Below are 72,089 nucleotides of genomic sequence, written 5' to 3' on the forward strand. Positions count from 1 at the left end.
CATAGCTTCTCTTAAATAACTACTCATCCATGTTTGCTTATTGCTGTCCCAACATGTTTTGTGAGAATAAACCTAAACAATACCATCCATGTAGTTTAACTCAAATAGAATTTTGGAGCAGAGAGAGACACTTTGAAATGCTGAACTAAGGCTCCTATTGTCTTTTACTTAGAAATTATTTAACTACTAACTGTATAACCATTTTTGGATTAGGCAACACATGCCATGGAGAGAGGAGGAGGAGTCAAATAACATTGGAGATCTCTTGTAGTCATGACTTTCATGATCAACCATGCTGTGTCTTGAGGCCTTTTCAGTATAGAGATCTGAGAAAATGGAATCTGCATACTAGGACCCTTCTAAGAAAAAATAATTTGTAAATAAATAGGAAAATTTTAACCCTTGAATGTATCATGTTACATAAGGCAAAGGATTGACTAGCCAAATAGATAGTAGTAAATGGAAATTATCCTCTCTCTTTCTCCTATTTGAAGAGCTGTTAAGCCATGGCCACTAGAAAGACTGGGCCAAAAAGAGCCAAAAAGAGAGAAATTATTGTTCTTCTCTTTTTATGTATACATGTGTATAAATCATAGCATAAAATAATTCTTTTTTAGATTGTGTTATTCAAGCTTGATCTCTCCATTAGGAGTGGCAGTTGAAAATAGTGTGTCCTGGCGTATGTCATACCTTATTCTATGGAAAAAAGTATCCTGTCCTTTTATATTAATTTTTTTTAATCTGGCTTTACCCTCCTGTATAAATCTATGTGCATCAAGCTTTCTCTGAAGTCAAGAGAAAGCATTCAAGAAACAAGTGAAAATCTGGCCTCCAGTTTGTTCACATATGTAAACAAACATCTTATGTTTTATCATGTTCCTGTGAACTCTTGCACAGACAGAATTTAAAGATCCAAAGAAAAGCAAATAAGTAGCATTATTCCAACTTATCCTTGAATTGTAATTTATAGCAACAACTTCAGAGGTGGGATTAGGGAGTATTTTCTGGTCTTGGAACAGCTGAAACCTAAAAAGTGGAAGTTGGCAAGGAGGGAGTACCACAATGCACATACTACACTGTTCTGAACATGGATCCTGAATTAAACTTTCCCATACATTCTCCATAGAGAAGAGATTTCTAACTCTTGGCTACAAATTCAAAGAAATTGATATCATATTCAGTTTTAGTAAAGCAAAGGAGTCCCATTTTGAAACAGGGGATGTTTTTAATTGCATTTTATAATTAACTAAAGTGGTTACACCCAGATAAGATACGAGATGACTTAGTTGTTTCCAGGGAACTTTTTGTTCATTAGAAAATTGACTTTCTAAAAGTTAAATTAATACCTACAAATTTCTGTACATAAGCATTACCATATTGTTTTCAGTGTTATTAAATATGCCTTTACATTATTGCCACCAGTCTTTCTGTACAGAAAACAAATAAACAGCAAGTATTTGTCATTCTCGGCAATAAACTATAGTGGCAGCAAACTTAATCTGGTGTTAATTAGGCTTGTGGAAAACTAAATCAAGCATCAAAAACCACAGATTATTTTAGGCTTCCTCTAGCATAAACAGAAAGCCTTGACGGTCCATAACATATTATTTTTGTTGACAGTCTTCCACTTTTTGACCAATTGATTTCATATTTCTGATAGATTCTGTCTTGATTGCCCTTAGCTCTGTCTTCTCTTGGCCTCCAAGCAGCAGTTTGTTAATTCTTCCTATTTTTGTGTATTTAACCAGGATTATAAACTTCAAATACATTGTAAAATGAACCTGTACACAATCCTTCAAAACCACTTAAGTGATCCAGTGATGGAAGTACCAGCCTCATAAGTAAATATAGAACATTTCAGAAATCATCCCAAGTGTTTATTTATAAGCCATTTGTAATTACTAAACCAGGATGAACGAAAGCTCTGGAAAATGTAAAACGACAGAGTCTTTTGCATTAAATTACAATTTGCCCACAACAAGGAAAGGACAATGCTGTTATTTTAAGTCTGTTCTAATTGAGGAGTATGATTGTGCTCTACAAGCTCACTGACAAGTAAATTAAGGCTTAAATAAGAGAAACTTTAGCACACATGTAATAGAATAAGCCACTACAAAGAACAAATAAACAGATATGGGCAATGGTCATATTCCACTATGAGTTCCTTACAGTTTTATGCACCTAGGTAATGATCATGTAATGAAACTTTTATTTTGTCTCTTTAAGTGATTTTTGGAAGATTCCAAAATTTATTGTTCTTTAATTTTTTAATCACTTCAGTAACCCTCTATATTTTTTCAGGAATTTCTTTCTCACTTCCTTCTTCCCTCCTTCCCTTCCTTCTCTCCCTCCTTCCTTCTTCTTTCCTGCTTTCTTGCCTGCCTTCATTTTTCCTGCCTGCAACTCCATTCTTCTTATCTTTCCACCTACTATTTGTGGGTATCCCTTCCCCCATTTATTTATTTATTTCTCTCCATCTACCTGTCTCTGCATTCTGGTGCTGAACATTTCTTCAGCACCTACTTTATATGAGGTCTTGAGGATACGATATCAAGTGAGACAAAAATCCTTGCTCTCATGGAACTCACAACTTAGAGAAATGGACATGAACATCAAAAAATACAGTATAAATATAGATGCAAAAATTTTCAATAAAATACTAGCAAATCGAATCCAAGTACTTATCAAAAAAATAATCCACCACGACCAAGTGGGCTTCATCCCAGAGATGCAGGGGTGGTTCAACATACGTAAATCTATAAATGTAATTCACCACATAAATAGAAGCAAAAACAAAAACCATATGATACTCTCATTAGATGCAGAAAAAGCATTTGACAAAATTCAACACCCTTTTATGATAAAAACGCTTAACAAAATAGGCGTAGATGGAACCTACCTAAAAATGATACGAGCCATATATGACAAACCCACAGCCAACATCATTCTGAATGGGGAAAAATTGAAAGCACTCCCACTTAGAACTGGAACCAGACAGGGCTGCCCACTGTCCCCATTACTTTTCAACGTAATATTAGAAGTCATTGCGAGAGCTATCAGGCAAGAGAGCAAAATCAAGGGAGTCCAAATAGGGAAGGAAGAGATCAAACTCTCACTTTTTGCTGATGATATGATGTTATATCTGGAAAACCCCCAGGATTCAACCATGAGACTCCTGGAATTGATTAACGAATATAGCAAAGTCTCTGGCTACAAAATTAATATACACAAATCAGAGGCATTTATATATGCCAATAACAGTCAATTGGAAAACCAAATTAAAGACTCAATACCCTTCAAAATAGCAACAAAGAAAATAAAATATCTAGGTATATACCTAACTAAAGAGGTGAAGGACCTCTATAAGGAAAACTATGAAACACTGAGAAAAGAAATAGCAGAACTTGCAAATAGATGGAAAAATATACCATGCTCGTGGATCAGAAGAATCAACATTGTTAAAATGTCTATACTACCCAAAGTGATCTACAGATTCAATGCAATCCCTATTAAATTACCAACATCATTCTTCACAGACGTAGAGAAAATAATTATACACTTTGTATGGAACCAGAGAAGACCTCGTATAGCAAAAGCAATTTTAAGCAACAAAAACAAAATGGGAGGTATTAATTTGCCAGACCTCAAACTATACTACAAGGCCATGGTTCTTAAAACAGCCTGGTACTGGCACAAGTTCAGGGACACAGACCAGTGGAACACAACAGAAAATCCAAATATAGAACCATCCTCATATAGTCACCTAATTTTTGACAAAGCGGGAAAGAATATACTCTGGGGACAAGAATCCCTATTCAACAAATGGTGCTGGGAGAATTGGTTAGCCACATGTAGAAGACTGAAACAGGACCCACAGCTTTCACCTCTCACAAAAATCAAATCACGGTGGATAACAGATTTAAACCTTAGGTGTGATACAATTATAATTCTAGAAGAAAATGTAGGAAAGACTCTTACAGACATTGGCCTAGGCAAGAAATTTACGAAGAAGACCCCCAAGGCAATCACAGCAGCAACAAAAATAAATGAATGGGACATGATTAAATTAAAAAGCTTCTGCACAGCCAAAGAAACAGTCATGAGAATAAACAGACCACCTACAGAATGGGAAAAAATTTTTACATACTACACATCAGATAACGGACTGATAACAAGAATCTATTTAGAACTCAGGAAAATCAGCAAGAAAAAATCAAGCAGCCCTATCAAAAAGTGGGCAAATGACATGAATAGAAACGTCTCAAAAGAAGATATAAGAATGGCTAACAAACACATGAAAAAATGCTCAACATCCCTAATCATCAGAGAAATGCAAATCAAAACCACAATGAGATATCACTTAACCCCAGTGAGAATGGCCTTTATCAAAAAATCCCAAAACAACACATGTTGGCGTGGATGTGAAGAGACAGGAACACTCATACACTGCTGGTGGGACTGCAAACTAGTGCAACCTCTATGGAAAGCAATATGGAGATACCTTAAACAGATACAAGTAGACCTACCATTTGATCCAGCAATCCCATTATTGGGCATCTACCCAAAAGAACAAAAGACATTCTATAAAAAAAAGACATCTGCACCCAAATGTTTATAGCAGCACAATTGACAATAGCAAAGATGTGGAAACAACCCAAATGCCCATCAGTACATGATTCGATTAGTAAACTGTGGTATATGTATACCATGGAATATTACTCAGCTATAAGAAATAATGAAGATACGACATCTCTATGGTTCTCCTGCAGAGAGTTGGAACCCATTCTATTAAGTGAAGTATCCCAAGAATGGAAAAACAAGCATCACATGTACTCACCAGAAAATTGGTTTCCCTGATCATCACCTAAATACACATCTGGGAATGACACCAATCGGATATCAGACTGAGGTGGGGGGTGGGGGAGGGGATGGGTGTATGCCTACACAATGAGTGCATTGCACACCGTTTGGGGAATGGTAACGCTTGAAGGTGCTGACTCGGGAAGGGGGGGTGGGGAAGGGAGGGATATATACCTACATGATGGATGCAATGCGCACTATCTGGGGAACAGACACGCCTGGAGCTTTGACTTGGGGGGGAAGGCGGTACATGGGCAATGTATGTAACCTGCAATTCTGTATCCCCCATTACAATAAGATGAAATAAAAAAAATAAAACTCAATTTATGATTTGAAAAAAAAAAGAAAAGAAAAAAATACAGTATAGAGTAAGCGCTATAGTAAAAAAAATCCCTTATACAGTAAGTGGTATAATGTATATATTCACTGGGTTTTATAAGAACACAGAGAGTGGGCTTATATATCAGACTGGAGGAAGTGATCAGGAAGACTTCTAAGAGATTTTGATGCTTATGATAGATTTCTAAGAACAGATACAAGATACACAAAAGAGGGAGGAAGGACACTTTAAGCAGTAAAAAGGTTATATATAAAAGCATGGTGACATCAGGCATAAAGACACATTCTGGAATCTACAAACTTAGTTCAGGAGAGGATATATGTGGAATATGACAGAGGATGAGACCATAAAAATAGATATTAGCCAGAATATGGAATGTCTTGTGAACTAAATTGAGGAACTAAATTACTTTATACTGAAAAGTCTGGACAGTTATTTGAAGGATTTTAAGCAAGAACACAACAGAATTAGATTTGTGTTTTGGAAAGATAACTTTAGAATTAGTGGGGAAAAAAAAGGAGTGAGATTAACTCAAAACAGGAACTCAGATTGGGGACTGGAACAACAACTATGCAAGAATGGATGAGAGACTTATCTAAGGAAATGAGTTTTGGACATGAAGGGGAGGAATAAATGTGGGAGTTATCAAGGATGTGTTCTCATCAAGAATCAGTTATATCTGGTAACAATCCTGATTTGGTTGCATCCTGTACTTCTTTTCCAAGCATATATATATATATATATATATATATATTTTTAATAAATAAAAGTAATCTGGAACTACAATAAGCTATGATTCAGAGAATGAGATACTAGAGTGTTTTATTTTGGACATGGAGCAGTTCTAAATTATTGCAAAGTCCAGGGTGTGTGCATGAAAGTGGATGGCGGCCGGGCCTGGTGGCTCACGCCTGTAATCCTAGCACTCTGGGAGGCCGAGGTGGGCGGATCGTTTGAGCTCAGGAGTTCGAGACCAGCCTGAGCAAGAGCGAGACCCCATCTCTACTAAAAATAGAAAGAAATTATATGGACAGATAAAAATATATATAGAAAAAATTAGCCGGGCATGGTGGTGCATGCCTGTAGTCCCAGCTACTTGGGAGGCTGAGACAGGAGGATCGCTTGAGCTCAGGAGTTTGAGGTTGCTGTGAGCTAGGCTGACGCCACGGCACTCACTCTAGCCTGGGCAACAGAGTGAGACTCTGTCTCAAAAAAAAAAAAAAAAAAAAAAAAGAAAGTGGATGGCTACAGTGAAGAGTGATTGCAAATCAAGTAATTGAGAGGCAAAGGTGCTGGATGGATTATCTAGATGGATATTGGCCTGATTCTCTTGGATCCTGGATCAAGGAACCTGTGCCCATGGTGGCTTCTGAGGAGGCATAATATTGATGCAATAAAATGTCTTGATTTCTGATCTTTACAAAATTGGTCTCTAGTGAGATATTCATGAATAAGCACATTTCAGCATATGTGAATATTAATATGATTAAAAGTAATGTGAGTGTGAGATGTTAATGATTATTGAGATAATTGTTCATAATTAAAAATAATAATACTCACCGTCAAATTGGTACTAACTGATCAACACTATGGTGCTCACATGGTAGTAATATTCTCCAGGGATTAGGGCATTGGGGGGACAAACTCACAACTAAGGGTCACAGACACGGTGCGCATTGTAGAGGCGAAGGGCATGCCTCTAACCCTTGCTTGGGTGAGGCAAAGACATAAAATGTAAGCAGAAGATATTTTCACTTTAGTATTTATTGCAGCTTTATTCACAATGACTAAAATATGGAATCAGCTTAAGGGTCTATTAAGGGACGAATGGATAAAAAAAGATGTGGTGTATGTACACAATGGAATATTATTTAGCCATGAAAAAGAGGGACATTTTGTCATTTGCAGAAACATAGATAGATCTGGAGGACATTATTTTAAGTGAAATAAGCCAGGCACAGAAAGACAAATATTTCATTTTCACACTCATATATGGGTCCTAAAAAAAAATTTGATCTCAAGGAAGTAGTGAATAGAATGGTGGCTACTAGAGATTGGTAAGGGTGGTGGGAAGGGGTAATGAAGAGATGTTGGTGAAGGGGTAATTCTGTTTAATCGAAAGAAGAAGTTCTGATGTTCAGTGGTACAATGGGGCAACTATAGTTGACAATAGTTTATTGTATTTCAGAATAGCTGGAAGTTTTCAAATGCTCCCAACATAAAGCAAAGATGAATGTTTCAGGTGAATCATGTCCCAGTTACCCTGATTTTATCATTGTATATTGTGTGCTTGTATCAAGATGTAACATGTACTCCATGAATACGTACAATTATTATGTATCAATAAAAAATGTAAAAAATAATAATAAAGCAAATAACCATATAATGATATTGGTCAATTGCAGCTCTTGGTTGTATGAGATTTAACCAAACACATATATGTGAGGGAAATGATCTTCCTATAGAAAAACAACCATTTCATAGTTTAAATGTGTCTTTTAAAATAATAGAAATTAATACATTCAATACTTATATGTTTCATAGTCAAACATCAGTGATTTAACTATGGGAAAAATACTAATCAATAATGTGAAGTGCACTGTCTAGGGAATGGACACAACTGAAGCTCAGACTCGGGGGGGATGGGGAGGCATGGGCAACGTATATAGCCTGATCTTTTGTACCCCCATAATGAGCTGAAAAACAAACAAAAAATAAAAATAAAATAAAATAAAAAATAAGTCTGAATTTTATGCCGGCTTACCATCTCCACCATCGTCCGGTTTAGTCATCCAACAAGAAGAAATGAATATGAAATTCCAGCAATAAGAAATGAACAAGATTGGAGCTGAAGACCTTAAGTGCTTGCTTTTTGCCCATTGACCAGATAACTAGAACTATCTGCATTATCTATGCAGCATGGGGTTTTTATTATTTTTACCTAAAGATGTCTTTTTTGGTAATAACAAACGTGTTTTTTAAAAAAGCCTGGTTTTTCTCAATGCGCCTTTAAAGGTTTTTAAATTGTTTCATATCTGGTCAAGTTGAGATTTTTAAGAACTTCATTTTTAATTTGTAATAAAAGTTTACAACTTGATTTTTTCAAAAAAGTCAACAAACTGCAAGCACCTGTTAACAAAGGTCTTAAATAATTTAAAAAAAAAAGTCTGAATTTTAAAATATTTTCCAGTATAATTTAAAAAGTTGAATTAACTATGTGTTGCCCTGCAGAGCAGTGACTCCAAATTTTTTTATGTTTGTGGGATACATAGAAAATTATAATATTTGAATATCACATTGAATAAAAGCAGACAAGGCTATTCATTGTCAGAGGGCCTGGCTGCCCTGGCTCTGCATCCCTTGGCTGAGGGCTGAGGGGATCAATGTCTTTGTTTTTTAAACCCATTTTTGACATGCTACTTGGGAAGCTCTGCCCTAAAATTTCTGGCCTTTAGAATGAAAAAACATATTTGTGATTAACAGTAGAAGTTTAGTTCAATGCTGAAGAAGATACAATCCCTACATTAAAGAATTAGTGTGAGTAATGATGGGCCTCAACTCATGTGGCAATTATATTGGTCCCATGTAAAGGATAAATATATTAATATAAAAGGTTATGGAGCCATTTGGGTGAAAATTCCCTTTTTACACTCTCAATCTGCTTAGAAAAAGCTTTTATCCATAGATAAAATAGCTCCAGACAAATTGTCCCAAATGCCAAATAATTTTGTTCTCAAGTACCAATACTTGACATCAAAAGAATGGCAGAGTTCCTCTTAAGAGGCACAGATAGGATGTCAACATCCTAGGTTGCATAATTGCTTCTAATCACTTTTGATTACCAATTCCCTTTATTCTTGAATAAGTGATCTAACACTCAAATTAAAATTTAATGAATATTTATTTGTGCAATCATTTACTTGTACAAGTAATTCTATTAGAGCTGTGAGAAATATATAAAAATAAATTTTAATATACAGCCTCTGCCATTAACAGTATGATGAGAGGAGGTGTGGTTGGTAGAAAGAGCCATGTTGTAGAAATTAGAAAATCTGGGTTCAAGTTCAATTATGACATACCCTAGCAACTTGAGCAAGTTACTAAAGCACAAGATTAAAAATAATAAAAGATATAAAACAATTTTTAAATATTTATATGTTAAACAAATATATTTAGATACAAAAATCCAGTGAGAAGCAGATACACACACACAAGAAGGCTAAATATGACATAACAGAGGCAGAAATAAAGTGATGGAGAAATTTGACTTGGAGAAATTTAGGCATAGAAGATACTCATCTTTCAAAAAGAACAAAAAATTGAAATCTTCTAGGCAAAAGTATACACTAAGAGGTTTCCCCTCCAAACCTTGTATTCATAAAATGGTGATTAGTAAAAACAATCTTGAGTATTATTAAGCTTTAAGTAGTTGGAACGCACTTCTAATGTACAGGGTTTTATATCTTTTTTTTAAACTGTGGTCCATTTTCAGGGAAAACAAATAAGTAACAGGAAAACAAGTTGATATTAAAAAATTTTTAATAAAATTTCTAGATTCTTTTTCTGGGGCATAGTACATATGAAGTTTAGCCCTTTATATGCTCTTTATATCTCTAGTCCTGAACAAATGACATTCAGGCAAATGACAGTCAAGTTTTACAAGATTCTCAGTCAGCCAAAAAAAAATAAAGAAAAATATATTCAGTTATGGTCATTCAGCTACAATGATATCTGGAAATGGGGGCCCAGAAATTTGAAAAAACTGTCAATTTTTTTCTTTTAAACTTCATTTAACCAGAAAATTTAGTTACACAGAAATCCCTACTTCAGGCATTCAAGTTAGTTGAGATTGTACTGTATGTCAAAGAGGTGCTCTGACAAATCATTACTCTTCAACCTTGTCATCAGATGAAGAAGTATTACATGTTTAGAAGAACAATAGTTATGAGCACCTAGTAAATGAAGTCACTTTCCTTTGAACTTCCTGAAATGAATAAGGTATGTTAGAATGTAGTAAAAACAGTTGTTGGTCCAAACAGGAAGAGAGAAGAAAAATCCTATATTGGTAAGCATAAGGAGTAGGCAATTGTCAAAACTGAGATAAATGCAGAGAACTGTATTAGAAATGTCTTTGTATGCATGTGTGTGTTTAAGTAATTGAATTAAATTTTTCAGTCCCAGCTCTGATAATAACAATTTTGAGCACTTCACTTCTCTGGTACTCAATTTTAGCATCTATAAAATTAAAGTTTACGTTAGATTATGTCTAAGGTCCCTTCCAATTCATATATCCTATCAAATTGGTTTTAACTGATCAACACTTAACTGCATATATAGTAATAACATTCATCGGGTGTCGGGCAGATGGGGGGGAGGGGATGGGTATATTCACACCTAATGGATGCGTTGTGCACCATCTGGGGCATGGACATCCTTCAAGCTCTGACTTGGGTGGGGCAAAGGCAACATACGTAACCTAAACGTTTGTACCCCTGTAATATACTGAAATAAAAAAAATTAAAAGAAACAAACAAAAAGAAATGTTTGAAAGTGCTGTATACATGGAACAAAACAATCAATACCCACCAGTGTAAAAACAACCCAAAGTTCAACTCATAGCTCTTATAAAACAGTAACACAAAGGAGAAAACAAAGCAACTAGCTAACAATTAACAAGGTGATCAGAAAAGTACCCTGCATGTTAGTACTAACGTTGAATGTAAATCGTCTAAATGTCCCACTTAAATGATATAAATATCAACAAAAAAAATTAGTAGTGTTTATATAAAGAAACAACAAACTATCCAAAAAATTCAAGAAAACAATTCCACTTACAATTGCTACAAAAATTAAAATACATAAAAATAAATTTAACCAAGTAGGTGACAGATCTGTACACTGAGTACTATGTAACTTTGGTTAAAGGAATTGAAAAAGACACAAATAAATGAGACAATATCCTATGTTCATGGATTGGAAGAATTAATGTAGTTAAAATGTTCTTACTACCCAAAGTGATCCACAGATTCAATTCAAACCCTGTCAAAACTACAGTGATATTTTATATAGAAATAGAAAAAAATCTTAAAATTCATATGGAAACACAAAAGTTCCCAAATAGTCAAATCAATCTTGAGCAAAAAGAACAAAGATGGAGGTATCAAAATACTAATACTTGTCTTCAAAATATACTGCAAAGGTATAGGGGTCAATAAAGCATGGTACTGGCATAACAAAACAGGCACATAGATCAATGGGACAATATGGAGATCTCAGGAATAAATCCATGCATTTACGATAAGTTAATTTTCAAAAGGGCTGCCAAGAACACATAGTGGGGGAAAGGCAGTCTCTTGAATAAACAGCACTGGGAAAACTGGATATCCACATGCAGAAGAGTGAAATTACACTGTTTTCTCACATCATATATAAAAATAAACTCAAAATGGACTTAAGACTTAAACATAAGACCTGAAATGATACAACTACTGGAAGACAATGTAGAGAAAAAGCTCCATGACTTTGGTCTCTGAACAATGATTGTGCTTTTGGAATATGAAAGCATAGGAAACAAAAGCTAAAAAAGACAAATGGAATTACATCAAACTAAAATCAGTTAAAAGAGTGAACATAAATCTGATGCAATAAGGGAAAATATTTGCAAACCATTTATCTGATAAGGAATTAATATCCTAAATATATATGAAACTCAAATAACTCAATAGTAAAAAGTAACACAAATAACCCAATTTAAAAACGAGCAAATCTGAAAAGACATTTCTCCAAAGAAGATAGCCAAATGGACAACAGGTATATAAAAAAAATATGTGTCTATCAATGACACTAATCATCAAATAAATAAAAATTAAAACCACAATGAGGTATCATCTTATACCTATTAGGATTGTAATTATCCAAAAGGTGAAAGATAACATGTTTTGGAAAGCTAGTGAAGAAAAGTGAGGCTTTGCATACCATTTGTCCGAAAATAAATTAGCACATTTATTGTGAAAATAGTATGGAGGTTATATAAAATATAAAATAAGAACTACCATATGATCCAGTAATCCCGCTACTGGTTATTTATCCAAAGCAAATGCAATCAGTATGTCAAAAGATATATGCACTCCCATGTTCACTGAAGCATTATTCACAATATCCAAGAGGTAGACTCAACCTAAGTATTCATTAACTAATGTACAGATAAAGAATACATGGTACATATACAGAATGAAATACTACTCAGCCTTATGATGGAAGGAAAGCTTGTCATTTGTGACACCATTGATAAAGCAGGAAGATATTATGTTAAGTAAAATAACTCAAGTACAGAATGACAAATACTGCATGATCTCACTTCTATGTAGAATCTAAAAAAGTTGAACATGGGAGCAGAGCAAGATGGTCAAATAAAACCCTCCAGTGATTGTCCTTCCACACGAACACCTATTTCAACAACTATTCACATAAGCAAGCACCTTCAGAAGACCCAAAAATTAGATGAGTCATCATACTACCCGGTTTGAAGATGGTGCGCACCATCTGGGGGATGGACATGCTTGAAGGTCTGACTCAGGTGGGGCAAGGGCAATAACAGACAACCTACAGAAAGGGAGAAAATATTCACATGTTACATATCGGATAAAGGGCTGATAACTAGAATCCCTGTATTTCTTTGCTATCACTTGTGATATTTTCTTTTTTGTTTCTGATTGTACTTTTTAATTTAAATTCAGGATATTATGAGGGTACAAACATTTTAGTTACATGTAATGTGTTTGTCTCGCCTGAACCAGGGTCACAAGCATGTTTTCCCCCCTACATTCTACTTTGCTTCCATTAGTTGTGGGTTTAGTCCCCCCACCTGACAAGCATCCAATGAGTAATATTACCATGTGAACACCTTAGTGTTGATCAGTTAGTACCAATTTGATGGTGAATACATGTGGTGCATGTTTTCCAATCCTTGTGATATCTCACCTCAAGGATGGGCTCAATCTCTATCCAGGATAATATAAGAGGTGCTAGTCCACCATTGTTTTTTGTAGTTGAGTAGTATTCCATGGAATACATACACCACATTTTATTAATCCACTCATATATTGATGGGCACATGGTTTGTTTCCATGTCTTTGTAATTGTGAATTGTGCTGCTATAAATATTCAAATGAGTGCAATGAGCATGGCCTAGGGGATGGACACACCTGAAGCTCTGATTGAGGAGGATGGGAGGCGAGGGCAATATCCGCAACCTAAACTTTTGTACCCCAATAATATGCTGAAATAAAATAAATAAATAAAAACAAATGCAAATGTCTTTTTTATAGAATGTCTTTTTTTTTTTTTTAATTTGGATAGATGCCTAGTAGTGGGATTGCTGGATCAAATGGTATTTCTATTTTTAGCTCATTGAGGTATCCCCAAGTTACTTTCCACAGGGGTTGTATTAATTTGCAGTCCCACCAGCAGTGTAAGAGTGTTTCAATCTCTCCACATCCATGCCAGCATTTGTTGTTTTGTCACTTTTTGATGAAGGAGTTAGGTGATATCTCATTGTAGTTTTGATTTTCATTTACCTAATGATTAGAGATGTTGAGCACTTTTTTAATATGTTTGCTGGCCATTAGTCTGTCTTCTTTTGAAAAGATTCTGTTCATGCCCTTTGCCCATTTATTGATGGGGTTGTTTGATTATTTTCTTGTTGATTTTCTTAAGTGCCATGTAGATTTTTTTTATCAGCCCTTTATGGAATATGTAGAAAGCAAATATTTCTCCCATTCTTTGTGTTGTCTATTTGCTCTACTGACAGTTTTCTTGTCTCTGCAGAAGTTTTTTAATTTGATAATGTCCCATTTGTTTATTTTATTTATTTATTTTTGCTGCTTTGATTGCTTTGGGAGTCTTCTTCATAAATTCTTTACATAAGCCAATGTCTAAAGGAGTCTTCCCAATATTTTCTTCCAGAATTCTTAAGGTTTCTCGCCTTAGATTTAAGTATGTTGTCCATTGTGAATTGATTTTTTTGAGAGGTGAGAGATGGGGATCCAGTTTCAATCTTCTGCATGTGGCTATACAGTTTTCCCAGCACCACTTATTGAATAGAGATTCTTTTCCCTGATGTATATTTTTGTCTGCTTTGTTGAAGATCAGATGACAATATGATGATGGTTGTTATTTGAATCCTCCCTCTTTTTTTTTTTTTTTGTTTAACCTAGCTAGTGATCTATCAATTTGTTTTTACCTTTTCAAAATAGTAAATTTTGTTTTGTTGATTTTTTGTATTGCTTTTTTGGTCTCAAATTCATTTAATTCTGATAGGATCTTTTTTTATTTCTTTTCTTCCACTAATTTTGGGCTTAGTTTGTTCTTGATTTTCTATTTCCTTGTGGTTTGATATTAAATTGTTAATTTGTGATCTTTCTTTTATTTGATGTAGGAATTTAATGCCATAAATTTCCCTCTTAGCACTGCTTTTTCTTTTTTTTTAATTTTAGTTCTTTTTATTTTAAAAATGTGGTTACTAGAAAATTCAAAATTATACATGTGGCTTGTGTTTGTGGCTCAGAATTATATTTCTATCTACTGGGCTGTGCTGCTATGGTTCCTCTTTTGTCCTCTTTTACCCATCCATCTATTCAAACTCTTTCCTTCCTTTAAGGCCCAGTTCAAGTTCTACAGTCTTCATGGAGACTTTTGTTGTATAGCTCCCTTCTGTGAAGTTTCCTGGAGGTTTTGTTTTTGGAGGCAATCATGGAATGTGCATTGTAGGCAGAATTCAAGCAGGAAAAGCATGGAGGTCTTTAGTCCAGTGTCTGGTACATCATAAACACAGATATTATGATTTATATTTTTCTTGTTATTGTCTTTGGAGTCTGGCTACCTATCTCAGCACTGGTTATTTACTGTCTTGGATCCTTCTTATGTATTTAGTTTTTCTTGTGTGTTTAGTCTTGTTGAACATATCTTTTTTTTTCTTTTTTATTTCAGCATATTATGGGGGTACAAAGGTTTAGGTTATGTATATTGCCCTTGCCCACCTGAGTTAGAGCTTCAAGTGTGCCCATCCCCCAGATGGTGTGCACTGCACCCATTAGGTGTGTATATACCTATCCCCTCCTCCCCCCTCCATCTGCCTGACACCCAATGAATTTTATTGGTATCCTTCTCTTTTCTTAGGTCTGGTAGCATTTGTTTTGTGAATCTGGGTGCTCTTGTATTGGGTGCACATATATGGGATTGTTATTTTTTCTTAAATTGATACATTTATAATTATATAGTGACCTTCTTTGTCTTTGTCTTTTTTTTTTTTTTTTTTTTTTTGAGAAAAAGTCTCACTCCATCACCCCAGGTCGAGTACAGTGGCATCATCATAGCTCATTGCAACCTCAAACTCCTGGGCTCAAGTGATCCTCCTTCCTCAGCCTCCAAATTAGCCGGGGCTATAGGTGCCTTCCACCATGCCCAGCTAATTTTTTTTCCACTTTGTTGCAGACGGGGTCTCACTCTTACTCAGGCTGGTCTTAAACTCCTGACCTCCTGCCTCAGCCTCCCAGAGTGCTTGGATTACAGGTGTGAGCCACTGCATCCAGTCTATGGTTGTTGATTTTAAATCTATTTTATTTCATATAAGTATAGCTACTCCTGTTCACTTTTGTTTTCTATTTCGATAGAATATCTTTTCCCATCAGTTTACCTTGAGTCTCTCAGTATCATTACCAGTTAGGTGGATTTCCTGTAAGCACCATATGGTTGGATATTTTAAATTAATTCTGCCAATCATATCTTTAAGTAGAGCACTTAGTCCCTTTATGTTCAAGTTTAATATTGATATGTGAGGTTTTCTTCCTGTTATATAATAACTGTTACACAGTCGCCTTGTATTCTCAGTTGTGTACTTGCTTTATAAGTCCTATGTGATTCATACTTCTGTGTGTTTTTATGATGCTATGTATCAACCTTTTGTTTCCATGTTTAGATGTCCTTTGTGCATTTCTTGTAGAGCCGACCTAATGGAAACAAATTCCCTTAGTGTTTGCTTGTCTGGGAAAGACTTTATTTCTCACTGATTTCTGAAGCTTAGTTGAGCAGAATACTAAATTCTTGGCTGACAGGTTTTTTTGATTAAGATGAATAAACAGAGAACCTAATTTCCTCTGGCTTGTAAGGTTTCTGCTGAAAGTCTGCTTTTAGTTTGATGGGATTTTTTTTATAGGTTATTAGATGTTTCTGTCTTGATGCTTTTAGGAAGTTTTCCTACATGTTCACTTTAGATAGTTTGATGACTGTATGTCTCAGTGAAGTGCATCTTACAATATATATCTCAGAAGTTCTCTGAGCTTCTTGTATCAGGATGTCTAAGTCTCTAGCAAGGCAAGGAAATTTTTCCTCAATTATTCACTCAAATAAGTTTTCTAATTTTTTTCTTTTTTTTTCTCTCTTAAGAATACCTATGACTAATAGGTTTGGATGCTTTACATAGTTCCACATTTTTTTAAGGCTTTTTTCATTTTTTAAGGTTTTTTAAAATTTTTTGTCTATGGGTTAGTTTGAAAGACCTGTCTTCAAGCTTTGAAATTTTTTCTTCTGTTTGGTCTAGTCTATTGTGAATATTTTGACTCTATTTTATAATTTCTTTAATGAGATTTTCATTTTCTGAAGTTCTTTTTTAAAAAAAAAACTATCCATTTAGTAATTTTTTTATTTAGTAAATTTTTAATTTATATTCTAAATTGTTTTTCTGATTTCAATGTGTTTGTTTTCAGTTTTATCTTGGATCTCATTGAGCTTCTTTTAATACTTTTAATTATTTATCTGGTATATCAAAGATTTAATTTGGTTTGGATTCATTGCTGGTAAGTTAGTGTGATCCTTTGTGAGTGTTTTAAAACTTTGTTTTCTCATATTACCAGAATTGGTTTTCTGCTTCCTTCTCATCTATATATACTATACCTTCTTATTTTTAATTTACTGTTCTTTGAACACATTTTTCCCTTGAGGATGTGACTAACATGCATGTTGTGCTGACTGCCTGGCTTCAGCTCCAGGTACTTTCATTGGCAAAGATTCTGTATGTGTTCTATGGCTGTAGATAGCCTCTCTGTGGTGGCTTTCTCAGACGCTGGTTGTAGCATAATGTACTAGGCTTGTGATCAAGTTTATTTCCTCTTCTAGGGCCAGGATGACAGAGATCTTACTCAAGAAGCTTATATCATTCCCCAGCACTATACACTTCTGTCAGCAACTTTTGCACTGGGTTGTGTAGTTCAATCTGCAGCTCAATAAATGGTGGTCATGGGTATAATTGACTGTGGTAGAAGCAGATGGGTGTATGTGATACCCCAGTGGTGGGTGGAAGGACTGGGCCTGTTGGGCGAGGCAAGGGCAAACTCCTGGTAAAATTCGCAGGTCTCTGCAGGGATGGAAGTGGGCAACCCCAGTTCCAAGGCTCAGATTGGCAGAAATGCAATCTGTCTCCCTGTCCCACCCTGTACCAGTGCTCAGGATATTCAGATCAGATAGACTTTGCTGTCCATCTTCAGAAAAGTTGTCATTTCTTGTCAAGAGGGAGAGGGTCCCTTGTGGAAGTTGAGTCTGGTGAGCACACAGCTGGAGAGGCACAGTCACCACTTATTGTCCTGGAATGGCCATCCACATGTGTTCCCATACCAAACTCTAATAGGAGCAGCCCTGGCTGTGCCTGCAGGACTGGGCAGTGGGGAGAAGTCCCCCTCTCCATGTCCCTTCAAAAGCACTGGGGCTGCCTTCCCACTGAGGAAGTACCACAGTACTACTCCACAGAGCTCAGCACTTGGCCCACATCTCTACTGAAGGAGGTATAGCCACTCTCTGCCCACAAAAGTGGAGCTCTCAGGAACACACACACACACATACAACATACACACACACACACACACACACACACACAGCATGCACTATGGAGTTTCCTTTGTTACAAGGATAGCTGCTCCTTTGGTGTACTACACTCTCCCTCCCCTTATAATCAGCAATTCTTGAGAGCTAGACCACTGAGAATTCTGTAGCTCCTCTGGGTCTAGCCGTTCTGTGTGGCTTCTGCAATCCAAAGTGGTGCTCGGGAATGTCTGTGTGGGATACAGTGAAGTAAAAAACAAGGGCTGAAGGTCCCTGGGAAGTACAAATTCCCACAATAGGTTTGCACCCAGTATGGCAGCCCCCAATAGTTCAAGTCTTGGGGGAAAGTGAGTGACCCTGAGTGAGCTGGTATCCTGGTGAAATGCCATCAAGAATCACCCAGATTCTTACCCACACCAGTGTTTGGGCTTATGAGAGCAGAGAGCTCTCCACAATTTCAGGAGCCAGCAGTCAGATACAGGGTAAGGGGAGCCAAATACCTACCCTTTTCTATGGAATACCAAGTCACTCAGGTGTCAATCTCTGCTAGCCTTTGCTTCCTTCTTTTTCTGTGCCCTAGCTTTTTCTTGTGATCTCTCTGATAAGTTCTAGCACTATCCTCTTAACCTTCCAATTGAACTATGATGATTCACCTGTAACTTTTGTTCTTACAGAGGAGAATTGATGTCTGACATCTCTAGTCAACAATGTGAAAAAAAACTTTTTTTAATCATTGCCTTTCTAACAGGGGTAAGATGATATACCATTTTCATTTCCCTAATAATTAGTGATTCTGAGCATATTTTCCACTTAATTGTTGGGCATTTGAATGTCTTGATTTGATAAGTGTTTATTCATGTCTTTTTCCCTCTCATCCACGGGATTATTTTCTTCCTATTGAGTTCTTTGAGTTATTTGCATATTCTGGATATGAGCCCATTGTTGGATGAAAAATTTGAAAATGTTTTCTCCCCTTTAACAAGTTGCCTCTTCATTATATTGATTTTTTTCCTTTAGAGTAAAGAAGCTATTTAGTTCAATATAGTCCCATTTATCTATTTTCGGTTTTGTTGCCTTTGCATTTGAGGTCCTAGCCATAAAATCTTTGCCAACAACAATTTCCTTAAGTGTTTCCCCTATGTCTTCTCCTGATATATTTATAGTTTCACGTATTACATTTAAGTCTTAAATTTATTTTCAGTTCATTTTTGTACATGGTGAGAGATAGGAATCCAGCTTCATTCTTCTGCATGTGGCTATGCAATTTTCCCACCACCATTTATTGAAGATGGTGTCCTTTCAACAGTGCATGTTCTTGGTGCCTTTGTCAAAAATCAGTTGGCAGTAAATATATAAATTTATTTATGAGTTCTCCATTTTGTTGCATTGGTCTATATGTCTGTTTTTATCCCAATACCATGCTGTTTTGGTTACTGTATCTTTATAATAAACTTTGAAATAAGGTAGTATTATATGATGCCTTCAGCTTTGTTCATTTGCTCAGTGTTACTTTTGTTTCCATATAAATTTTACTAATTTTTATTCTGTGAAAAGGAAATTGGTATTTTGATGAGCATTGCAGTATATCTTCAGATTGATTTGGGCAGTGTGGTCATTTTAATGATACTAATTTTTCTGATCCATGAGCATCAGATGTGTTCCACTTGTTTATATCCTTTTCAATTTCTTTTATCAGTGTTTGTAATGTTGCCTATAGAGGTCTTTAAAATGCATGGTTAAATTTTATTCATAGATATTTATTTGTAGCTATTGTAAGTGGGATCAACATCTTGATTTATTTCTCAGATTGTTCATTTTTGGGGTATCAAAACACTACTGATTTTTGACTGTTGGTTTTGTATCCTACAATTTTCCTGAATTTACTCATTACATCTAAGAGATTTTTGATAGAATCTTTAGGTTTTTCTAGATATTTCAGCATGTCTTCTGAGGCTATATGAGGATGGTTTTATACCTGGGTTCTAAGTTCTGTTTCATTGGCATATGTCTCTGTTCTTGTGTCAGTACTATGCTGTTTTAGTTACTCTAGCCTTGTAGTTTAGCTTGAAGTCTGGTAAATTGATGGCTCTCAATTTGTCATTTTTGCTTAAGATTGTTTTTCCTATATGGAATCTTCTCTGGTTCCATACAAAGTGAGGGAATGTAATACGGAGATACCTCAAAGAGCTAAAAGTAGAACTACCAATCGATCCAGCAATCCCATTACTGGGCATCTACGCAAAGGAAAAAGAAAGACACTCTATAAAAAAGGATATCTGCACTAGAATATTTATAGCAGCACAATTAACAACTGCAAAGATGTGGAGACAACCCAATTGTCCAACAATACATCAGTGGATTAATAAAATGTGCTATATGTAGATTATGGAGTTCTACTCAGCCACAGAAAACAATGATGATCTAACATCTTTTGTATTATCTTGGATAGAGCTTGAGCCCATTCTACTAAGTGAAGTATCACAAGAATGGAAAAACAAGAACCATATGTACTCACCATCAAATTGGTATTAACTGATCAACACTTATATGCACATATAGTAATAACATTCATCGGGTGTCTGGCAGGTGGTTGGGGGGAGGAGGGGATGGGTATATATATATATATATATATATCTACCTAAAGGGTGCGGTAAACACCGTCTGGGGGATGGACACGCTTGAAGCTCTGATTTGGGTGGGTCAAAGGCAATATAAGTATCCTAAACATTTGTATCCCCATAACATGCTGAAATAAAAACTTAAATTAAATTAAATTATATCTATGTACTTAATTTTACCAGTGAGTTATGTACTTTATGTTATTTTCTGTTACTCCCTGGTGTCCTTTTCTTTCATCCTGATGAACTTTCTTTTTTTTTTTAATTTCATCTTATTGTTATGGGGGATACAGAATTGCAGGTTACATACGTTGCATATGTACCGCCTTTCCCCCCAAGTCAGAGCTCCAGGCGTGTCCGTTCCCCGGGTAGTGCGCGTTGCACCCATCATGTAGGTATATATCCCTCCCTTCCCCACCTCCCCTTCCTGAGTCAGCACCTTCAAGTGTTACCATTCCCCAAACAGTGCGCAATGCACTCATTGTGTAGGCATACCCCCATCCCCTCCCCCACCACCCACTTCAGTCTGATATCTGATTGGTGTCGTTCCCAGATGTGTATTTAGGTGATGTTCAGGGAAACCAATTTTCTGGTGAGTACATGTGATGCTTGTTTTTCCATTCTTGGGATACTTCACTTAATATAATGGGTTCCAACTCTCTCCAGGAGAACCATAGAGATGTCGTATCTTCATTATTCCTTATAGCTGAGTAATATTCGATGGTATACATATACCACAGCTTACTAATCCAATCATGTATTGATGGGCATTTGGGTTGTTTCCACATCTTTGCTATTGTGAATTGTGACCCCATATAGAAAAAGCAATTTTAAGCAACAAAAACAAAATGGGAGGTATTAATTTGCCAGACCTCAAACTATACTACAAGGCCGTGGTTCTTAAAACAGCCTGGTACTGGCACAAGTTCAGGGACACAGACCAGTGGAACACAACAGAAAATCCAAATATAGAACCATCCTCATATAGTCAACTAATTTTTGACAAAGTGGGAAAGAATATACTCTGGGGACAAGAATCCCTATTCAACAAATGGTGCTGGGAGAATTGGTTAGCCACTTGTAGAAGACTGAAACAGGACCCACAGCTTTCACCTCTCACAAAAATCAAATCACGGTGGATAACAGACTTAAACCTTAGGCGTGATACAATCAGAATTCTAGAAGAAAATGTAGGAAAGACTCTTACAGACATTGGCCTAGGCAAAGAATTTATGAAGAAGACCTCCAAGGCAATCACAGCAGCAACAAAAATAAATGAATGGGACATGATTAAATTAAAAAGCTTCTGCACAGCCAAAGAAACAGTCCAGAGAATAAACAGACCACCTACAGAATGGGAAAAAAATTTTTGCATACTACACATCAGATAAAGGACTGATAACAAGAATCTATTTAGAACTCAGGAAAATCAGCAAGAAAAAATCAAGCAACCCTATCAAAAAGTGGGCAAATGACATGAATAGAAACTTCTCGAAAGAAGATATAAGAATGGCTAACAAACATATGAAAAAATGCTCAACATCCCTAATCATCAGAGAAATGCAAATCAAAACCACAATGAGATATCACTTAACCCCAGTGAGAATGGCCTTTATCAAAAAAACCCAAAACAACACATGTTGGCGTAGATGTGGAGAGACAGGAACACTCATACACTGCTGGTGGGACTGCAAACTAGTGCAACCCCTGTGGAAAGCATTATGGAGGTATCTTAAACAGATTCAAGTAGACCTTCCATTTGACCCAGCAATCCCATTATTGGGCATATACCCAAAGGAAAAAAGGTCATTCTGTAACAAAGACACATGTACCCGAATGTTTATAGCTGATGAACTTTCTTTAGCATTTCTTATAAGAGAGGTCTGGTGGTGATGAATTCCTTCAGCTTTTTTTTTTTTTTTTGGTCTAGAAAAGTACTTAATCTCTCCCTCATTTCTGAAAGATAGATTTATTTGTGAGTTGTAGTATTCTTAGTTCACAGGGTTTTCTTTTTCCTTCAACACTTCAAGTATATCATTCTACTCTCCCCTGGCCTATAAGATTTCTGCTGAGAAGTCTGCTGATAGGCATATTGGTATGCCTTTATATGTTATTTCCTTCTCTTTTCTTGCCCCTTTTGTGATCCTTTCTTTGGCTTTGATCTTTAACATTTTGATTATAATATGTTGAGTAGTAGTCTCATTAGCATTGAATTTGATGGAAGATCTTTGACATTTCTGTACCTAGATACCTATATCTACAGGTTTGAAAATTTCCTGTTATTATTTCTTTAAATAAACTTTCTACCCCTTTGTCTTTCTCTATTTCCTCTTAAATATTAATGACCCATTCATTTAATCTTTTGATGTTATTCCATTAATCTCATAAGCTTTCTTTCTTCCTTTTCATTCTTATTCCCTCTGACTGTATACTTTCAACTAGCCAGTCTTTGAGGTCATGGATTCTATTTATTTGCTTGATCAATTCTGCTGTTGATGCTCTTTATTATATTTTTTATTTTGTTATTTGTAATTTTTATCTCCAGGATTTCTGTTTGACTCTTTTTAATATTTCAATCTCTCTGTTAAATATTTCTGATAAATTTATGAATTTTTTGCTTATATTTTCTTAAAGTTCACTGAGCTTTCTTAAAACAGGTATTATGATTTTTTTTTTTTTTTGTCATGCAGTTTTTCCATTTCTCTTCTCTTTAGGTCACTCACTGGCATCTTATTTTGCCTATTTGTTGATGTCATGTTTTCCTGATTGATCTTAATACTTGTGACCATGAATCGATGTATGTACATTGTTGTAGGTACCTAATTCAGTCTTTATAGTCTGGTTTTGTTTTGGAACTTCTTTCAGCAGTAGGCCTGTCCAGAGATTCAGGTCAGGTTTACTGATGAGGCCCCTAAGCCCATTACCACCTCAGCCTTTGCTGTAGTAAGGGGCCTCCTAAGCCCAATACTGCCACAACCAGAATTTTTTGGCTCCCAAGCCTGACAGAGCAGTGAATTTTACCTAAAGCCCATGGCTACCAACACCAACGCAGCACTGGAATGCACCCAAGGCCTGTGACCACTATGTCCTGCCTACTGCTGGGGTTTATGCAGGGATCAAGGCCACTGCAATCAGCCAGTGATGATGTGGGCTGGATCTTGAGTCCATCTTAGAGCCACAGTTTGCCATCTGGTGCCAGGGTGGGTCTTGAGGTTCTGCTTGCAGGTATTGGCCTTATATCAGGATATGTAAGGTTCTGCCTATGTTGGATTTTACCATGGTAGGCCTGTTACTAGGTTCCAGTGCAAAGTTCTGTGCATACTTCTCTCTACTTTTCTCAAGAAAACACTGTCTCCCTCCACACTGTGATGCCTGGGGTTGGAGGAGGGGTGACGTGGACAATCCTGTGGTTGCCAAGGCTGATAAAGTGCTGAGTCACACTGAAAACTCATTGCCACTGAGAAGAGTGCAGCTCCAGTGCATGCTTAGGGCCCATGGCTGCTACAGCCTTCCCACTGCTAAAGTTTATTCAGGACCTGAGGACATTATAGTCAGCCAGTGGTGATGCCTTCCATAACTCAAGTTTGTCCTGCTAAGGCAATTGGCTCATGTCTGTCTTGGGGCATGCCTAAGGTCTGCAACAGCTACAGACTGCTTGCTGCTTAAGCTTATCTGGGGCTCAGGACCACTGGAGTTAGCTGGTGATGTAGGCCAGAGCTCAAGTTCCTCCTGTCAGGGACACAGGTTCTTGTCTGGCACCAGAGTGGGTCTAGAGGATTCCTTCTGCAGGTATTGGCCTGCTGTCAGGGGACATGGGGATTTGCCCAGTGCAGTTTTTTTTTTTTTCCTGTGGCAGGCCTGGTATAGGGTTCCAGTGAAAGTCTTATGCTTACTTCCCTCTCCTTCCTTTAAGTGAACAGTGCCCTTCTTAGTGCTGTGCTGCCTAGGGTTGTGGGAGGCATGATGTGGGTAATGTAAAGCTATACTTTCTACCTTCTTCAATGAATCTTTTATTATTATTATTCTAAAATCAGATACTGTGATCTCTCACTTAGCACTTGTGAAGGTCTTTTCATGCGTGAATAGTTGTTCAAATTTTTGTCTATGTTGAGGTATGATAACTGGATATTCCTACTCTGTCATCTTGCTCTGCCCATCTTTTGCTCCACTGACTGACTCCAGTAGCCTCAGGCCCTAAATAAACCCCAGTGGCAGGAAGGCTGCAGCTTCTGTATGCCTTAGGATATCTTCATCTGCATGTTAAGGCTAATAACAATATCTGCCTCAAAGGGTTGTTGTGAAGATTAGATAAGATGTACTAAAGTGATTAGCACATTTCCTGGTATAGAGTTAGTGCTTGATTTATGCTAATTGCTATTATTATAGGTGAATATGGAGATAGACATAGCGGTACTTATCTTCATTGTCATTGTAGTAGTAATAGTACCACAAGTAAAAAACACACATAATGGCATAGTGGTAGAAAAACTGATAAAGTTAGCCTTTTTTTTTTATACTTCATATCCATTGCTTTCTACTTTGATATTCCCAAGACTATTGAATTAGGCTAATAAAATAGAACAGAACTCAATTCTATGTCAGTGAAATATTTTTCCACTTTCTTATACAAAAGCAAAAGGGAAGTAAATCCCAATCAGCACAGGAAGTATTTCTGTTCTCCCAAAGATTCTAAAAATAACTTTTATTTTTATTTTAATTATATAAATATTTCCACATTTTTGTTCCTTTCATCTTGTCTTAATCTTTTGTTCTTTCATTGAAATGTGATCTCCTCTAACATTGCTATGCATTATATACAGCTTAGAAGGGTAAATATCACACAAAACAAATGCTGTGAGTGGAACAGGTATTTATTGTTTTATCCGAAACCGAATTCCATAAACCTAGTTGTTAACCTTTAGACATATCTACACCTTTTGAGTTTTTAAATTTCTGTATAAGCTCTTGAATAAAGTTTTAAAACTGTATCTGCTCTCAAATTAATGGGTTTTCTAGGTTTTTTTCTCTTTACTCCATTAGACACTACCTGACATAGGTAGATGATAGATAGATAAAACAATATAGATGTCTCAAGTGAGGTTAGCAACCACTGTCCACTAGAGGGCAGCAAAAGATCATAATGGAGAGAAACATGCCAGCTACAGATAGAAATAGTTGCCTGTGAGAGCAACTGAAATAAACTTCTGGACACACTGCTTTGGCAATGAGGGAAAGGCCCTCAACTGACCTGAAGTACAGATGAGGATGAAGTCACATTCAGAAGCATAATAAAATTTCTACAACTCAAAGAGTTTGAAATAGATGAAACATGAAATTCAGCAGTGCATTTTATGGTTTTAAGAAGCAAACAGGAATCAGACCTAGGAATCTAGTTCCAGACCAAATTAGGTTGTTAAATATGTTGTTAAGATTAGAGCCAAAGCTAGAGTGGAATCAAAGCAGAGATGAGGAAATAATGGAATTAGGACAGAAGGTGAGGGAGTAAGTAGATCACTAGGACATGAAATGTAAAATCATTAGTTGGTGTCTTTTTTGAAAATCTATGAGGAAGAAATTAAAACAAAAAAATACAAAAGATCAATGAAAGGAAAAGTTATTTTTTTTTTGTAAAATATAAACAAAGTTGACACAACTTTAGCCAGACTAAGAAAAAAAAAGAGAGAAGATCCTTATAAATAAAATCAGAGGTACTCTCATACACTGCTGGTGGGACTGTAAACTAGTGCAGCCCCTGTGGAAAGCAATGTGGAGATACCTTAAACAGATTCAAGTAGACCTACCATTCGATCCAGCAATCCCATTACTGGGCATCTACCCAGAAGAACAAAAGTCATTCTATAAAAAAGACACCTGCACCCGAATGTTTATAGCAGCACAATTCACAATCGCAAAGATATGGAAACAACCCAAATGCCCATCGATTCATGAATGGATTAGCAAAATGTGGTATATGTATACCATGGAATATTACTCAGCTATTAGAAATGATGGCGATATGGCATCTCTTTGGTTCTCCTGGAGTGAGCTGGAACCCATTCTATTAAGTGAAGTATCCCAAGAATGGAAAAACAAGCACCACATGTACTCACCAGCAAACTGGTTTCCCTGAGAGCACATTTGGGATTCACACCAATTGGGTATTGGACAGAGGTCGGGGCTGGGTGGAAGGGATGGGTGTATACCTACTTGATGAGTGCGATGCGCACTGCCTGGGGAATGGACACGTTTGAAGTTCTCTCTGGGGGGGATGGGGTGGGGGGAGGGGAGGAGTGCACTGTCTAGGAAATGGACACAACTAAAGCTCAGACTCGGGGGGATGGGGAGGCATGGGCAATGTATATAGCCTGATCTTTTGTACCCCCTTGATGAGCTGAAAAACAAACAAAAAATAAAAAAAAAAATAAATAAAAATAAACAAAAAAAAAAAAATAAAATAAAATCAGAGATGAAAAATGAGACATTATAATTGATACTGCAGAAATCTAAAGGATCATTAGAGACTACTATGAACAACTATGTCCAATACATTGGAAAGCCTAGAATAAATGTATAAATTCCTAGATACATACAAGCTACCAAGATTGAACCCGGGAGAAATCCAAATCCTAAATAAACTAATAACAACTAATGAGCCAGAAGAACTAATAAAAAGTCTCCCATCAAAGAAAAACCTAGGACCCAATGTCTTAACTTCTGAATTCTACCAAGTATTCAAAGAAGAATTAATGCCAATCCTACTTAAATTATCCCAAAAAATCAAAGATGAAGAGATACTCCCAAACTCACTCTGTGTCATCCGGATACCAAAACCAGTCAAAGACACAATAAAAAAAGAAAACAAGTCCAATATTCTGATGAACATAGAGGCAAAAATCCTCAACCAAATACTAGCAGACCAAATTCAACAACATATTGAAAAAAATTATTCATCATGATCAAGTGGGATTTATCCCAGTGATGTAAGGATGGTTCAATACTTGTAAATCAATCAATATGATACATCATATCAACAAAACAAAAGACAAAATCACATGATCATTTTAATTGATGCCAAAAAAGGATTTGATAGAATTTAACATTGCTTCATGATAAAATCTCTCAAAAAATTGGGTAAAGAAGAAACTTACTTCACCATGATAAAAGCCATATATGACAGAACCACAGCTAATATCATACTGAATGGGGAAAACTGAAAGTCTTTCCTCTAAGATCTAACACAAGACAAGGATTCCCACTCTCACAGTTGTTTTCCTACATAGTACTGGAATTCCTATCTAGAACAATCAGACAAGAGAAAGAAAGAAAGAAAGAAAGAAAGGGCATCCAAATTGGAAAGAAAGAAGTCAAATTATCCTTGTTCGCGGATGATAGGATCTTGTACCTAGGGAAAGGTAAAGAATTCACAAAAAACTATTAGAACTGATAAACAAATCTAGTAAAGTTGCAGGATACAAAAATCAACATACAAAAATCAGTAGCATTTCTATATGCTAACAGTAAACAATCTGAAAAATAAACCAAGAAAGTAATCCCATTTACAATAGCTACAAATAAAATAAAATTCTTAGGAATAAACTTAACCAAAGAAGTGAAAGATCTCCATGATGAAAACTATAAAATACTGATGAAATAAATTGAAGAGGACACAAAACAGTGGAAAGATATCCCATGCTCATGGAATGGAGGGATCAATATTATTAAAATATCCACACTACCCAAAGCAATTTATAAATTCAGTGGCAATTGCTGTCAAAATACCAATGACATTCTTTACAGAAATAGAAAAAATAATTCTAAAATTTATACGGAACCATAAATATTCCCCAGAATAGCCAAAGACATCCTGAGTAAAAAGAACAAAACTGGAGGAATCACATTACCTGACTTCATATTATACTACAGAGATGTCGTTACTAAAACAACATGGTACTGGCATAAAAAACAGACACATAGACCAATGAACAGAACAGAGAACCCAGAAATAAATTCACATATCTATAATGAATTTATTTTTGACAAAATTGCCAAAAACATGAAGTGGTGAAAGGACAGTCTCTTTAATAAATGGTGCTGGGTAAACTGGATATCCACATGCAGAAGAATGAAGCTAGACCTTATTTCTCATCCTATACACAAATCAAATCAAAATTGATTAAAGACTTAAATATAAGATGTGAGACTATGAAATTACTAAAACAAAACATTGAAGAAACACTCCAGGACATTGGTGTGGGCAAGGACTTCTTGAGTAATGCCCCCAAAGCACAGACAAACAAAGCAAAATTAGACAAATGGGACCCTAGGAAGCTAAAAAGCTTTTGCACAGCAAAATAAACAATCAACAAAAGGAAGAGATAATCCACAGAATAGGAAAAAAACATTTCCAAACTACCCATCTGACAAGAGATTCATAACTTAAATGTATAAGGAGGTCCAACAATTCAATAGAAAAAAAAAATAAAAAATCCAATTAAAAAATGAGAAAATTGTCTGAATAGACTTTTCTCAAAAGAAGACATAGAAATGGCTAAAACATATATGAAAAATGCTCAACATCATTTATTCATCAGAGAAATGCAAATCAACGACTCTAATGAGACATCATCTAACCCCAGTTAAAATGGCTTTTACTGAAAAAGAAGGCAATAGCGAATGCTGGCAAGGATGTGGAGAAAGGGGCACCCTCATACACGGTTGGTGTAGTGGAAATTATTGCAACCACTATGGAGAACAGAGTATGGAGGTTCCTCAACAAAACTAAAAATAGAGGTACCACATAACCCAGCAATGCCACTGCTGGGTATATACCCAAAGGTAAGGAATTCAGCATATCAAAAAGATATCTGTATTCCTACATTTATTGCAGCACTATTCACAATAGCCAAGATTTGGAATCAATCTTAAGTGTCCATAAACAGATGAATGGATGAGGAAATTGGAGTACAAATACACAATGGAATATTATATAGCCAAAAGAAAGAATGAGTTTCTGCCATTTGCAACAATATATATGGAACTGGAAAACACTGTGTTAAGTGAAATAAACCAAGCACAGAAACACAAATCTCGTGTGTTCTCATTCATATGTGGGAACTAAATATTACAAACAATTGATCTCATGGAGCAGAGAGTAGAATCATGGTTAGCAGAGGTTAAGAAGGGTAGCAGGGAGGGGGGTAAAAAACAGGGATGATTAGTGGGTGCAAGAATATAGTTAGATAGATAGACTGACCAATATTTGATAGCACATCAAAGTGACTATAGTTAACAATAAGTTAGGATATACTTTAAAAATAACTAATAAAGTGGAATTGGAATGTTCCTAATGCAAAGAAGTGATAAATGACTGAGGTGATGGATACCTTGATTTACCCTGATTTCATTAATTCACATTGTATGCCTGTATCAAAACATCACATGTATCCTATAAATATACACAACTGTTATATACCCATGATAATTAAAAATAAGTTTTTTGAAAAAAGAAAATGTATGAGGAAGATGAAACATATTATAGTGGGGTGCTAACCCTATGTTTCCACAGGAATACATCTTATATTTCAGACTAGCCCCTTCCCAATAACAAAGCTAGTGCATTTGACCCAATATTACCAGGAACACAAAACTACCAGACCAATTTATGTTAGGAGACCTTATGTGAAGTGTTAGGGATGAGTAGTAGGTTATATGAATTGAATTGATAATTTACATGGAAGAGTTTTATAGTAGACATATTGCTCAGATCAGGTATTTTCTGATTGTTAGAAGCCACACTTTTCCTAGTAGCATTTCAGTTTACTTTTGAAGATTTACTACTTCCCCATTATGTGTAGTATTGGCCTGGTAAAAATTCCCTGCATCCGTCTTCCACTGCTCAACCCCATAATACTGACTATAAAGGCTGAGAGGACCTGGAGGTTGAACACTTTACCTAATCTCAACCAATCTAAAGCCTTTTCCCTGGACTTCAAATTTTGAAGAAATAACAAAGTCAAAAGACATATTTGGACTGGATATTTATCACAACAGAGCCATGGTGCTGGTTGGTGGCAGTAGAACTGGAAAACCAGTAATAGCTTCTAAATGGGTCAGCATTTCTAAAAGACAGCTGCTATCATATTTGTTTCCCACTTCTTGCTTCTATACATCCTATTAATCTTCTAGCCTTTTATAAATTGTGTGAGCCCTAAATATCTTTTGCTAAATTCCTTTTTGCTTAAGTTTGTTAGAATTGCTTTCAATTGCTTGTCACCAAGGGGTCTGATTATCAATAATACAGGAATATTCTGAATGGAAGTGTATAAGACATTACTATACACAAATTCAGATGTGGAAAGAGAAGACATTTTATTATTTTGATTACAGAGACCATAGTAAGCTAAGTCTTTTTTCTAATCTTCTGTGATTATTGTGTTAGATTTGTTCACTATCTATGGATAAAAAAGAGAGAGAAAATGATACTTCACAATGTATATAGCCTCATAGGCTGTGTAATATGAAACTCCTGGGGAATCATTAACATATACCAATATATAGATTGTAACCCCTAGAACTGAATAATATGGTGACTATATAATAATGATGCAACACATAGTTACAAAAATGCAACCAAAGTGTACTCTGATAATGTCGCCTTATTCATATATCTGCAAACGTCAGAAGATGTCTTGAATGGGTAACCCTCAATAGGAAATGAGGAAGTCTATCATTATTAATATGTTGAGCCATCATGAAGATAATACTATAGTATGGAATTTAAGGCTATCCTGTAGCTAAACTCAGAAATACAAGCATATATTTATATTGGAAGAAGGCAGAAATGGTGAAAAATAGTTCTAAAAATCCTTTAAGTTTGCCTGGGCACTTAGTAAGTCAGGAGTATTATGCTCATTGGTCTCAGATCTAGATCCACTAAATATCCCAGAACGGTGTTTTTTAAAAGCTTGTATTATGGTGAGTAGTGTATATACAACTGTATTTTGTTGTATATTAATTATACAATTAATATTTCTTTCATGAAGGTAATATATATGCTGGAATACAGGTATCATATGTGAAAGACAAACACTGACAAGCAAATAGAGGTTTCATTGGACAGTAAATGGCATTTATATATAGTATTTTGTTCCTGCATAAATGAACCACAGAAAAAGCAACCTAAAGATTCCTAAAAATTTCAACTAGTAATGCATAGCAGGGCCCTATTGGAAATCAGAATATAGGACAAATGGCATTTTGGATCAAGGCAGGTGATAACAACCAAAATTCCAGATAAAACAGTCTGGTAGAGACTGGCATAGTTCACAATTTTAATAAATACAAAGTTTGGAGCCTAACAGAAATAGATTTAAATTGCAGCTCTATCTCTTACTAGTTATGTAAATTTGAGTAAGATTTTTGGATTCTCTTGGCCCCATATTCTTGAACTATATAATGAAGATAATAATAGTACTTCCTCATAAGATAATTGAGATGGTTAAATGAGACAATCCATGTACAGCACTTAGCACAGTTCTTGGAACGTGGTAAATACTCATTTATTGCTGGAAATTATTATTACATTATATTATTCATTAAACAAATATTTATTGAGCACCTATTGTATACCAGGTACTGTGCTAAACAGACTAAAACAAGATTCTTATGGATTTTATAACCTAGTGAAAGGGACAGATATTTATTTATCTAATTATCCTGAAAATGTAAAATATGACTATGGCAAGTAATATATTAATAAAAAATAGATACATTGTGTTCTGAGTTTTTACACTAGGAGAATGAGTTAGAGAGGTTGGGGAGAACTTCCTTAAGAGAATGGAATAGTGGTAAAAGAAATGAAAAAGAGCTCATTCTTTAAAATTTATTTTGGAGGAATTATCTACAGAGCTTGGTGTTTGACTGAATGTAGGAGATAAGGTAAAGGGAGATGACAATGATGACTCCCAGGTTCATGGAATGAGCAACAGGAAGATAATATTTACTAAAATTAAAAATACTGATTGAGAGACAGGTTGAGCAAGTGAATATCAAATATTCACTTTGGAACACTTTCAGTTTGATTTGTCTGAGAGACATTGAAGTGCAAATATTAAGTAGGTAGTCGAATATAAGATTCTGGATTTTAGGGACTGGAAGTACAAATTTAAGAGTAATGAGCATATAGATAGATGTTACAGTCATTAAGAGTGAATGAGATTTCTATGAAGACATAATTCAGTAGAGAATAAAAGAGCACCCAGAATGAAGTCCTGAGAAATACCAATATTTAAAGACTGGATATAGCAGGTAAAGAGCCTGTGAGAGAGTAGATAAAGGTAGGAGTTTAATGTCATCAAAGGAAAGAGAGGAGAGTGGTTCAAGGAGAGAGGGGTCAAGTGTTCAATGATAAAAGGTCAAGTAAACTATGACTTTCTTCATATAATTTTCAACATAAAGGTCATTGGTAACTTTAGCAAGATAAGTTTTAGTGAAGGGGTGTAGATTAGTGACTAGAGTGAGTTCAACCCTTTGTTCATGCAGATAGTCATGTTTTTAAAAAGTTAGATCTAAAGGAAAAGAACTATACAGGCAGGTAGCTGGAGGGGGATGGAAAATCCACTAGAGATTATTTTTCAAGATGAGAATAGACTGAATATTAATGTAAAGGATCTATCTCTAGGGGTAAGAGCATACCAGGATATAAGCAGAAATTAACCCACGTTTTAATTCCTTGAAAGCTTTCTGGGATTTAAGAGTTTATCGAAGTGCCTAATGTTTCCCCAGAAGATTGGTTAGGTAGACACTCAGGGTCAAAAAGGGAGGATGTACCTAATATAATTATCAATGGAATGTGAAATATTATTTAAAGTTTTTTGAGAATTAGATGTGTGTCCTAATCAGTACTGATCTGACTTTCCAGAAGTCCATCCCAATCCCTTGTGAGGAGATTGCATATGCCAGGAACTTGACTTGGACTTCATAAAGTTCATCCTTCTACATTTTTGGCAAAAACATTGATTTTATTGGAGACAGTCCAGGCCCATCTGGACAGTGCTGTCATGAGTAAACTAAGATATTGTCCAGATATATAATCATGCTTCAATCCAGGAAAGTCCTGAAACACCATGTTCATAAAATATTGGAAAATAGCCCAGACACAATAAAATCCAAAAGGCACATTGGTTCAAAAACACACTAGACATACTGAGTGCAAAAGGACATCTCCTTATTATGTCACTCCTGAAAAAAGAATGTGTCATTGAACCTATGAAGAACAGGTAGGTGTCATTGGTGGTTGAAGAGTTTACTAAAATAAGTTAGGAATCAGTGGGAAAAAATCCTGTTCCTTGATGTAGTTTTTGCCCACCATTTTACAAAGAATATAGAGACTCCAGTTAGGGAAATTGCTAGAAAAATAAACATTTACTAGGTATTCATATAATGCTTGACTCTTGAGTTCTATAAACGAAGACATTTGTCCAACTAGACCCTATGCACCTAATGTTAAGGAGCTAGCATATTCACAATGTCAGAAGGGAGCCAAAGATTCAGCCATAAAGGTGAAAAAGACATTTCTTAAGTTTGGTAGGTACAGATACCCCAGACATCTAGTCTATCATGATATGTTTTATTCTAATTTAGAATTCCTCTGTCTCTTAGTTTGAAAATAACAGCTAAAAAGAAGTGTATTTATTTGGGTAATTCTTATTGTAGATGGAAGTACAGCAAACACCACAGTGTTTACAGCTAGAACTAGCCAAAGGACTTAAAGGTATAATTAAGAATGTAGTTTCTCTAGGTGATGATGAAATCATGTGTCTCTCTCTGAGAAACATGTAAAAATCAATCCTTGTTTAATTAGCAGTGTCAGGCACATAAAATGATGTCCCAGATAAAGTCTTATGGGAATTATATCTATCAGCAGTGTTCATTAATACAAGAATAAGTTTAAGTTGGTGGCTGGGTCCATCAGATCAAGATTTGGTCCACTAAATTATTTGATGTTGTATCTACTATGGTGTGTATGTAAAAATTGATACATATCAACTTTAGATTCCTGGACATATAAAACAGTGACTGAGTTTGCTTAATCATTGTGTTACTGGTGCCCAATGCAGAATATGGTACATAGAAGGCACTCAGTAAATGTTTGTTGAATGAGTATATACACTTCTGTGTCCCAACAGAAAATGTTGGATCATACTTTTTCTAGGATTTAATGGAATAAGTTTAACTAAGTAGCATCTAACATTAGGATCATATAATTACTTAGCTCATTTATTTAGTAAGCATTACTTAGTTCAGATGTCAATTGAATTTCCCAGGTGCAAAGGTAGAATTGAAGGCAAGATCTTTTTTCCCCACTAATCAAGCAAGCAGTTATAAGGAAAACACCAAGACAACAGTATGAGAAAAATTAGCAAGCTTCCATGCCACTTCCCACTGTCCCTAAATACAATGGGGAGGAACAAGATGATTTCTAAGATAAGTCAGAGTAAAGGTTAAAGTGCTTACCACTTCAGGCAAGGAATGGCACACACTAATGGTAGGAAGGTGGAATAGGTCATGCCCTACAGGACCCTCAATGTACTCATCAATCAACAGCTTCTACCAGGTATAACAGCAATGGTACAGACTTGTTATGTGAGGTTGCTCTAGAGAAGGGTCACAGAACCTATTCTTGTATGGAGTTAACTGGACATAATAATGATTATTATTGAGAGTTGTCAATTATTCATAAATTGGGTCACATATGTACAACCTAGAAATTTTCTCAAATTATCTCCTTAAAATCTAAATGTGATCTTTAAATTCATGCATACAATTGGGTTCTGGATTGAAAGTACTGCATAGTAGTTGCATCATCTTGCATATAAATTAAGGCTGATTAATTTCAAATAATTGTGAGGCAGTATGAAAACCAAAGGGAGAATGTGTTATAAAAAGGATGATGCTTTTTCTTGTATCCCCCTTACAACTCTGCCACTACCACCATCACCAGGATCATCTTAATTGGCAAAGAGTTATGATAGACCCTCTTAGGCATAAGTCAACATCTCAAACATGTATCCTGTCATCCCTGACTGAATCTGTCTCTCATAGTTATAAATTAGAAAGAGAAAAACATCATTTTACTCCATTTTGTCTGGTTCGAACATAGCGAATTTTGTCCTAAATTGAGCTAGGAAACAAGTGGCCGTTAGGTGGTAGCAGAGGACTAGAGACTAGCACAAACTAATGCTGGCTAGAGAAAGGATCCAGTTTGCCTTGAGTAATTGCCAGAAATGGTAAAACTGTTGAATTACAAGCTTGGAGATGCCAATTTTGTGAGTCTGGATGGGAAATTGGATCCCAGCTTGCTATTGAGCACTAACAGGGTGTGATCACAGCCCAGAGGCACAACAAAGTTGCTACATCATGCAAGTGAGAAAGCAAGCAGGCATCTATGACTAAGAAATAAAATTCAATCCACAGGCAGTCTTTTACTAAGTTTTCAAACTGAAAAAATTGTAGATCAAAAACTGGTGATGTACAAGCACATGTTAGGGAAGAAAAGAGTCTGGAAAGAAGACAAGAAATTGAATATAGGTCAGAGGATAATCACCACTTCCACCCCTACCCTTAGAATAACAGGATAGTGGACTGGTTAAGATCCCAGACTTTAAAATCAGTCAAACCTGGCCTCGAATCTTAGCATGGCTGATTAATAGCAATACAACCCTAGCTAAGTTTTATTCAACATAATTATGTCACAATTACTTTATTAGTAATATGGGAATAATAACTACCTTATAGAATGGTTGAGTAGGTTAAACAAGGTAACATAAGAAAAACACCAGTATTAATACCTGACACTAAATGATAACCCTCTTTCTAATGGAAACTATAATTAATTTGAAAAGTACCATTCCTAGGTGTTTCATGGTACCTCTAAGGTTGAGTTGTGGGTGTAAAATTAAATCAAGAGATGTTTTGAATTAAATATTAACCTTTTGATTAATATATCCCACTCCCATCACCAAATAGATTGCTGACTCTGTAGTTCTCAAGATGTGTATAACCTAATATGTTTTGGACTGAGAATGAGCCATAACCTATATATGCTATTTATTCTTTAAGGACCATATCAAATTTCTTCTCTTTTGTGAAACCCTGCCTGATCATTTCAACCTCATATCATCTCTTTTTCAGAATTTGCATATACCTAATACCTAACCCATGTCAGGAACTATAAATTATTTTCATCAGAGCTATTCATATTATGAACCTTAATTTTTGTGATAGAGGGATAATATAAGATTTTTATTTGTATTCTCCAAAGTACCTATAGTATGTGCTTAATAAATGTTTGTATTAGTTCAGTAAAGGCAACCAACACCAAAAATGCTAAATTCTGGTGTTCTAATAACCATGTGTTTCCTTACCATAGGTCAAATACTATGATTATGTTCAAATTGAACAAGAGCAGAACTCAAGGCATCTTAGAATTCTAGAGGTACATGTGTAGTTAAAGGAAGAAAAGAATCTAAAGTGTGATTCCTGAAAATAAAACCTTGCCATCCCTTTAAAAAAAAAAAGCTTCACAGAGCACATTTTGGTTCATAGTTTTTAGTAAAATGTATTTGATATTAGCCTATGGGCTTGAGAATCTAGGTATTTAGGATTATCCTAAGGTCACAGGCTACGCTTTAAACTACTATGAGCAAAAAGCAGAAAAGAAAAAGTAATAAATTATATTAAAATATGTAAAAATCTGAGAGTGGTACTTCCATCTAAGAACAACAACAAAAGAAAGACAATGTGGTATGGTACAGTGGAAAAGAATGAACTTCTGATTTCATTCTGTCACTGTCAATAGAACTTTAATCAGTTAAACTCTCTAATCATCCGATTTCTCTTTCAGGAAATGGGGATAGAAACACAGAAACAGTTTTCATTTAAGGGTATATCAGGGTAGCATGTGTTAGACAAATTTAGCACTAAAAATAATTATAAAAGCTAGACAAAATATACAAAATTACATATGGAAGGAATTAAATAAATACCAACATAGGCATGAATTGAGGATCTATGATCCTTAAAAAAAGGAAAGAATACAATATGAGCTCTAAATTTACCTTAGCTTATTATCTAAAAGCTATTTCCAAGTCATGGTATGGAGGAATAGAACCCAAGTATAAGGCAACAGACTTATTGGGCTGATGAGAAAGTCGGTGGAGGTTGAGAAGAACAATAAAGTTGGAACTTGACTGTCAAATTTTAGACAGATAAACATATACATTCAAATTTCCCTCAATTCTTTGTTAAAAGGGTAGGGGATTATACAGGATGTACCTATAAGGGAGCAGGAAACATGGAGACCATCACAAAATCCTGCTTATTGCAGAGATAAATAGTGATATTTTATAATGATGAAAGGGTCCTTTTTAATAAATATATACAATTCCAAACTTTTTATACATATAATAGCATGGCTACAAAATATATAAAGAAAATATTGAGAGAAATTAAAAGATAAATAGATAAAATCACAATCATCATTGAAGATTTTAACAAAATCCTCTGATCAAGCATGGAAAAATATTGTTATGAATAAATAAAGGAAGAATTACATGATTAATTTGACATAATTGATGCAAATAGAATATTGTAGAATGTACCTTCTTTTCAAGTGCACGTGGAACATTTACCAAAACAGACCATTTTCTGAGTTATAAGCAAGTCTGAACAAATTTTGAAACATTTAATCATACTGAATATGTTTTCTAACTCTGGTGCCAAAAAAATAAGACATTAATAATAGAACAATAACAATAAATTTCCTAAATATTTGAAAATTAAATGACAGACTTCTTCTATTTAAATATTTGTCAAAAAGAAAGTCACATTGGATGTTATTTCCCATATGTACATATTAAAGAGTAGATTTAAAATAAGTAATTAAAAATGGAAATATAACCACCAAAAAAGAAAGTCACATTGGAAATTAGATGATTTTTATCAGAATAAAAATAAAAATAAACATACTAAAGCTTATTGGATGTAGTGAATCATTGTTGAGAGTGAAGTGTATAAATGAACGGACTAGAAAATAAGTTTGAAAATCAATAACCTAAGCTTGCATCTCAGAAAATTAAATTAGAGACAAACAACAAAAAAAATAAAAGAAATGATGTAATTAAGTAAAGAGAGAAACCAATAAAATTGAAAGTAGATATACACAATGAAAAATCAGCAATGCCAGAAGTTGCTTTTTTGAAAAAGTTAATGTAATTCATTAAACTCTAGCAAGACTAATCAAGAAGAAGGCAGCTAAAAACCCCCACAAATTACCAGCAATAAAAATTTAAAAGTGATATTAGAATATTATTAATGATGCTATAGATATTATAAAGATAATATGTTATGAATAACTTCCTGAATAGAAATTTAGAAATTTAGATGTAATATATAATTCCTTGAAAATCCAAACTTCCAAAACACATATAGGAAAAACTAGGAAATTTTAAGTCTTGTATCTATTAAAATATAAATCTATAAGCAAAAATAAATAGAAACCAATTTTTTAAAAGTAATATCAATTTTAGGAATAAACAGCTTCACTGGTGAACTCTACCAATCCTACAAAAACTGTGCCAGAATAAAAAATAAACACATCACAACTCAATTTTATGTGGCCAATACAACCTTGATACGAAAACCTGACAAGGATACCACAAGAGGTGAAAATAACAGGCCACTATCTCTCCTGACCAAAAATGCAGCAATCTCAAACAAAATTATTATATCAATTTCATTGATATATATTAATAAAAAGAAAAAACATGACCAAGTAGAGTTGATGGCATGAATTCAAGCTTGGTTTTACATTCAAAAATCGATATTATTTATGACCTGAACACAATAATGAATTATAAAAATATCATTTAATAGATACAGAAAAAAGCAGTTGATAAAATTCAATAATCATTCATGATGAAAGCTCTCAGAAAACTTAAAATAAAAGTAAATTTCCTAAATTTGATGAGGGTATTTACATAAAATGTATAGCTAGCATCATTCTAAATAATATGATTTTAAACACTTTTCCCGTGAGTTTGGGAACAAGACAAAGATGCCCACTACCAGCATCTATTCTATTCAATATTGTACTAATTGATTGAGCCAGTGCATAAGGCAAGAAAAAGAAATTAAAGGTGTTAGTATTAGAAAATAAGTATTAAAACTGGCCTGATTCACAGATGGCATGACTATGTACATGGCAACCAAAATAACTCATAACAAAGTATTCAAATTAATATATTAATTTTGCATGGTAACTGAATACAATGTCAATATACAACAATTATATTAATATGTCTATGTGTTAGTTTAAGAAGAAAACAAATAGGAAGTGATATTTAAAGAATAATATCATTTAAAATCGTATCAAAAATACCTACGAATAAATTAAAAAGATACTTTCAAGACTTCTGTACTGACTCAAGTGGCTATAGACAGATAACCAAATAATGAAAATGTGATATATATATGTATATATATATATATAATGGAATGTTATTCAGTCTTTAAAAAAGATGGAATTCTGCTCTTTGAAGCAACATGGATGAAACCTGATGAACATTATGCTAAGTAAAATAAGCCAGTCACAGAAAGACAAATACTGCATGATTCCATTTATATAAGTTAATCTGTAACAGTCAAATTCATAGGTGCAGAAAATACAGTAGTGGTTACCTGGGCTAGTAGGTGAGGGAAATGGGATATTTTCTCTTCAGGGGTTATAAAGTTTCAGTTATCCTAGATGAATAATTTCTGGATTTTTGCTGTACAACATAGTGTCTATAGTTAACATAGCAACGTGCAATTCAAAAAATTTTTAACTGTTAGATCTCATTTTAAGTGCTCTTACCACAAACAAACTAAAAAGGTTACACAAAGAAACTTTGGAAGGTGTATATTACTTTGATTGTGATGATGGCATCATGGGTATTTGCATACTCGTCAAATAATGATCCAAACTCATCAAATGGTACACAATAAATACATGCAGTTCTTTGTGTTCACTTATATTTCACTAAAGTTTTTTTTTTTTTTATTTAATTTTACAGAATCAAAGAGTCTAACAGTATATCTTGTTAGATACAGTATGTCCTCATAATGTATACATTATTTCTTGTACAATGATATGAAATAATATGGGAAATATTCATGATAAATTATTAAGTGAACAGTGCAAGTTAAAAACAATAGTTTCATATTTTTTCCCCACCCCCCCTTTCCCGAGTCAGCACCTTCAAGTGTTACCACTCCCCAAACGGTGCGCAATGCACTCATTGTGTAGGCATACCCCCATCCCCTCCCCCACCCCCCACCTCAGTCTGATGTCCAATTGGTGTCGTTTCCAGATTTGTATTTAGGTGATGATCAAGGAAACCAATTTTCTGGTGAGTACATGTGATGCTTGTTTTTCCATTCTTGGGATACTTCACTTAATATAATGGGTTCCAACTCTCTCCAGGAGAACCATAGAGATGTTGTATCTTCATCATTCCTTATAGCTGAGTAGTATTCCATGGTATACATATACCACAGTTTACTAATCCAATCATGTATTGATGGGCATTTGGGTTGTTTCCACATCTTTGCTATTGTGAATTGTGCTGCTATAAACATTTGGGTACACGTGCCTTTGTTACAGAATGACCTTTTTTCCTTTGGGTATATGCCCAGTAATGGGATTGCTGGGTCAAATGGCAGGTCTACTTGAATCTGTTTAAGATACCTCCATAATGCTTTCCACAGAGGTTGCACTAGTTTGCAGTCCCACCAGCAGTGTATGAGTGTTCCTGTCTCTCCACACCCACGCCAACATGTGTTGTTTTGGGTTTTTTTGATAAAGGCCATTCTCACTGGGGTTAAGTGATATCTCATTGTGGTTTTGATTTGCATTTCTCTGATGATTAGGGATGTTGAGCATTTTTTCATATGTTTGTTAGCCATTCTTATATCTTCTTTTGAGACGTTTCTATTCATGTCATTTGCCCACTTTTTGATAGGGTTGTTTGATTTTTTTTCTTGCTGATTTTCCTGAGTTCTAAATAGATTCTTGTTATCAGTCCTTAATCGGATGTGTAGCATGTGAAAATTTTTTCCCATTCTGTAGGTTGTCTGTTTACTCTTGTGACTGTTTCTTTGGCTGTGCAGAAGCTTTTTAATTTAATCAGGTCCCATTTATTTATTTTTGTTGTTGCTGTGATTGCCTTAGGGGTCTTCTTCATAAATTCTTTGCCTTGGCCAATGTCTGTAAGAGTCTTTCCTACATTTTCTTCTAGAATTTTAATAGTTTCACATCTAAGGTTTAAGTCTGTTATCCACTGTGATTTGATTTTTGTGAGAGGTGAAAGGTGTGGGTCCTGTTTCAGTCTTGTACATGTGGCTATCCAGTTTTCCCAGCACCATTTATTGAATAAGGATTCTTTTCCCCAGAGTATGTTTTTGTCTGCTTTGTCAAAGATTATATGGCTATCTGAGGATGGTTTTATATCTGGATTTTCTGTTCTGTTCCACTGGTCTGTGTCCCTGTTTTTGTGCCAATGCCAAGCGGTTTTAATAACCACAGAAATGTCAAGGGACCTTAAAGAGCCAAAATGACCCTGAAAAAATGAAAACAAAGTTGAGGACTCACACTTTCCAATGTCAAAACTTACTACAGAGCTGCAATAATTAAAACAGTGTGCTACTGGTATAAAAATAGATAATAGATCAATGGAATGGAATTGAGAGTCCAGAAATAAGCCCACATATGCATGGCTAATTAATTTGTGACAAAAGTTCTACAAACATTCAAAGAGGGAAGAATAGTCTCATCAACAAATATTGCTGAGATTACTAAATAGCCATATGTAAAAAAAATGAATTTGGAGCCTTCTCTCATGCTATGAGCAAAAATTAACTCAAAGTGGATAAAAAGACATAAATATAAGAGATAAAACTATAACACTCAGAAGCAAGCATAGGAGTGAATCTTCATGACCTTGGATTTTACAATGATTTTTATATATGACACCAAAATACAAGCAACAAAAGAAAAATAGGTAAGTGGGACTTCATCAAAATTAAGATCATTTGTGTATCAAAAAACCTTATTAAGAGAGTGAAAATACAAGCCACAGGAGGGGAGATAATATTTTCAAATTGCACACCTAGTAAATGTCTAATATTCAGGATTTGTAAAGAGCTCTTACAACTCAACAACAAGAAAGAAAATCCAATTTGAAAAATGGAGAAAGAATCTGAATTGAAATTTCCCCAAATATGATAATTAAAGGGCCAATAAGCATGTGAAATGATGCTAAACACCATTTGACATTAGGAAAATGAAAATCAAAACCACAATGAGATACCGCTTCACTCCTACTAGGATGACTATGCTAAAAAAAATAAAATAGCATGGGTTGGTTATGATGTGAAGAAATTGAAACCCTCATACTTTGCAGGTGGGTATGTAACATGGTACAACTTCTGTAGAAAATATTTTATCAGTTCATCAAAAAATTAAATATAGAAATACCTTATGACCCAGCAATTCCACTACCTATCATTAGAGCAAATAGACAGCCTACAGAATGGGAGAAAATATTTGCTCTCGACACATCCGATAAAGGGCTGATAACAAGAATCTATCTAGAACTTAAAAAAATAACAAGAAAAAAATCAAACATCCCCATCAAAAAATTGGCAAAGGACATGAACAGAAACTTTTCAAAAGAAGACAGAATAATGGCCAGCAAACATATAAAAAAAAATGCTCAACATCTCTAATCACTAGAGAAATGCAAATCAAAACCACAAGGAGGTATTACCTAACCCCAGTGAGATTGGCCTTTATCAAAACATCCCAAAACAACAAATGCTGGCAAGGATGTGGAGAGAAAGGAACACTCTTACATGCTGGTGGGACTGAAAATTAGTGAAACCTCTGTGGAAAAGAATTTAGAGATACCTCAAAGAGCTAAAAATAGAATACCATTTGATCCAGCAACAGCACTATTAGACATCTACCCAAAAGAGCAAAAGACATACTACAATAAAGACATCTGTACCCGAATGTTTATGGAAGCACAATTCACTATTGCAAGGATGTGGAAACACCCAAGTGCCCATCAATTCATGAGTGGATTATTAAACTTTGTTATATGTATACCATGGAGTACTACTCAATTATAAGAAATGACAGTGATCTAGCACCTCTTATATTTTCCTGGATAGAACTTGAGCCCATCCTCTGAAGTTAGGTATCACAAGATTGGAAGAATAGGCACCACATGTACTTGCCATCAGATTGGCACTAACTGATCAACACTACGGTGCTCACACGGTAGCAATATTCTTCAGAGATTGGGGGGTTGGGAGTGGGTAAACTCACAACCAATGGATGCAGTGAGCATTGTAGGGGGGAAAAGGCATGCCTCGAATCATGGTTTGGATGTGGCAAAGTCATAACATGTAACCAAAATTTTGTACCCGCATAATATTCTGAAATAAATAAATAAATAATATATATATATATATACACAAAGAAAAGAATAAAAACAAGTGTTCAAACAAAAGCTTACACATGAGTATTCTTAGCAGCACCATTCATAATAGCTAAAGCTGGAAAAAACTCAAATGTCCATCAACTGATGAATGGATAAACAAAATGTGACACAATCCATACAATGGGAATAGTTTTCTGCCATGAAGAGAAATGATGCCCTTATACATGGTACACCATAGATGAACCTTGAAAACATAGCGATAAGTAAAAAAAGTCAAAAATTAAAGGTCACATATCATATGATTCAATTTATATGAAATGCAAATTCATACACACAGAAAGAAGATTAATGATTAGGACTGTGGGAAGGGAGGAACGGGAATGACTGCTTAAAGGTTACAGGGTTTCTGTTTCAAGTGATACAAAGGTTCTTAAAATAGATAATGGTCATAGTTGTACTACACTGGGAATATGCTTAATGACATGGACTTGTACACATTAAAATAGTTAAATCAGAAAATTTTATGGTATGTGTTTTTTACCATAAGGCAAGAATAAACAAAGGATTATTTTAGTATCAGTGGCCCCTTCATAATTTTTGACCTGTGTCTATAAAATTGGCTGATCCCAGAGAACAACAATTTGATGGAGATAAAAAACAGGATTCATATATTTTATGAGGAATGGAGGTTGTATTCTCCAGAGTAGGGAAAGATCACTTCAATATGTCACAATTCTGTGATGACAGGTCTTAATAGTAACCCTTAATGGAGAGAGGAGGAGTATCATGGGGGAACTGTGATATATGATAGGATAGGGTGCCAAAAGTAGGAATGAGCAATGTCTGAAAAAGAGAAGAGCTACTGAAGACAAATTCTCTACTTCTTTATTTTGACAAGGACTAACCTTGGCAGGATCATATCCTGAAATTTTTTACGATTTCCTGAAAAACTCCAGAATACTGTGCAACTCTCTCCAAGTTAAACGTAAGAGTTTTAAATCAATCTTGGGATTTATACACCTGCAGGCAGAGGCTTAAGGATTCTGGAAAGTATATAGGAAAGAGAGATTTATTTTCTTTTTGTTCTTTCTTCTTTTTTTACAAATCATTGTGTCCTTGAACCCTCTAATAAGCCTAGTACTTTCCCTTTATTAGATACTTAAAATTATTTTAACAAGGCCTTTATGAAGTGTCCCACTATAATTCACATCATTTTAATTAACATATACATGTTGGTAAGTACATGCCAAGACTCTTTTCTCTGCTTATATTTTAGTTTCTCCTTTCATGTGACTCTTACAGCAAGCCAGGCCACTAAGTGTGTACAGAATCCAATTTCTAAATCATGTTTGACTTGAGAACTACCCTGGAAAATTCCAGTATCCTGATGTTTGCTGGACCTTTCCATTAGGGTTTTGGCCTCTGATTTGGGCTCATGGGACTCCAGTTTCTTATTGCAAATTTTGACATATGAAGGCAAAGAAGGCAGCAGGACTGTGAGAATATATCAACAAGAGGTAATGAGGCAGTTAAGATTAAGAGAAATTAGATGTGGTGGTAATTGAACTTTCAGGAGGGGAAAGTGAAATAATGTGAAAACAAATTCACGAACTCTATGTTTCCTTATATGCAGTGAATACAAGTTTGTCTAATTTAACATTTTTCATCATTTTTCCTTTTCTGTACAGTTATCTGAACTTAAAACCAAAAAGCAATTAACTCAATCACTTCAAAAGAGCTATAACGTGTACCTAGAAATCCAGGTCTTTGGGGACACTGATTTATAAAACTCACATAGCAAATCACTTAGTGCCCACATGTATTATTATAGTAGTACGATTACTGATAGGCTGAAGGGCAGCTGATAAACTCAATGTGATTCAAGGAATACCAGGAAGTACCTCATCAATCTCAACTAAAAATGTCTCTCACTGCAATTTTAATTTGCACTATTAACAAATTATTATTTTCTTGAAATAGTGCTCCTTTGTGGAATTCTCTTTTATAATGTAAATATAGCATCTCAAAGGATAATAATGTAAAATGACAACCTATCAATAGTATGCTAAAGCCAGCTCTTATAGGTGCAAGAGAGCTCATTGTGTGTAGACCTTACCAACTCCTCCTTCAGTAACTTCCCACAAGTAGCTTTAAATCACTCATGATGAGAGGTTATACAAGAGAAATCAGCCAACAAATCAAGTTCACTTGAAAACTGGTCAAATTATTTTAAATTCATGCCTAAAAGATAACTTGAAAATTTATTTTATGTAGCTGACATTCCATTCATAAAAATACACTCCTATGATAAAGATTTCCTTTGCTTTGTACATTGTTCCAAACAAACTTGCTTCAGTTACTTGAAGGATTGTGTGTATGTGTGTGTGTGTGTGGGGGGGGGTGTTTCCCCAAAAGAGACATGAAGATGTGGAGGATTATTTTAGTTGGGAGTACACAAAATTACCACATAGATTATCTTAGTCTGTTTTCTGTTGCTTATAACAGAATGCCTGAAAGTGTGTAATTTATGTAGAAAACATTTATTTTTTACAGTTATGGAGGCTGAGAAGTCCAAAGTCAAGGTACCACATCTGGTGAGGGCCTACATCTTGCTTGTAGAGATGCTCTGCAGAGTCCTGAGGTGGTTCAGGGCATCACATGGCAAGGGAGGTCAACATGCTTCTCAGGTCTCTCTCTCTCTTATAAAAGCTGCCAGTCCCACTCCTATGATAACCTATTAATCCATTAACCCATTAATCTCTTAATCCACAAATTAATTAATACATTCATGCACGCAGAGCCCTCATTAGACAATCACCTCTTAGGGCCCAACCTCTCAATCCTACCACATTGGGGATTAAAGTTCAAAATGAGTTTTGAAGAAAAATATTCAAAATATAGCATAAAGCATATGCGGGTTATGTTGGAAGAGACCTTAGAGAAGGTGGGTGCTTATAGAGTATAATTTCAAAGATACAGGGAAATTACAGAATTAAAATAAAAATGTCCCACATATTCACAACTCCTCCCCCAATTCCCCACAGGATTTTAAGAGTCCAGAATTTTCCCTCCTACCGTGAGAGACCTGGGTTACCCAGAATACAAACATAAGGCCTCACATCCACAAATATTTCCTAATAATGAAATTCAATAGGGGTAGAAAGAAATCAGGAAATAAGGTGGGTGCAACATGGAGCAAAGGACAAGTAGAGCTATCAAATATAATCCTTACCATCTATTTTATTTTTATTTCCTTTCCCGAAGACACTAAATGTAAAAATTAAAATTAAAAAGAATTCAGCTTTTTAACTGTCTTTAGCGACATGGAAAAACATTAGGGTCATTAAATATGCAAACATAATTTAGAATCATTTTGTTGTTGTTCTTGCAAGTTGATCACTTGGCACTTTTTGAGCCAAACCAAAGCCTCAAAGTAAATATTTCCTACATAGATCATTCAGGCCACAAATGAAAATGTAAAGAATAGCAGCAGGGAAAATATTGCTTTAAAGTTCCTGCAAACCATACTGCATGAATTAGTGACTAAAGAATGCAGCTGGCAGGGGACACTTACAAAGAGGGGAAAAGGATAAGAAGCAGAATTTTAACATTTTCATCATTTTCGAGTTGTTACAACTCCAAACTCCAAAAATCGTCATGTTTCTTCACATGCTAACTAAACTAAGTTTCTGCTGCTTCCCAGACTTGTAAATTTATCTTCAAAAGGTTTCCAGGAACCACAGAGAAGGAGAAAAAGTAGCATATATCTTCCCTGTGTTTAGTTCCAGAGGGAAGAAATCAGTAGTATCTAATCAACTTCTGTATACTGTTGAGGTGAAACATAAGTAGGGACAACAGTTTCAGTAATACAATAAGTAATTTTTTTCTGAATAAATTTCTCCCAGGTGACAGATAATTGTACAGACCACACTAATGCAGCCACCATGTTTTAAAAGCTGCTCCTTTCTCTATTGCTCGACTGTTTCAGTCTGGACCTTTGGCTTTGGGAGAATAAGCTCCATTCAGCTAAATTTATAGTCATTTCTTCAAAGCACACTGCATAATTGCTCATAGAAGAAACCAAGACTTCTGGTTCTTCATGTCACTTCATCAGATAAACGTGTATTCCTTTTAGAGGAGTATTTTTTTTATCCCCTCTGGAAGCCATGATCAAATGAGGAACCATAGGACAACCCTGTTCAAATAGCCCTTATATCAACATCTGGTCAGAGAGTCATTCTAGTTATTTTATAAATAAACATGGCAATTTAATAGATTTTCAGAGGGGAAACAGTAAATTGCAAATTCAAAGTGAGCCCAGTTACCCAAACATTCAAGTTTTCAATCACATTTATTAAGCACCTACTGTGTGACAGAACATTATGGTATGCACACATGAAGATGATGCTGTGTGACCAAGTGCAGCCTGCCTTTCTATAGGCAATATCCAAGATGCAGCTGTTTTTCTCCTTGGCATTTTTAGAAGATATTTAAGAAGTGTAAAACTTGTACATCAATATGTACAGGCTGTAAATCACTATTAGAGTCAATTGTCATAAAGTCACACATGAGAAATAAAATGACCATAATACAAAAATTACACAATTGAAGGTATAGTAAAATTATAACTAAGAAAACAGCACAAATGACATCGATGGTTTAGTAAAAATGAAATGAAAAAGTAACTACTTTTCAGGTTATATCCTGGACTCAGTACACAGCAGAGATGATATACATGCTTCCAGTTCCATTGCCGTATTCATTTCTGAGGACAGAAAACTGAAAATCAGAAAACTGACTCCACGTTCCTAAAAAATCCTCTGTCAAGAAAAATTTAACCATGGCCACCAGTCTAACAAGTCTACCTTGAATAAGCTAATAAACATGTTCATGCATTTTTCTAAGTTTTCAAGCAAAAAATGATTTTAGTTAACTTTTAGTTAATGCAAATAGAAATTGACTTAACCAGAACCACCCTATTCTCCAAATATGGCTTAACGTGGCCCATTAGTGTTATAAAAGGTGCCATCCTAAAGGGCCTCCAGCTTGATTATATCCACCCTCAGATTCATCCTTTGTTTGGGCCAATAGTCTCTCTTTGAGATTAGGACCTTTACAAGAACTATTCAGATGCAAATGCAAACAGGAATAACTCTTTAAATTATTAATCATTCAGCAATTCTCTAGTAGACATAAGTTAATCTAATTTCTTAATTATGATCTAACAGAACCCCAAGGGAATGTGACATTAAGGGACTAAAGAGTTCTGGCTGATAAAGGAGATCTGGAGCCCAGGGCATTGGCCAGAGAAAGAAGGCTAATATTGGTCACTGTAGCATGGATATTAGGAAGCAGTGGCAGTATTAGATGGGGTAGCAGACAAGCCCAGGGCATAAGAAAGCCATGAATGATACTATTGAGGCTTAATGAGTTGTGGAAAAAGAGGAGCTGCATCAGATTAGCAATACTTAAAAAATAAGAGAATATCAAATACAGTGAGCATTTGGGAAATATAGCACTTCCGTACATTGCTGTTGGAGTTAAAAATTTATATAGCCAATTTTGAAAGTAATTTGTTAGTATTAAGTAAAATTGAAAATGTGCTGTTCCTACATTCCTGCAATTACACTTTAGATACATATTTTGTATAAATGAACCATATATAAGACATTTTTACAGCAATACTGATGTCAGCAATGTTTTTAATGACAAAAAACAAGGGACACAATTATCTATTCAACCGGAGACTAGATAAGTATATGTATATAATGGAATATTAAATAGCAGATAAAAGGAATTATATATACTACAACTATAACAAACAAAAAGACATATGTAAAGATATTTCTTCTAACTGCTATTTAGTATTCCATCAAATAAATATATACTTTTACATATATATTTATAATATAAATATAGATATATACATACAAATGGCTATATACCTAAATTAATGACATATGCTGTCACCTTTAATTTTGTCAATGAATAAACAACAAAATATACTATCCAGTGTCATCATTTCATAAAATAAAGTGTATAATTTTGGTGTAAACACTAAAAGTGTGATGCAGACATAACCTTAGAAATAAAATATGGAATAAATCTAGCTTTATAAAAAAAACTCATTGTATTTTTATGGGATTTTTATTTTTTTATTTCAAAATTTTACTGGAGCATGTATGTTTTGGTTATATAGTTTGATTTTGTACAGTTTCAGTTGAAGTAATAAATGTACCCTTCAGCCAGTTATGGTGCACTATACCCATTAGATGTGAATTTACCCATTTCCTCATCCCCTCTTCCACCTACTTGATTTCCCTTAAATTTTACTTCCATATGTACACATAAGTATTGATTGATTAGTTTCAATTTGGTATTGAGTACATGTGGTGTCTTTTTTTTTTTTCATTGTTGCGATACTTCACTAAGAAGGATAGCTTCCAGTTCCATCCAGGTTGCTACAAAAAATACTATATCTCTGTTTTTTTATGGCTGCACAGTACTCCATGTTATACATATAACACAATTTATTAATCCACTCATGTGTTGATGGACATTTGGGTTGATTCCATATCTTTGTGACCATTAATTGTGCTGCTATAAACATTTGAGTGTAAGTGTCTTTTTTATAAAATGACTATTTTTCCTTTGGGCAAATACCTAGTAGTGGGATTGCTGGATCAAATGGTAGGTCTACTTTTAGTTCTTTGAGGTATGCTAATTTCCATAAAGGTTGTATTAATACTAGTTTACATTCCAACCAACAGTGTATAAATGTACCTTTCTCTCCTCATCCTCACCAGCATTTGGTGTTTTGGGACCTTTGGATAAAAGCCATGCTCACTGGATTTAGGTGCTATCTCATTGTAGTTTGGATTTGCATTTTCTTGATGATGAGAGAGGTTGAGCATTTTTTCCATGTGTTTGTTGGCCATCAGTCTATCTTCTTTTGAAAAGTATCTGTTCATGTCTTTTGCCCCCTTTTTAACAGGGTTGTTTGATTTTTTCTTGCTGATATGCTTGAGTTTTTTGTAGATTATGGTTGTCAGACCTTTATAAGATGTACAGCATGCAAATGTTTTCTCCCATTCTGTAGGTTGTCAATTTTTTCTATTGATTGTGTCCTTGGATGTGCAGAGGCTTTTAATTTGATCAGGTCCCATTTATTTTTTCTTTCTTTTTTTTTTTTCCAACCACCATTGATTTTTTTTATTTTTTATTTTTTTTATTTCAGTTTATTATGGGGGTACAAAAGTTCAGGTTATATATATTGCCCATGCCCCCCCATCCCCCTGAGTCTGAGCTTCAAGCATGTCCATTCCCCACACAGTGCACATTGCACTCATCATGTAGGTATGCACCCATCCCCTCTCCCCACCCCCCACCTCTGTCTGATACCCAATTGGTGTTAATCCCAAATGTGCACTTAGGTGATGATCAGGGAAACCAATTTGCTGGTGAGTACATGTGGTGCTTATTTTTCCATTCTTGGGATACTTCACCTAGTAGAATGGGTTCCAACTCTCTCAAGGAGAACCAAAGAGATGCCATATCACCGTTATTTCTTATAACTGAGTAATACTCCATGGTATACATATACCACATTTTATTAATCCACTCATGAATTGATGGGCATTTGGGTTGTTTCCACATCTTTGCAATTGTGAATTGTGCTGCTGTAAACATTCAGGTGCAGGTGTCTTTTTTATAGAATGACTTTTGTTCTTCTGGGTAGATGCCCAATAATGGGATTGCTGGATCGAATGGTAGGTCTACTTGTATCTGTTTAAGGTATCTCCATATTGCTTTCCACAGGGGTTGCACTAGTTTGCAGTCCCACCAGCAGTGTATGAGTGTTCCTGTGTCTCTGCATCCACGCCAACATGTATTGTTTTGGGACTTTTTGATAAAGGCCATTCTCACTGGAGTTAAGTGATATCTCATTGTGGTTTTGATTTGCATTTCCCTGATGATTAGAGATGTTGAACATTTTTTTCATATGTTTGTTAGCCATTCTTATATCTTCTTTTGAAAAATTTCTATTGATGTCCTTTGCCCACTTTTTGATAGGGTTGTTATTGCTGTGATTGCTTTTGGGGTCTTCTTCATCAATTCTTTGCCTAGACTGATATCTATTAGAGTTTTTCTAATACTTTCTTCTAGAATTCTTATAGTTTTATGTCTTAAGTTTAAGTCTGTTATCCATTGTTAATTAATTTTTTGAGAGGTGAAAGGTGCAGGTCCTGTTTCAGTCTTCTACATGTGGCTATCCAATTTTACCAGCACCATTTATTGAATAGGGATTCTTTACACCAGTGTATGCTTTTGTCTGCTTTGTTGAAGATAAGATGGCAATATCAGGATTGGTTCATATCTGTGTTTTCTGTTCTGATCCATAGATCTATGTCTCCATTTTTGTGCCAGTACCATGCTGTTTTGGTTATTATAGCCTTATAGTATAGTTTGAAGTCTGGTAAAGTGATGCCTCCTGATTTATTCTTATAATATAGGTATGCATTAGCCATTTAGGATATTTTCTGGTTCCACACGAAGCATAGGACTATTTTTTTGAGGTCTGCAAAAAATAACGTTGGTATTTTAACGGGGATTGCATTGAATCGGTAAATCACGTTGAGTAGTATAGATGTTTTACATGTTAATTCTGCCAAAACGTGAGCATAATATGTTTTCCCATATGTCTACATCCTCTGCAATTTCTTTCCTTAATGTTTCAAAGTTGTCCCTATAGAGGTCTCTCACCTCCTTACTTAAATATATTCCTAAGTATTTTAGTTTCATTGTTGCTATTGTGAAAGGTATTGCATCTTTGATTTGATTCTCAACTTGACTGTTACTGGCATATATTAAAGCTACTGATTTGTGTGCTTTGATTTTGTAGCCTAAGACTTTGATTAATTCATTTATCAATTCCAGGAGTGTCCTGGTTGAATCTTTACGGTTTTCTAAATATAAGATCATATCATCAGCAAAGAGTGATAGCTTGACCTCTTCTTTCTTCATTTGGATACACTTGATTTCCTTCTCTTATCAGATTGCTCTGGCATGGACTTCTAGCACTGTGTTGAATAGAAATGATGATATTGAGCAAACTTTTCTAGTTCCAGTTCTAAGTGGGAATGCTTTAAAGTTTTCCTCATTCAGTATAATATTGGTTGTGGGTTTGTCATATATGCCTTTAATAATGTTGAGATATGTCCCATCTACTCCTATTTTGTTAAGAGTTCTTAGCATAAATGGGTGATGAATTTTGTCAAATGTTTTTTTCTGCATCTATTGAGAGGATCATATGGTCTTTGTTTTTGCTTCTTTTTATATGCTGAATTACATTTTTTGATTTGCATAAGTTGAACCATCTTTGCATCTCTGAGATGAAGGCCACTTGGTCACAGTGAATTATTTTTTTATGTGTAGGTGAATTCGGTTTGCTAAGATTTTATTGAGAATTTTTGCATCTCTATTCATAAGGAATATTGGTCTGTAGTTTTCTTTTATTTTTGTGTCCTTTCCTGGTTTTGGTATCAAGGTGACATTGGCTTCATAAAATGAGTTGGGGAGGATTTCTTCCTTTTCAGTGTTATGGAATAGTTTCTGCAGTATAGGTACCAGTTCTTCTTTGTAGGTTTGGTAAAATTAGGATGAGAAACCATCTGATCCAGGACCTTTTTTGTTGTAATATTTTTTATTGCTGCTTCAATTTCAGTGCTGGATATTGGTCTGTTCAGGATTTCTATTTCTTCCTGATTGAGCCCAGAGAAGTTGTGTGATTATGCACCTAACATAGGAGTGCCCAGATACATAAAGCACATAGTACTTGTTCTAAACAAAATGATAAACAACAGCACCATAATAGCCAGGGACTTCAACACCCACTGACACAACTGGACAGATTCCCCAAACAGAAAATAAGCAAAGAAACAGTGGAGTTAAATAAAACTCTATAACAAATGGACCTAACAGACATCTACAGAACATTCCATCCAAAAAACATTGAATATACTTTCTTCTCTTCAACTCATGGAACTTTCTCTAAAACTGATGACATCCTGGGCCACAAAACAGATTTCAACAAATTTTAAGAAATATAGAAATTATACCACGTATATTTTTGGACCACACTGTAATAAAATTGGAAATCAATGTCTGAAAGTGTCTTCCCTACATTTTCTTCTAGGATTCTTAAGGTTTCATGCCTTAGGTTTAAGTCTGTTGTCCATCTAGAATTGATTTTTGTAAGAGGTGAGAGGTGTGGATCCAGTTTCAATCTTCTGCATGTACCTATCCAGTTTTCCCAGCACCATTTATTGAAAAGGGATTCTTTTCCCCAGTGTATTTTTTTGTCTGCTTTGACAAAGATTAGATGACAATATGTGGATGGCTTCATCTCTGGATTCTCAGTCCTATTCCAAAGGTCTATGTCTCTATTCTTGTGCCAGTACCATGCTGTTTTAGTTACTATATCCTTGTAGTACAGGTTGAAGTCTGGTAGACTGATATCTCCCAGTTTGTTCTTTTTGCTTAAGATTGCTTTGGCTATATGAGGTCTTCTCTGGTTCCATACAAAGCACTGAATTATTTTTTCTAAATCTGTAAAGATAGGGATTGTATAAAATATATACTACTCAATTATAAAAAAACGATGGTGATCTAGCACCTCTTATGTTTTTTGTGGATAGAGCTTGAGCCCATCCTCGAAAGTGAGGTATCACAAGAATGGAAGAATAGGCACCACATGTACTCGCCATCAAACTGGCAGTTACCAACACTAAGGTGCTCACACAGTAGTAATATTCTTTGGGGGTAGGGGGGTGGGGGTGGGTAAACTCACAACTAATGGATGCAGTGGAGCATTGTAGAGGAGGAAGGGCACATCTCAAATCATGGTTGGGATATGGCAAAGTCAAAAAATATAACCAAAATGTTTGTACCCCCATAATTTCCTGAAGTAAAAAAAAAGAAAAGAAAAAAAATTAGAAATAAATTCCAACTGAAACATGCATCTCTATACAAAGTCATGGAAATTAAGCAACCTATTGCTGAATGATTGTTGGTTCAAGGAGGAGATAAAGATAGAAATCAAAATATTTTTTGAACTAAATGATAATGGGGATACAAGTTATCAAAATCTGTGTGATACAGCAAAAGCAGTCCTGAAAGGAAAACTCATAGGCTTAAATGCTCACATCCAAAAGACAGAGAGATCACAAATTAACAGTCTGATGAATCATTTCAAGGAACTAGAAAAGGAAGAACAAACCAACCCTAGGCCCAACAGAAGAAAAGACATAACCAAGATCAGAGCAGAACTAGATAAAATTGAGAATAAAAGAACTATATAGAAGATTAATGAAAGAAAAAGTTAGTTCTTTGAAAAGATAAACAAAATTGACAGGCCTCTTGCTAGATTGACCAGAAACAAAAAGGAAAGGACTTTAATGAGATTAATTAGAAATGAAAAGGGAGAAGTCACAACTGATACCATGGAAATACAAAATTTCATCTTTGAATCCTATAAAAATGTCTTGATATAAACTTGAAAACATGGAGGAAATGGACAAATTCTTAGAAACACAAAACTCACTGTATTATCATAAAAAACTTTTGTGTGTCTGTGTATTGTTGAAAATTCATCACAGACTGGCATTTGAAAAAATACTCCATGAGGAATAGTTTACTAAAGAATCATTCATTGTTTATTTAAAATTCCAATTGAACTGAGATTTCTATATTATTTACTAAATCTGGGTACCCTAACCTAGCAAGCCATTGGCAGAGCAGACCCCCATCTTTAGATGTGACCATACTGTGCATTCTATACTATTTGTGTGCTCTTGAGGCTATTGTAATCCTGTGGTTGGCTGGGACCAGATATTTATTTCTATTTATTTGCATACATAGCTTAATACAGGGCTTTGTACAGCTGGTGGTATCTAAAGGACATTTATTTTCAAGATACGAGTGCCTTCATTTTGCAAAAAGACTTTGTACTTGCTATTTTGATGCACTCGTGTGTCCATATTCTCTTTCCAGGCTCAAAATCTGTTCCATTAATGCTATTTATACAAAAGTTTTCCCCAATAAGTCCTCATTGAAACCCTTAGAATGAAATGGGGTTGATATTTCATTTTAGAAAACATAACTGTTTTCTCTTGTATTCTATACACATTGTATTGAGAGCTCATTATATATGTTGTAATTTTTCAAGAGAGTTATAAAAGTCACAAGAAGGATAATTTCAATATATCTTATTAAATTTTTATCTCTTGGTATTTTACCAAAATTTGCTGTGGTTCTATTAATGTTATAAATATATTTTTTTCTTTAAAATGGTAAGAGAATGTGAGAATTTACTTCCATACGAACAACCCAAGATTTCTTAATTAAGGTATCAATCTCTATTATATGAATATCTACTTATAAAGTAGCTAAAGAAATTTTAAAATAATAGTTTAGACTTAAATATACAAATACTCCCCAACTTATGATAAATCAACTTAAAATTTTTCAATTTTACCATGGTGAGAAAGCAATACAAATTCAGTTGAAATCATACTTCAAGTACCCATCCAACTATTCTTTTCTCACTTTCAGTAGAGAACTCAATAAATTACATGAGATATTCAACACTTGATTATAAAATAGGCTTTATGATGGACGATTTTGTCCAACTGTAGGCTAATGTAATGTTCTGAGCATGTTTAAGGTAGGCTAGGCTAAGCTATGATATTTGGTAGGTTAGGTATATTAAATACATTTTCAACTCATGATACCTTCAATTTACATTGGGTTTATCGGGCTGTAACCCCATAATAAATTGAGGAGCATCTGTAAACCATTTCAGTTTTCAAGATCTTGCTGAGTTTCTCTTATGTTTTACCACAAGGGGGCGAGTGGAGACCAACTACAAGAATAAATTTATAAAAGGTCTTTGATTAAAAAAATTTACAGTTGTTTTTAAACTGTTTGAAAAGGTGATTTATTTCGCCATGGGTGTGTTTATTTTGTAAAACACAGTTTTACTGAACATTGAAGTTGGCTAAATATTAAGTCATTTCATATTCTTCCCTGAATTTGGAGCTGAGAAAATGGTTTCTTTGTTTTCTGAAACAGCTTAGTACTCTTGATTTGTTGGATGAAGAAAAAAGCTAACAAGAAAACGTCTGCAACTGTCACTTTAATAGGCAGGTATTTCAGAGTGGACAGGGACATCTTTTGTAAAATTTGGTGTCTTAAGGAAACTGATGTTATGTGAGAGGTGTTTTTACTTTTCACTTTCTAATGTTGTTTAGATTTTTTTTCAATTTATGAAATTTATAAAAAGTTTATGTAAAATAATTAACTTTCAATTAATAATAAATCTGTACTCCATTATCACATTCTCTCTCTCTCTCTCTCTCTCTGAATGAACCAAAACTTGCATGTCTCAATGGAAATAAGAAAAATTTTATATAGATATAAACAAATCATCCTTTCCATAAATTCATGGAGACCTTTAAGTCTCTAAACTATTTTCCACAGTTCCTCAAAGAAAGAATATTAATAAAATAAAGTGGCGGGGGGAGAAGTGACGACCAAGCAAAACAGAAATTCGAAATGGAAAAATGTTTCAACAACTTTAAAAGCAGATATTTCCCAAGTGAAATATGTTCCACTTGAAATATTATACAAGCCAAAATTCAAGCAAATGGTTTTCGACTTTAGGTAAAAGAAGTTGGAATAAAATTTGGACATTTGTTCTACATTTCAGTCAGCCCACTATGGAAGTCTGCAGAAGTTCTTTCGGTAAGGGCTGTGGAGAGCAGGAGCCAAAGATTTTGAGGATTCCACACAGGCATATGATAAAATAAATATTTCAAATCTATATCTCATTCACATAAAGGATGTGGGAGATTATGAGCTGATATGTTGATATTCTCCTTCTTGTGTCACTTTTATAACTTAACCTAAAATTAGAATCATTACAATGTATATAGTGAAAATTGTGTATAGGAAGCCAGAGCAAATAGTTCCCTTCCAGAACTATCTGCTCTACTTTATAAAGTACACAACTGTGTGCTCTATGCTCTTTGTAAGTGTATTGATCTAGGTTAGCATGTTTGAAAGTATTGTCTTCTATGTTAAAAAGCTGAGTGCAATGCGCACTATCTGGGGAATGGACACACTTGAAGCTCTGACTCGGGGGGATGGGCAGTACATGGGCAATATATGTAACCTGAACTTTTGTACCCCCATAATAACCTGAAATAAATAAAAAGCTATCTCTTTATTGAGTTCATTCATGCATTTATTCAACAAATATTTACAAGTGTCTACTATGTGCTTTGGGAAACAAATATAAAGAAATATTCCATAATCTCTGTGTGGGAGAAACTTTTACTTAGCTGGGGGCAGGGGGACAAACAAAGCAGAGAAAGGTTAAGTCACTGTACAAACAAGACATATTATGCAACATTCCAAACAGATAGTAAATGCTATTGAATTTCAGAGACAAGGTGTAGAGAGTAGATTAAAGAGCACATAATGTGGATTAGCAGAGAGAAAGTGTATGAATAAATCAGTAAAGAAAGTAGGCATCTACATGATGCCGTAGCAACAGAGAATACATCAGTTTTATTGAACTGAAGATTTAATATTGAAAAATAGAGAAAATAAAGTTAAAATTATTAGCGAGAGCTAAATAATTGGGAACAATGGGAGACAAACTCTATCTAGTAGAAAATGGGGTAACTGGCCAGATGCAGTGGCTCACACCTCTAATCCTAGCACTCTGGGAGGCTGAGGCAGGTGGATCGTCTGAGCTCATGAGTTCAAAACCAGCCTGAGCAAGAGCGAGACCCCATTTCTACTAAAAAAATGAAAATAAATTAGCTGGACAACTAAAAATACATAGAAAGTGGGCAAAGGACATGAACAGAAATTTTTCAAAGGAAGACAGAAGAATGGCCAACAAACATATGAAAAAATGCTCAATATCTCTAATCATCAGGGAAATGCAAATCAAAACCACAATGAGATATCACTTAACTCCTGTGAGAATGGCCTTTATCAAAAAGTCCCAAAACAATAAATGTTATGCGTGGATGCAGCAACACAGGAACACTCATACACTGCTGGTGGGACTGCAAACTAGTACAAGCCCTATGGAAAGCATTATGGAGATACCTTAAACAGATACAAGTAGACCTACCATTCGATCCAGCAATCCCATTATTGGGCATCTACCCAGAAGAACAAAAGTCATTCTATAAAAAAGACATCTGCACCCGAATGTTTATAGCAGCACAATTCACAATTGCAAAGATGTGGAAACAACCCAAATGCCCATCAATTCATGAGTGGATTAATAAAATGTGGTATATGTATACCATGGAGTGTTACTCAGCTATAAGAAATAACGGTGACATAGAATCTCTCATGTTCTCCTGGAGAGAGTTGGAATCCATTCTATTAAGTGAAGTATCCCAAGAATGGAAAAATAAGCACCACATGTACTCACCATCAAATTGGTTTCACTGATCACCACCTAAGAGCACATTTAGGAATAACATTGATCGGGTGTTAGGCAGATGTGTGTGGGGGAGGGGATGGGTGTATACATACATAATGAGTGCGATGTGCACTGTCTAGGGGATGGACACATTTGAAGCTCTGACTTGGAAGGGTGGGGGGACAAGGGAAATATACGTAACCTAAACTTTTGTACCCCCACAATATGCTGAAATAAGAATAATAAAAAAAAACACATGGAAAAATTAGCTGGGTATGGTGGTGCATGCCTGTAGTAGCAGCTACTCGGGAGGCTGAGGCAGTAGGATTGCTTGAGCTCAGGAGTTTGAGGTTGCTGTGGGCTAGGCCGATGCCACAGCACTCTAGCCCAGGCAACAGAGTGAGAGTTCGTCTCAAAAAATAATGGGGTAACATTGAATAATTTGGTGCATCACAATGACATAGGGACAAGAAATTGAGAGAAGATAAATCTGGCAGTGTTTTCCAAAGTGAACTGGAGAGAAAAGAGTTGAAGGCTACTGCAATAGTCCAGAGGCAAGTTGATAAGGACCTGGAGAAGAATGAGGGAAATGGGAATTATATTATGAGATCTAATTAAACATACATTCTTATTATTAGAATATGAGTATCAAAGGAAGTTGATCCAGCCAAACCTTTGGGTTTAAGATGGAACCAGGGGCGTTTGTTAGAGCAAATAGGCTGGAAGACCATTTCTTCTCATTAATGGCTTTGCTTGCTTGACTGGTCTTGTGGAATGCTTATGAAACTGGCTCAGTTTTGTAATCACTCTTATATCCACTCTAGAATTCAGGATAAAAAACTATTTAATCATTCTGGACAAGGAAGATAAACTGAGAGCTAGTGTAGTGGAATTAACTTTGGAAGCAGATCTAGGTTAGAATCCTTATTCTGAAGATGTGCCATTTTGGATTCAGTACTTAACCTCTGCAATCTTCATTTTTTCCTATGAAAAAATGGGAAAAATAATTGCACCTGTATCATAAGTCTATTATAAAGATTAAATAAGTTAAGGACAAGCAAAGTATCTGCTGATACCTAAGTAACAAGATACATGTAAAGCTCCTTAGTGTATAGTTAATGTCCTTATATAATAGTTCGATGATAATTCTTGATGAGCTATAACTAAACACTCAAGACCAGTTGGAACTGACCAATTTTTGCTCAACCTTACCTGCTTGAATGCAGAAAGCTGTACCAGATTATTTTTTGTGGTTTCTTCCAGTACTAAGATCTCATTTGTATGTAATTATTAATAGAAAACTTAAACCAGAGTAGTCCCAAGAAAAATTCAAAGAATAGTCCAAACAAATCTGGTTTCAGTGTTCAAAGTATGAATTTTGATGTAGAGAAATAAGCCTCCACACATAATCTAATACATTTTAAAAATGTATATTACATAATATCTCATGATTAATGGGCTTTTATCTAAGAATTTATTTTAACAATGGGTAGATTTCCAGGGTTGTCTCTGTAGTAGAACCACAATCCTGTTGATGTCTTTTTTTTAAATATCATTATATAGACTAAAATCAGTTCTTATATCATTATGATTAGAACAAATTTCCATTTGATATCCAGGATGAGCAGTAGATAATCCTGAATTATTCAATAATTGAAAAGATAATTATACCTTTTAAGTGCTTTAGTGGAGTTTATAGGGTTCAATCCAGATCATCCCCAAGGCCTATTTGCTTTTCCTAAAATTATTATTTTCCATGAATTGCTGCTGCTATTCTATGATCGTGATACCAGTATAATTTGCTCATATGTAAGGAATGGCAGCAATATCTGCTTTTCTTGGACCTTGCATGACTCCCAGATGTCTAATACTTCAAATTTTAGCAGCTAAGGCCCAGAAAGTTGTATAGGTTATACTCTCAAATGAGTATTGACATTAACAAATGGAAGGTGGAAAAATTCTTCAAAATACATAAGAGAAAACAGGAGCAAATTTATGTGACTATTCTCAGCAGCCTGACCTTTTCCAAGAAGTTCTATATATAGATATTATGGGGCCTGAAGCAGCTCTGGATATAGAAGAAATTTTTAAGAAAAGAATAACTTAAAACATGGGTAGGTTACAGAGCCATCCTACATCACTAACACTATCATCTGGCAAAAACAGTAGAGAATATTTTAGCATTTGGCAGGTGAGGGAGCTTGTGAGGGAAAAGGAACTTAATGGCCCTTCAGATGTTTGTAACATGGGATTGAAAGTATGAAAGACTGTAAGATTCTAAAACATATTGTGCTGTGGCCCTTTAAGGATGAATGCCAATCGTGAGTGGATAAAGACAACGAATGCTAGACATGTACAATATTTATTTCTACTTTAATGGAAATATTGCAATTATACTGATTCCCTATTATCTAACTAGATATTTGACTGGGCAAGCCTACAATTTTCTGGCCAGAGGAAAAAAAAGTCTCCAAGTCTTTGTTTTCTAATTTAGCATCTGTAGTGAGCGTAGGGGGAGATAACTAGAGATTTAACATGTATCCCCCATGAGATAGTCTCTCCAAACTCATGTTAGCAAAGTACTTTGTGGTTTCATATGGAGCAGCTCTGGTTGACTATATGGCATATGTTTTGTTCTGCAAGGTGAGAGGTATACTGTGTCATGCTGCATTTAGAGTCTCCAGGTGAATTCTTCTTCATTATTTTAATCACTGGGCCTAAATTTCAAAATGAGTAAAGTAAGAGATTGGACTAAGGGACCTTCCAGCTCTAACATCCAAAAAATTCTGATGGGAAGTGCCCAAATATCAGTAATGATGAGATTACTTAATGACTTTCTCCTTGAAATCTTAATTAATCTGTATATTCCCGAGCGTAAGTAACCTTTTCTGCCTCTGAACCTTCATGGAGTTTTTTGTATGTACTATTACGCTTGCTACTCATATGTATTACTAGTGACATTTTCACTTGTTGCTTCAGTCCCCATCTAGATTGAAAGCTCTTTGGAGATATGTTATGCCCTAAGTTTCTCAAAGAAGTTCAATCAGTTGATTGTTACTAGTATATGTGCACATAAGTGTTGATCAATTAATACCAATTTGATGGTGACATTCATCGGGTGTTGGGCAAGTGGGAGGGGGCAGGAGGGGATGGGGGATGGGTATATTCACACCTAATGAGTGTGGTGTGCATCGTTTGGGGGATGGACACTCTTGGAGCTCTGACTCGGGCAGAGCAAAGGCAATATATGTAACCTAAACATTTATATCCCCGAAATATGCTGAAATTAAAAATAAATAAATAAAAATACTGTGAGATGACCAAAACAATTCAGTTAATTGAACATCTTTATTCCTTTTACATGCAATGCATTTTAATAAGTGCTGCATGGGATACAAATATGAATATGAGCCTCTCAAGGAGCTCTCTCTCATCACTGTCATTTAGCCAGGAATGTAACTAGTGACTAACCCAGCACAAGCAGCCCTTAGTTTCCAAGTCAAGCCTAGGGGAATCACTGTCCTAAACTAAAAAAAAAAAAGTAAAATTAAGCAAATATTTGAATGAATACATTAATGACATGCCATAATGAGGTAGGCAGACTTTCAGAATTGCCTGGGACAGTCTGATATTTTCACCTCTATGTTCTTATTTTCTGGGTCAAGTCTGGGTTCTTGACATAAACACAATTGCAAGACAGGAAGTGCTGCCCCCTTCTGGAAGAGTGGGAGAAAGAACGATGGCAAAAGTCAATGTTTTATTACAAGCAGAAAAAGAAGGAAGAAAAGGTCCAAGGAAGAAAGAAGAAAATAATGAAGAATGACAGGAAAAACTGCTTTCCTACTTAATTTGATGAAACATTTTCTGAAATGGCTCAGGTATACTTAAATATGTTTACTGAAGGGCATATAATAAATAATTGCAAGTTTGTGACACCTTAAGTATCTCCAGGAGATTTCTGTATATGTAATGTATTTATTTGCATGTACTTTGGTTTGAGACATTCAGTAATAGTACCATATCTGCTTTAGCTGGAGCTAAACTTTGAGGTTCTAAGATTTCTGACTTAATGAACACAAGTGACCTAGAACTTTGAGACACTAGACTTTACTTATTTTGACGGTACTTAAGAAACTGAATATTTACCTCTCTAGTCAGGATATATCAAAGTAGGGGAAAGCAGAGGTTGAAGGTGTTCATTTGTGAAGATCAACTAAACCAGGGTTCTCCACCTTGGTACTATTGACATTTGGGGTTGGGTAATTCTTTGTTGCAGGGGGCTGTCTTGTGTATTGGAGGATATTTAGCAGGATCTCTGACCTCTACCCACTAGACATCAATAGCAACCATCTCCCAGTTGCGACAACCAAAAATGTCTCCAGACATTACAAAATGTTCCCTGAATAGCCCCTCATTTAGAACCACTGCTCTGAACTTAAAGTATTTTGCCCTAAATCTAAAATTTTGAATCATCAATGTTTTATACCTTTATAGGGGTCCTTAGAAATAATTCATTCCCCTCTTTTTAAAAAATAAGGAAACAGAGAGCCAAAAAGGGTAAGGAGCTAGAAATCATTTAAGGATAGAAATCTTAAATTTAAACAGTATTTTCAAATCATTTTCAAACTATTATCCCTTGTCTTTGTCTCCATCTCTAGCATTTTGATTCTCACTTATTCATTCTTTCACTTATATATTAACTTATTTAAATGTCTATTCATTCAGTCAGTCAGTCATATTTCTGTTCCAGTTGACTGTCCATCCCAAATTCTCTCTTGGATCAAGCCTTCAAGCCTCTGCCAGATTCATTCAGCTGTGGGTTGAATTCCAAGTGTTATGCAAGGGTAGCCAAGGTCAACAACAACAACAACAATGACAACAACAAAATCCCAAGAGAATTCTAGCCCATCTAGTCACCTCACTTCACACTAAGAAAGAGAAACACATTATCAATATATTGGTAGTATTTTGGAAACTTTTTTTCTCAGACTTCCATATTTGATTATGGTAATCAGTAATTATTAATATTTTCAGTGCTATCCTCCATCTCCAACTCCTGAATGCTTTTAAAATATTGTTTATCTTAAGTAAGCAGCTAGTCTCAGCAAGTTCAAATCAGAAAGTTTTTTCATTGTACTGATGCAGAAAGAGGGAAACTGAACAGCTATATACAGTGTAAAAAGCAAAGGTTAGAATTTGTAATCAGCTAACGGAAAGAGAAATACATGAGTGTTCATCTCAGGAAACCCTACACAACTCTTACAAACACCAGTTTGTATAAAAGTGAGAAAGATGAATGATGTGTGAAAACAAGTTTAGATAAAGAAAAAATCTGTATTAGAATTATATTTGGTAATACAGCCTGACTTCAAGTTTTTCCTTTTTGTGTAGAGAGGTGTGTGGAGACATACTTGGCTTATGCTTAAGTAGCTGTGATTAAATAAAAAAAAATATTTTGGGTAAGGTTAAACTTAACACTAATGTTGGTACTTTTTAAAAAATTAGTCGGGCATGACTAATAAAGGATTTTATGTACCCATCTTATTAGATGTTATCTTATTTTAGGGTAGTATTTAATTTGCTGAGCAAATTATTCTTTAAGCATGCACACTTTTACATGGTTTCTATAAATCTGTATGATGCCACTATTTGAAGTCCCATTACAATATATTAATTATAAGACTCTCTAGAGTGCCTTTGTTGTTACCTCCTATTTATTAATAGTTAACCTGAGACCAGACTGTTTCACGTTCTTCACCATCACCAGGTTCATCCACACACATACACATTCCACTCTAGTGACCTCTCCTATGTGCCTTTGCCCTATATTATATGTTTAATACCCTGTATTGTATGTTTTAAAAGATTGATAGAGAGGGCACACAAAAAGAAGAATCACACAATGCCAGGTGCTTCAGGAGTTATTTTTCTTGATTTCATTAGGATAAGAGCTCTGGTACTGGATGTTCCAGTAATTTAATTTTATTATGTTCTAAAATTTGATTGTGTATGTAGTACTTTAATTTTAGTACAAATTCTAGACACTTCACTGTAATTCAATCAAACCTTTCTACCATCATTTCACCTCCATATACATTTGGAAAGAAGTGAGAATTTTTAGGACTACAGATTCTAAATATTCACATTTCAGAGTTAACGCTAAAATTAAGGAGATCAGATAAAGCTTGGAATCTAATTATTAATACTTGCCTGAGATGACATACTATGTCTAAGCCATGGTGAAAATGACTGGCAAAAAAAATATCACTTACTACCAAAGAGAGAAGCAGCATGTAAATCTTAATTTATTGAGTATGAAATTTCTGAATTCCTTAAGTACTAAGTGTGACAGTCTCTGACATTTCACTTTGACACTTCTTGTTTTATTTTTATTGTGGAGGTACATCCTTAGTCTTTTGAAAGTATGATTTCGCTTATTATCTTTCAAAATGTTTTAGAGCAATTTTGGTGAAACTATGGATAAGTAAAAAATTTGAGTTATTTTCTAATATGAGTTCCATCGTAGAACTAATGCAACACAGACAGCTCAAAATATCAACGACGTCTTTGGGAAGGATGTGGCTAATGAACTAATGAACACATAGTACATCCATAGTTTGAAAAGTTCCATTCCGGTGATTTTCAAAAAAGCCATGACGACCTCGGACCAAGGTGGATAATGATGAGCTGAAAACTGTAGTGGAAGTGAATCCATATCAACCTATGCATGAATTAGCAGCAAGGTTGTTGTTTTTTTTTTTTTTAATTGTCTCTGAGTGACGACAGTATTGGTGATTTTTATTTTCTTCTTTATACCTTTTGGGCATGTAAAAATATTTTTCTACAGTAAGGTTTTTTTTTCTATTTTTTTTTTTATTTCATCTTATTGTTATGGGGGATACAGAATTGCAGGTTACATACGTTGCCCATGTCCCGCCTTTCCCCCCAAGTCAGAGCTCCAGGCGTGTCTGTTCCCCAGATAGTGCGCATTGCACCCATCATGTAGGTATATATCCCTCCCTTCCTCACCCCCCCCTTCCCGAGTCAGTACCTTCAAGCGTTACCATTCCCCAAATGGTGCGCAATGCACTCATTGTGTAGGCATACACCCATCCCCTCCCCCACCCCCCACCTCAGTCTGATATCCGATTGGTGTCGTTCCCAGATGTGTATTTAGGTGATGATCAGGGAAACCAATTTTCTGGTGAGTACATGTGATGCTTGTTTTTCCATTCTTGGGATACTTCACTTAATATAATGGGTTCCAACTCTCTGCAGGAGAACCATAGAGATGTCGTATCTTCATTATTTCTTATAGCTGAGTAATATTCGATGGTATACATATACCACAGCTTACTAATCCAATCATGTATTGATGGGCATTTGGGTTGTTTCCACATCTTTGCGATTGTGAATTGTGCTGCTATAAACATTCGGGTACATGTGTCTTTGTTACAAAATGACCTTTTTTCCTTAGGGTATATGCCCAATAATGAGATTGCTGGATCGAATGGCAGGTCTACTTGAATCTGTTTAAGATACCTCCATAATGCTTTCCACAGGGGTTGCACTAGTTTGCAGTCCCACCAGCAGTGTATGAGTGTTCCTGTCTCTTCACATCCACGCCAACATGTGTTGTTTTGGGTTTTTTTAATAAAGGCCATTCTCACTGGGGTTAAGTGATATCTCATTGTGGTTTTGATTTGCATTTCTCTGATGATTAGGGATGTTGAGCATTTTTTCATATGTTTGTTAGCCATTCTTATATCTTCTTTTGAGACGTTTCTATTCATGTCATTTGCCCACTTTTTGATAGGGTTGTTTGATTTTTTCTTGCTGATTTTCCTGAGTTCTAAATAGATTCTTGTTATCAGTCCTTTATCTGATGTGTAAATTTATGAAGAAGACCCCCAAGGCAATCACAGCAGCAACAAAAATTAATGAATGGGACGTGATTAAATTAAAAAGCTTCTGCACAGCCAAAGAAACAGTCACGAGAATAAACAGACCACCTACAGAATGGGAAAAAATATTTGCATACTACAGTAAGGTTTAACATCACTATTCCAAGAATATTGGACCACTTGAAACAAATCAGCAAAGCAAAGAAGCTGAATAGATAGGTCCCGCATGAATTAAACAGTGTCAGAAGAGAAATCATCTCAAAACTTGCCTTTCTTTGCTGTCATGACATAAAGACAAACCATTTCTACACTGTATTGTTACATGTGATGAAAAGTGAGTTCTTTTTGACAATCACAAGCATTTGCACAATGATTGAATAAGGATGAAGTGCCAAAACACAGTCCAAAACTTAATATTCATCAAAAAGAGCTAATGATATCTGTTTGGTGGTCCAGCACTGGTATTATCCACTACAGCTTCATGAAACCTGGTCAATCCATTACAGTGGATGTCTACTGTATCCAGTTGAATGAAACGATGAGGATGCTTGTGACTAAGCAGCCAAGATTGGTCAATACTGACAGGCCAATCCTCTTCCAAGACAACTCTTCACCACATGTTGCACAAACAGTGGTGCTCAAACTCCAGCATCTGGACTTGGAAACTCTCTGTAATCCACCATATTTGCACCAACTGACGACCACTTCTTCCAGGCTTTAGACCACTGCTTGCAAGGAAAAATATTCAATTCTCAACAAGCTGTGGAAAACGCTTTTCACGAGTTCATCGCCACTTGCTCTCCACTCTTTTTCAATGCTGACATAAACAAGCTACCGTTAAGATGGCAAAACTGCGTCAATAGTTTAGGCACATACTTTTATTAATTGTAGTGATGCTTGTTTGAGATATAATAAATTATAATTTTGATTTGAAATCAGATATTTCATAATTAATGACCTAATAGCTTAGTTTATAAATAATTATGCAGTAGAGTACATGGGTTCTCAATGGTTGTTCTCTTTTCTTCTTTTCTTTTTTTTTTAACACAGTTTCACCAAAGAACTTCTAATTATATTGTCATATTTTCTACATTCAAAAACATTTCATCTAAGGCTCATTATCTCTGTAAGAGTAACTGGTAAATCTAAATGTGGAGACAAGAGGTAATTAGCTAGGAATAGAAACCTCTAGATATCCAAAATGTTTGAAGGGCAAGTGTGGATTAAAGAGAAAATGCTCAACTAATTGGTTTTATTTATTATATTTTCTTGAGCCCACAGGATAAGTATGTATGATAACTGTATTACATGTTACCTTATATAATGTAAGATTTAACATAAAATTTTGTTGAATATATTAGAATGTAATGTCTACAAAATAGCATTAAAATAGTTTTGTTTGGCATGAGAGAAGGGATGGGAGTGTAAAATTCAGTGAGATTTACTTATGTTAATTTTTTTAAATCTTTATTGATACACATTATTGTACATATTTATAGGGTATGTGTGAGTATTTGTTACATGTATATAATGTGTAACAATCAAGGTATTTGGGGTATCCATCACCTTGAGTATTTATCATTTCTATATGTTGAAAACATTTCAAATCCTCTCTTCCAGCCACTTTGAAATATACAATACATTGTTGCTAACTATAGTCACCCTATTTACTTGTGTTAATTTTTATATAACTTACCTATTGGGATAATCTTTAGGCAAGACTGGGCAAATACTCCCTTTCTCCCTCCTCATTCCATTTGCATCTTGACACAGAAGTATGATAATTACCCAGTAGAGGAAGTACACATGAAACTGCAATCCCCTAATGGTACCTCCATTTCCCTTCTTTAGAACTTACTAACAAATTATATTAAATAATTGTTGCTCTTTAACAATTAACCTACTCAAACTTACCACATTCAAAGTTTTCTATGGGGTAGAGAGCATATATATTTCAATAACACTGAGCTTACAGGAAATATACATGCCCAGGAACTAGAAATCCAGACCACTAGTCCTTGCAATAAAATGTAGAAGCCTTTGACAAGTAAATAAAGTTTGAAATTCATCATAATTTCTCAGTTTTTTCTCAGCTACCCGCTTTCTTTTGATTATGCATATTGTACTTCCTTTCATTCTGTTATCTACTGCTGTCTCTATGTAGTAGATTATAAAACCAGATGACAGATTTAAAGATAAATTTGAAGCAAACTTTACTGCACACCAAATTAGCATCAAGGTTTCTGAAGTTTCCAGGTGCCTTAGCCACGTAAGTCACTTCCTTTCATCATCTTCATTGAATGTTCTTGCCTACTTCCTGTACTAAACACCACAATAGAACATATACACATACACAAGTCAGAATAGTTTCTCTGTTTTGAAATTTAGATAACCTAAATTATTATATAAAATTCCCATACCCAGTTGAACAAATTATTTTGAAAAATAAGGTCAGTCCATACATATTTCCAGATTCTTTGGATTTGTCCGTTCCAAAGTTTATGCCAAACATATGTTCAAAATGTATGTATATGTATATACACATCTATATATATTCATACCAACTCACAACCACCATAAACCCTTAAAAATGCCTGCGAAGTAAAATTATTGAAATCTGCATATTTTACCAATTAGCTAGCAAATATTAAGTCATAAAACAGTCCAGAAATTCTTCCATGGGAAGTTTAATGTGACTTTCAACTCAGCAAGCCCCCTATCATTCCATATTCTACTCCTTCTACATAAGTGGCCTCTTACAAGGATGGCCTATGAAATGATCATCCTATCTAAAATAATCTCCTCATCCCATTCCACTCTATCCTCTTACCATGTTTTATTTTTTTATCATGCAACTTATCACAACTGACCTGGTATTATGCAACCATTTGTTTGTTTATTGTCTGCAAGCTCCAAGGCATGGGCAAGTGCTATAGCTGTCAGTTTCATTACTGAATTTAAAGCACCCAGAAATATGCCTGGCACATAGCAAGCACTTGATAAGTATCTGTTGAATTAATAAATGTATGTATGTATGGCAGTCTCAGACAAATCAGAATAATGCTAAATTCCGAAAAAATAGATTGACCCTTTATATTTGCAAACTGAAAAACATATGGTTAAAATAATGCCACTCAGTATTTTGTGAATGTTTCCAAAACAAAGAAATGATAAATGTTTGAGGTGATAGATATTCCAGTTACTTTGATTTGATCATTATACATTGAATGATTGTATCAAAATATCACATTACACTGTAAAAATAAACAATTATTTTTTCCATTCTGGGGATACTTCACCACATGTACTCACCATCAAATTGGTTTCACTGATCGTCACCTAAAAGCACATTTAGGAATAACATTGATGGGGTGTCGGGCAGATGTGTGGGGGGGAGGGGATGGATGTATGCATACATAATGAGTGCAATGTGCACTGTCTAGGGGATGGACACATGTGAAGCTCTGACTTGGGGGGTGGGAGGGCAAGAGAAATATACGTAATCTAAACTTTTGTACCCCCACAATATGCTGAAATAAGAATTTTAAAAAATTTTTTTTAAAAAAGAAAGAATATTTGAATTCCAATGCTCCTGTGGCTAAGTCTACCCAAAGGAATGCAGAGAATTTAGGATTCTGTAGATAATTGGAAGCAGTTTTGCTAATGTAAGGCCATAAAACCTTTTTCCTCATTATATGACTATTTGAAATTATGGATAATTGACTTTATGAGTACGCAACAGGCCTGGTAGGTGCTGCATGAATAACAAACACTTCTGGTATATTTATACCAAGTCATCTCTATACTAAGGGATTAATGGAAATTTCTTCCTATTAAAATTATTTTTAATTTCAGTATATTATGAGTGATTGATTTTTAAAAAATTAGAAATTGCATCTTACCAGCATTTAATATTGGAAAAAGAGGAGAAGGAAGATGACTTGACTTTCCTGAACATGAAGTCTCTGTCATGAGATAGTCTATATAGTTTGTGTATCCAAATGAATGCTATCTCTCTATGTAGTTACTCTGGAACATGACATGATATTTTTGGAGTCTACATTTCTTTGGGATTGTCCTCAGTGTCTAAATAAAATATTTTTAATATGATCAATAGGGCAAATACTCAACATTATTTTTATTTCTAAAAATAAGTAGCAGTAATTTAGGGTCATGCTCAGTGAATAAGATGGATGATCAAACTTGCTGATTGATATTTTAGTAAAATCCAAATGCTACTGTAAATAAATGAAGCTTATAATCTCATGTGTCATGTAAACTAAGTGTACGGATATACCCAGGACTTAGCTGTTAGCAAAGGTGTGGAATTGCTTAATGATTAAGGATGATGTGGTGGGGTAGGATGGGAAATACACTCATTTCCACATTCTTTTTGACCTCAATTCTAAAATCCCGCCTCCTCTTATCTGAATATCTATGAACCAG

The sequence above is a fragment of the Eulemur rufifrons genome, chromosome 30 (assembly GCF_041146395.1).
Source record: "Eulemur rufifrons isolate Redbay chromosome 30, OSU_ERuf_1, whole genome shotgun sequence".
Lineage (NCBI taxonomy): Eukaryota > Metazoa > Chordata > Mammalia > Primates > Lemuridae > Eulemur > Eulemur rufifrons.